At 45.8% G+C, this 72,089-nt stretch overlaps 1 protein-coding gene and 1 long non-coding RNA gene across 3 annotated transcripts in view; one reads left to right on the forward strand and one right to left on the reverse strand.

Annotated features, from left to right (window-relative positions):
- Positions 1–30,454: 30,454 nt before the first annotated feature.
- Positions 30,455–41,571, forward strand: LOC142741624 (uncharacterized). The gene is made up of 3 exons (XR_012881208.1): positions 30,455–30,535; positions 39,667–39,718; positions 41,265–41,571. It is a non-coding gene; the product is annotated as an uncharacterized LOC142741624 (long non-coding RNA).
- A 15,757-nt stretch (positions 41,572–57,328) lies between these two features.
- The window catches only part of RCAN1 (regulator of calcineurin 1), an 86,310-nt gene continuing 71,549 nt past the window's right edge, over positions 57,329–72,089 (reverse strand). Inside the window, exons 1-4 of one of the 2 annotated variants that reach the window (XM_075854590.1) lie at positions 66,344–66,625; positions 62,993–63,166; positions 61,935–62,094; positions 57,329–59,202 (exon numbers count right to left, since the gene is read on the reverse strand). In XM_075854590.1, the coding sequence (XP_075710705.1) occupies positions 59,024–59,202; positions 61,935–62,094; positions 62,993–63,166; positions 66,344–66,430 (600 nt within the window). In that variant the 5' untranslated portion in view covers positions 66,431–66,625 and the 3' untranslated portion in view covers positions 57,329–59,023. Of the gene's footprint in view, positions 59,203–61,934; positions 62,095–62,992; positions 63,167–66,343; positions 66,626–72,089 lie in introns of those variants that run through there. The other variant, XM_075854589.1, reaches the window with a different exon arrangement.

Genomic DNA, 72,089 nt, shown 5'->3' on the forward strand with positions numbered 1-72,089 from the left:
AGAGCACCTTAGTCCAGATGTGGCCCCGCGGGCCCGGCGTCACAGGGGGAGCCCTTCTAGGGACGCTGCAGGCCAGGCTGCTGGGACGGGCGCTTCCTCCCAGGGCCTGCGTCCTGGCAGGAATCCCCAGCCGCGACGGGGCTCGGTGGTTAACAGGGAGTCGCAGGCCGGGCTCCGTGTCACACTGCCGCCTTCAGCTGCTGTGTTCGGAGGGCAGTATACGGCCGCCCCGCATGGTGATGTTTCGGCCAGGGGGCAGGCTTCCTCGAGAGCATCGGGGAGGACGCCAAGATCAGCGAGGACGACGAGGCAACAGGTCCGGTCGGAAGTCTGGGTCTCTGCGGTCGGGCGGCAGGTTGCCGGCCCATCGGTCAGCGTGCCGGGATCCCCGTGTCGTAGATGTCGGTGCGAGTACCAGTCGGCGGCTAGAGAGGATTTGGAAGATGGAGAGCTGGGTGAGTCGCATCGCGGTCAGGATTTTCCGGCTGGCGGGAATACAGCGCCAGGGCAGCCTGGTGAGTGTGTAACTCCTACGTTACCGTATCCAGCAATTTTCATGTCGGTTGTTGGGGGTGGGTCAGCGAGCGGGATAGCGGCTGTCGGTAGTGGGGTTGCTGGGCGCGATGGTTTAACAGATTTAGTGGGTTGTTTGCGCGAGCTAGTCGTGCGCTTAGATAGGACAGCGGCGCCGGTAGTGGTATGGGAAGGGCCTCATGAGGTACAGTCGCGGTCCATGGTCGGGGAGGTCCCAGGGGTGGCAAAGGAAGCGGTAGCAGTGTCGGTCCAAACCGAGGCGCAGAAGGATGGGGATAGGATTCGGCTTGATGATCGCGCTCGGGGCGAGGTTTACGTCTGTTTCGAGGGCCCTTTAGGGGCTCACCTGAAGCAAGAGGTACGCGAACGGATTTGGAAGGATGAATACGTGGAGATATTTTCTCTTCTGCCGCTTGCAAAGTTCATTTTGGATTAGGGCAAGCGGGATGAGAGTAAGAAAGGGGAAGAAGAACGCCGGCGGTATAGGCTTATCCCGCAGACGTTCGCCAACTGGTCGCAGGCTTTCGCTATTTTGGCAAGCGTGATCGGGGAAAAGGTGCCGGAAAATTGCTCGGCGTTGTTTTGTTACTTTGATGCCATCGGGGAGGCCTATCGGGCGTACGGGGGCCAGGCGTCGTTGCGGTACGACGAGCAATTTCGCCAGCGGAACGCGGTCCGGACGGCTATCCGGTAGGATCAAAAGGATATTGCGTTGTGGTTGCGGGTTACGGCGCCGGTTAAGCAGTCCTTTCCAGGGAGCGTTGGCCAAGGGGGCCAGTCTAGTCAACCCGGGCAAGGTTCCGGGTCAAAACTGGGGTTCTGCTGGCAATTCAACGATGGCCAGTGCAAGTTCGGGGCCACCTGTAAATTTAAGCATGTCTGTTCGGAGTGCAATAGCTCCTCGCACGGGGCCTCAAAATGTATGCGGAAGGGTAGGCGGTTAGGCCCGCAGTCCGCTTCAGTTGGTCAAGGGGCGGTCGCCGGTGAGGGTGGAAAGGATGGCCCCGTATCTAAGTGAATATCCGGATAGGGTTGCGGCCAAGTTAATTCACGAGGGGTTTTTGATTGGTTTTGTTATCCCCCCCCCCCTCCATATGAGGTTCCGGTGACACGGCGCAACCTTAAGTCGGCTTATCTGCACTCAGCGGTCGTTTTAGAAAAGCTTTTGAAAGAAGTGTCTTTGGGTCGGATGTCCGGTCCTTTTGCTGAGCCGCCGATTGAGAATCTAGTGGTATCACCCTTGGGAGTTGTGCCAAAGCGGGAGCCTCACAAATTCCGGTTGATACAGCATTTGTCGTTTCCCAGGGGAGCGTCAGTGAACGATGGGATAGATCACGATTTATGTTCGGTTGTTTACACTTCGTTTGACAAAGCAGTGGCGTTAGTGCGGGAGGCGTGGTCCGGTGCGTTATTGGCAAAGACTGACATTGAGTCAGCCTTTTGCTTGCTGCCGGTACATCCAGATAGCCAACGGCTGTTGGGTTGCTTCTGGGACGGGGGGTTTTATGTTGATAGGTGTCTTCCAATGGTGTGCTCCTTTTCTTGCGCATACTTCGAGGCGTTTAGTAGCTTCGTGGAGTGGGTGACGAAGGGTGTGGCCGGGGTCGATTCCTTAATACATTATATTGATGATTTTTTGTGCGTAGGCCCTCGGTTTGCGGTGATTTATTGTATTCCTTGCAGAAGGTTGCGACGGACTTTGGAATCCCTTTGGCGCCTGGAAAAACAGAGGGCCCGGTATCTACCATCTGTTTTTTGGGGATCCAAATTGATTCGGTGGCAATGGAGTGCTGGCTGCCTGAGGACAAATTATTGCCATTGCGACAGGAGGTCAGGCGGGCTTGCCAATTGAAGAAGATCACGTTGCGCGATCTTCAGTCGCTGCTTGGAAAGTTGAACTTTGCCTGTCGAATTATGCCAATGGGTAGAGTTTTTAGCAGGAGGTTGGCGTCAGCGACGGCGGGTATTCGGGCGCCCCATCATTTTGTGAGGATTGGTGGGGATCACAGGGCGGACCTGCAGGTCTGGGACGAGTTCCTCGGGCAGTATAATGGTAGATCGTTGTGGATGTCGCAGGTACAGGAGATTGGCAAGTTGGAACTGTTTACTGACGCGGCAGGGTCTGGTGGTTTTGGCGCGTATGCAGGAGGACAATGGTGTGCGGGGAACTGGCCGGACAGCTGGGTGACTGGCGGTCTTACGCGAAATCTGGCCCTGCTCGAGCTGTTCCCCATCATGGTGGCAGTGACCATTTGGGGGGACAGGCTCAGGGATAAAAAGGTTCGTGTCCACTGCGATAACATGGGGGGGGGGTGTTAGCAATTAACAACTTATCAGCATCTTCTCCACAGGTGGTTCAGTTGTTGCGTCACCTAGTTTTGGTGTGCTTGTCTTTAAACACGTGGGTGGTTGCGGTGCATGTACCTGGGGTTTCCAATTGTATTGCTGATGCTCTCTCGCTCGCAGTAGGATCGTTTTCGGCAAATGGCACCGGGAGCGGAGCTGGTCGTTTGGCTTGCCTGGAACATCTCTGGGGTCTGATTTCGGTCCCGTGGAAAGGTTGATTGAAAGGTCGTTGGCTAGCGCGACGTGGAGCGCTTATTCGGCGTGTTGGCAGCAGTGGGAGGAGTGGGTAAGAGTGCTGGGTAACGTCAGCACAGCACAAGACAGGTTGGTGGCGTTATTGTACTGGTTGGGGGCTGCTGGGGAGGCGGGGTTTTCCCCGGCAAAAGTGAATCGTTTTGTTGCTGGATTGGCGTTTGGATTCAAATTACGGTGTTTCCAGGATGTGTCCAAAGATTTTTTAGTACGGCAAGCTTTAAAAGGTCTGCGTCGGGGTAGGGCGGTAGCAGATCAGCGGCGACCCGTTTCTTTTTCCCTACTTGGGTCGTTGGGTGCATCGCTGGGGGCTGTTTGTAATTCACCTGATGAGGTAGTGTTGTTCCGGTTGGCTTTTTCCCTCACGTTTTTCGGAGCACTCAGAATTGGGGAGTTGGTTTCTCCTAGTGCGGCTAGGGCTGGGGGATTGCGGCAGGCTGACGTGGGTCTATATGAGGATAGACTTGAGTTGTTTTTCCGGCGGTCCAAGACTGATCAAGCGGGTCGGGGTAAGCGGATAGTGTTGTTTGCCCTCCCAGGGTCGACAATGTGTCCAGTCGCTTGTATGGCGGCTTTTAAACCACTGGTTGGGGGGCCCGAGGCGCCATTGCTCCGTCATAAGAATGGCTCGTTTTTGTCCAGGTATCAATTTGGTGCGGTGTTTAAAAAATGCTTGGCTGCGGTTGGCGTGGGGCAGGGGTATTACTCGTCTCACTTGTTCAGGATTGGCGCTGCTACTGAAGCGGGACGGTGGGGGCTGGATAACGAGGGTGTGCGGCGCATAGGCCGGTGGGAGTCCAATAGGTTTCGGACTTATGTGCTCCCTCATTTGTTGTGAGTCGGTCAGGTGTTTTAATTGTTTGACGTGCGTTTTTTTTTCTCTTTTCAGATCATCAACCTTGCTTAGTGTGGATTTTAGGACATTCTTTTGTGCACTGGGGGGCATTGCAGGCGGACGTTCGCCCAGATGGCCGCCAGCTTCGCATACCGCGGCACGATGCGGTTGTACACTGGCTGGGCGTCCGAGGTATGTTGTGGAGCCGGGTACTTGCTGAGTTTCAGACATACTCTCAGTTAGACAGGGTTCCGGAGGTTCTGGTGTTACACGCGGGGGGGGAATGATCTGGGGGTGCGCCCGTTTCGCGAGTTAGTGCGGGATATTAAACACGATCTATTGAGTTTGTGGGTATCTTATCCTCAACTGGTGATTGTTTGGTCGTACATCGTTCCGAGGAAGTTTTGGCGTTTGGCAAGATCGGTCGAGAGGGTTAACAAAGCCTGCATTAAGGTAAACCGGGCGGTGTCACGTTTTGTTGCTAAGAACGGGGGCATTTGTGTTCGTCACAAGTATTTGGAGTCAAGGGTCGGTAATTATTGGAGGAGTGATGGGGTACATTTGACCGAGGTTGGAATTGATATGTGGAGCCTGGCTTTAGCAGAAGGAATTGAGAGGGCGGTGGTGGTTTTGAGGGACTCACAGGCTTAAGGTGGTCAAAGCCTGTTTCGCTGTGGCGTGGGGAGTCCTTGAGGTTGGTCAGTACAAAATGGTGGGGGGGTCGCATCGGGGGTATGCGTCCCCCAAAATGGTAGATCATTTGAATACTTCATAGGGTGTTATCCCTTTGAAGTGGTCTTCTGGTGGTTGGAGCCATCTGCAGGGGTGAGCGGTGCTTCCGAGCTGGTTTACGGCTGGAGGTAAATAGTTGGTGGTGGTTTGCAGATGGATAATTTAAAGGAAATCGGAAAAATGGCTTCAAGGACTTCCCCTGCTCTGTTTAGTGTTAATTGACCCACGTTGGGTCATGTGAATTATAGTAGGAATTCTCTGGTCGAATTCCTAAAAGAGTTATCCTAATGTTTCGGATTAAATGGCATTTAATTTATGTTAAATAAATAAACGGCTGCTGTGGCCATTTCACATCCAACCTCGGTTGTCACGTGTCTTTATTGGGAAGGAGGCGAAAGAAAGGGAATAAAGGTAAAGTGGTTAATCAGCACATGACTCTACTTAGGCTAGTCAAAGGGTTTTCCCATCAGGGACATTTATGGCATATCCACAGGATATGTCATAAATGGCAAATAGATGTGGGTCCCACCACTGGGACCCGCACCTATCTTTAGAACAGGACCCCCTAAACCCCGTTCTACCTCTCTGTGCTCTGGCTGACGCGTGTGATTCTCAACCATTAAGAAGAAAACAGCGTAGCTCGCTGAGCTACGCTGTTTCCGTAAGTCCCATAGAACTGAATGGTAGTTGCGGAAACAGTGCAGCTCGCATGCTACGCTGCTTCCGTAACTGCCATTCACTACTATGGGACTTAGGGAAACAGTGCATTATCATATGCGTCAGCCGGAGCACAGAGAGGAAGAACGGGATCTAGGTATGACATTTGGTAAATGTCCCTGATGGGGAAACCCCTTTAAAGGGATTGTCCAGTCATAAGAAAATCCTCAGGATAGGCCATCAATATCTGATCAGCGGGGGTTATATTACCGACACCCCTGCCAATCAGTTGATTTGAAGGGTGGTTCACAGTATTAGGCTTCATGCCCACTTCAGTCTTTTTCTTCAGGGTTCTAGCCGTTTTTCTGACGGCTAGCACCCTGACCCATTCATTTCAATGGGGCCATGCACACTTCAGTTTTTTTGACGGTCCCGTTGCTCCGTTCCGACAAAAGTAGAGCATGTCCTACTTTGGTCCGAGATTCCGTGACCATGAGGCCCATGCAAGTCAATGGGGCCGTCAAAAAAACTGAAGGCACATGGAAGGCATCCCTGTGCCGTCCGTGTGTGACGGAGCCGTTGCCTAGCAACGGCCGGGCGGGCAGAAGTACATTACAGAAATATTACACTAATCGGCAGCCACTTGTCTCTATCCAGCACTGATAGAGGGAAGAGGCTGCTGATAAAAAATAAAATAAAAAGCAGTTCATACGTACCCTGTAGTTGTCTTGGTGACTAGTCCTTCTTCTTCCTCCAGTCCGACCTTTCTGTATGACGCGGCAGTCCATGTGGCCGCTGCAGCCTGTGATTGGCTGCAGAGGCGGTCACGTGGGATGAAGCGTCATCCCTGGAGACCGGCCTTATGACGTCATCCAGTCTTGTGTGACCGCCACTACAGCCTGTGATTGGTTGCAGCAGTGACATGGGATGAAACGTCATCCCAGGAGGCCGGACAGAAGGAAAACTCAGGGTGTTCTGGGTAAGTATGAACTGATTTTTTTATTTTTTATTTCATTAAGATTGTATTTTGCGAGCGCCGAGCATAGTCATCCTTCAGCGATAGAAAAAAGGACAAGGAGGCAGCACTTCCAAAATGTAGAAAAACCTTTATTCACCCATGCAACGTTTCAATCCCTCAGGATCTTTCTCAAGCATCCTTCAGCGCTAGTCACTGTCCAGGGTGCTGAAAGAGTTACCGCCGATCAGTGCAGCCCATTAACTCTTTCAGCACCCTGTACAGTGACTAGCGCTGAACAACCCTGCTCTTTCAGCACCCTGGACAGTACCATGCTCGGCGCTCGGAAAAATGGAGTGCACACGGAAACCACACGGCCACTAAAATGGGCACACGGATCTGTCAAAAACGGCCGCTAAAACGGTGAAGGAAATGTGCACAATGCCTTACAGCCCATTCACTTCAATGGGAGAAGGCTGTAATATTGTGAACCGCCAATATAAGTGTGTCGGCGATTTATAGTACAGAAGCGCAGGGGATATAACACCCCAATAGAATATGAAGATAAATACCATGGATAGTAAGAAAATATATAACTTTATTAATGTATGACAATACATGGTATAACAATATCAGATATATTAAAAAAATATATATGGCGGATCATATATCAAAAGGAGTAGCAGAATGGTAAAGATGACAACATACCATAAGGAACACAAGAAAAAAACCAACCTCAAAAGCACATCCCAATGCTAACATACCAAGGGTACAGGTAAGATGAAATATAAAAGAAGAAGCAACTATATATCCATGTAGATATCAAAGAAGAAGAAGCAACTATACATCCATGTAGATATAATACCCACATGGAAAGAGTGCATATAATAGATCTACAAAAAATAGATGGCGTGCATACAGGCAGGCATATATAATGAATGCCGGATGGAAAAAGTAAATAGTAAGTAGTTCAGATACCTGTAGACATGATAGATGCAGGGGATGTGGCGAGGTGGCACAGGAACGCCTCGACGCGCGTTTCGCCCACGACCGGCTTCGTCAGGAGGCTACCATGTTTAAAAGACCGGGGGTTTATATACAGCCATAAGTAGAGAGATAATTAATTCATTGGTGGCATCTGTGGGGTGCACATGTGAGCGGCGCTCCCAAAGCATGATGCGAACACCGCATCATCAGAAGGCGCCATGCTGTCCACGGCGTGACGATGCGTCTCACAAACTGAGACGCACGTCACCATGGTAACGCAGACAGACAAAGTCAGGCACTCCGAGATGTAGTGTCCACAGCGCATGCGCCGGAGAGCGTCTGGTGCAAATACACCTACAGGAACCATCAGGGAATACAAGGAGGGGATGTGCTGTAAGATTCATACAGGAAATGGCCAAAATAAATTAAATAATAATAAGAGACTATATGATGAACATACCCGAAAGGGGAAATAGACAAATACCAAGGGTTACCTAAATATATACACTACAGATATACAATAAATCTCCATTCAATACATTTATAACTAAATTCTGTATTAGTACAAAGTTCATCACATACAAGTAACACATAATAAATGAATGAATAAAACAATAAAAATAAAATATATGACATATACAATGAAATGAACATTGACAATGTGTAAAGACAAAAAACATGTGAGCAGTATACAGTACAGTGCTATATATAGAAAATAATAATAGTAAAAAACAAGTGTAGTGAATAAATATGTGAAAATAATTTTTTCAACAGTATTATCATTGAGAACGAAAATCGTACTGAAAAAATATATAATAAAAATAAATATAAATAATAATAAAAATAAAAAATAAAAAGTAATAAATAAAAAATAAAAAATAAATAATTAAAGAGTGATAGTGGACAGTGAAAAATAAGACAGAAAACAAAAGTAAAAATATAAAGTAAAAATAATAAATAATAAAAATTAAATAATACAAAATAAATAATAACAAATATAAAACTAGAATATAGCAAAACTGAAATTAGTAACATATCATATATGGTGATATGTTACTAATTTCAGTTTTGCTATATTCTAGTGCTGCTGGTTTCATTGGTGTCATCTATTATCGTGTGGGTGATACATTCTCCATCGCAAGGCCTCCGATTGGCCATCTGCTGGGCATGCTGTTCATACTTTTGGCCTTTTGTTTTAATGTATTTATTTATGTAATATCTATTTTGAGTTTTTATTATTTATTTTTTATTTGATTATCAATTATTATTTATTATTTATTATTTTCTATTTATTTTCTATTTAAACAAAAATAAAAAATCTTTTTTCTTTTTTCATTATTTATTTCATTTATTTTATTCTATTATTTTTTAACAAATATATATAATTATTTTGTTAGAATATTTACTGTTCATGTTGTGCTTTGTATTTGTACTGTATTACACTTTTTCATCTGCACTTTATATTTAATTATGTATTGCACATTATTTATTTATTTTTTCTTTGTTTCTCACCTATTAACGCCTTCTTCTTGTGTTGCGTTATCATATTGTGTATTTATGCATATTTGTTATTATTTATTTTGTATTATTTAATTTTTATTATTTATTATTTTTACTTTATATTTTTACTTTTGTTTTCTGTCTTATTTTTCACTGTCCACTATCACTCTTTAATTATTTATTTTTTATTTTTTATTTTTTATTTATTACTTTTTATTTTTTATTTTTATTATTATTTATATTTATATTTATATTTATTTTTATTATATATTTTTTCAGTCCGATTTTCGTTCTCAATGATAATACTGTTGAAAAAATTATTTTCACATATTTATTCACTACACTTGTTTTTTACTATTATTATTTTCTATATATAGCACTGTACTGTATACTGCTCACATGTTTTTTGTCTTTACACATTGTCGATGTTCATTTCATTGTATAAGTCATATATTTTATTTTTATTGTTTTATTCATTCATTTATTATGTGTTACTTGTATGTGATGAACTTTGTACTAATACAGAATTTAGTTATAAATGTATTGAATGGAGATTTATTGTATATCTGTATTGTATCTATTTAGGTAACCCTTGGTATTTGTCTATTTCCCCTTTGGGGTATGTTCATCATATAGTCTCTTATTATTATTTAATTTCTTTTGGCCATTTCCTGTATGAATCTTACAGCACATCCCCTCCTTGTATTCCCTGATGGTTCCTGTAGGTGTATTTGCACCAGACGCTCTCCGGCGCATGCGCTGTGGACACTACATCTCGGAGTGCCTGACTTTGTCTGTCTGCGTTACCATGGTGATGTGCGTCTCAGTTTGTGAGACGCATCGTCACGCCGTGGACAGCATGGCGCCTTCTGATGATGCGGTGTTCGCATCATGCTTTGGGAGCGCCGCTCACATGTGCACCCCACAGATGCCACCAATGAATTAATTATCTCTCTACTTATGGCTGTATATAAACCCCCGGTCTTTTAACCATGGTAGCCTCCTGACGAAGCCGGTCGTGGGCGAAACGCGCGTCGAGGCGTTCCTGTGCCACCTCGCCACATCCCCTGCGTCTATCATGTCTACAGGTATCTGAACTACTTACTATTTACTTTTTCCATCCGGCATTCATTATATATGCCTGCCTGTATGCACGCCATCTATTTTTTGTAGATCTATTATATGCACTCTTTCCATGTGGGTATTATATCTACATGGATGTATAGTTGCTTCTTCTTCTTTGATATCTACATGGATATATAGTTGCTTCTTCTTTGATATTTCATCTTACCTGTACCCTTGGTATGTTAGCATTGGGATGTGCTTTTGAGGTTGTTTTTTTTCTTGTGTTCCTTATGGTATGTTGTCATCTTTACCATTCTGCTACTCCTTTTGATATATGATCCGCCATATATATTTTTTTAATATATCTGATATTGTTATACCATGTATTGTCATACATTAATAAAGTTATATATTTTCTTACTATCCATGGTATTTATCTTCATATTCTATTGGGGTGTTATATCCCCTGCGCTTGTGCGCTTATAGGTTTCTTCCTAGTTTGCTTCGGGTTTTTTCCCCTGTTCTGTTGTACCTTGCTTTGAGGTTTGTTGTAGGTTGGCGATTTATAGTACAAGCAGATAAGGAATGAAGGGGAAGCAGCGCTCGTATGATCTCTGTGGCCCCTTCAAAATAGCTGATTGGTGAGAGTGCTGGTTGTCGAGCCCCACCGATCAGATATTGATGGCCTATCCTGAGCATAGGCCATCACTTTCTTATGACTGGACAACCCCTTTATGACTTGTGCCCCGGATCCCTGGCTGAGTGCCCAAAACTGTGGCAGCAGTCAGGGCACACTACAGGGGGTTTTACACTGGGCGATTATAGGGCAGACAAGGGTTCATAGAACGCTCGTTTCCGATAATTGCCCTGTGTAAACAGGGCAGCAATCAACAGATGAACTCGATCATCTGCTGATTGTCCTGCTTTAAAAAAGTAACATATAATCGTTGTCGGCAGCACATCTCGGTGTGTAAACAGGAGACGCGCTGCCGACATGATAATAATGGATGGGGACGAGCGATCGGAGTAACGACCACTCGTCCCCATCCATAGCTCCGTGTGACAGGAGCAAACGAGCGCCGATCAATGATGTCTTGCTGCAGCGGCCGATTATCAGCCGGTGTAAAAGGGCCTTTACAGCATTGGTGTCCTAGCAAAAGCAGGTAGCAGGGGTCGGTAGTTTTTCCTACTGCCTGTGACATCTGAGTTGTAAAGCATGGGCACGAAGGCAAGATGTGGGAGGCTGGACCACTGCAAGCATAGCTCCCAACCGACCCGGATCCGGCGGTACAGTCCCATGTTTTTGCCGCTGTCCCGCCGTCCCGGGAAGTCTGAATAATGTCCCGCTATGGCCCGTTGAGTCACGGACTCCGGCTCCCTGTGGCCAGCCATGCCCCCCTCCTACCCCGTAAGGTCAAATTGAATTTGCTTATGTTGACCTTACTCACTGCAGGAAGGTCACGAATCACGGTCTGACTCGTGACCTGCCTGCGCCCAGCATGAGTACGTCACTTGGACGCTCAGCGCAACAGCTTTCTGTTTGCCCCAAGTGAGGGAGCAGGACGCGCGTTCAGAGTTTACAGGTGGCACTGTGAGTAGAGAACAGTGTGGCAATTGGAGTAAAAACAGTGCCTGGAGACATTTATGTTATGATTTTTAGAAACACTAATGTCTTCAGTTACTGGCTTCTTAAATATAAAAGGCCAAGTGGATTATGCCCCATATTTAAAGTTTTTTTTTTTCAAAAACATGTAACCCTAATCCACAGGATAGGGGATACATGTGTGATCGCTGAGGGTCTGACCACTGGGACCCCAGCGATGAAGAGAACGAGGGACCGAAAGTCCCCCGAAGTGCTCCATAGTAATGGTGCCCATTCTCGTCCATAGCTCCATTCACTTTAATGGAGCTGCAGGATACAGCGGTCCCCGGATGTCCTATAGAAATGAATGGAGTGCTAGCCGAGCATGAGCACCAGCACTCCATTATTATGGAGCACTTCGGGGGACTTTCAGTCCCCCATTCTTCTCATTACTAGGGGCCCAGTGGTTGGACGCCCAGTGATCACACATTTAACCCCTTATCCTGTGCATTAGGGATACATGTGTTTGTGGGAAAACCCCATTAATTTGTAATATATGATGTTTTAGATTCTGAAGCGGTCATGTACCGCTGCAGCCAATCGCTTGCCTTAGCAGTGATGCTGCCATGAATGGCGAATGACTACTGAGGCCAGCGATTAACTGCAGCTATGGGGGTATTATAATGTATGGGGGCATCTGTGTGGGCATTATACTGTATGGGGGCAACTATGGGGGCATTATATTGTGCGAGGGAAGCTATAGGGCATTATACCGTATGGGAGATACTATGAGGATATTATACTGTGTGGGGGCAGCTATGTGGATATACAATGTGGAGGCAGCTATGTGGTGTGGGGGCAGCTATAGGGGCATTATACTGTGTGGGGGCAGCTATGGGGGGCATTATACTGTGTGGGGGCAGATATGGGGGGCATTATACTGTGTGGGGGCAGATATGGGGGGCATTATACTGTGTGGAGGACAGTTATGGGGGCATTATACTGTGTGGGGGCAGCTATGTGGATATACTGTGTGGGGGCAGCTATGGGGGCATTATACTGTGTGGGGGCAGCTATGGGGGGCATTATACTGTGTGGGGGCAGCTATGGGGGGCATTATACTGTGTGGGGGCAGCTATGGGGGGCATTATACTGGGTGGGGGCAGCTATGGGGGCATTATACTGTGTGGGGGCAGCTATGGGGCATTATACTGTGTGGAGGGCAGCTATGGGGGCATTATACTGTGTAGAGGGCAGATATAGGGTATTAAACTGTGTGGGCATCAGTTATAGGGGCATTATACTGTGTATGGGGTTCTATGGGAGCATTGTACTGGGTGGGCTGAACCGGGTGTGTATGGGCGGAGAATGGGTGGGTTAGAGTTGTGGCTTAACAGTGGAGAAATGTGTCCCTCTTTACAAAACTACAAAGTTGGGTGGTATGCTGCAAGCGCCTATGAAACTGACCCCAACGTGTGTGGATGTGAGAGAGGGAATTTAGATTGTGAGCCCCAAAGGGCGCAGTGACTGATGATAATCTCTGTACAGAGCTGCAGAATATGTTGGTGCTATATAAGCAACATAAATAAATATACAGAGGGTGCATAAGTTGGTATACAGAGAGAGATTTTTCAAACAGTCTAATTACAATTTTGTGGCAATTTTGATGAAGAAACACAAGGAGACGACATTATTAGAACAATAACTTGGTCCGATGAAGTCAACTTCAGACTTTCAGGTGTCATTAATAGACATAACTGTGTTTATTACTCTACAGAAAAACTCCTGCAACAATTGAAGATCAGATGAATCCCCCTGGGGTTACAGTTCAGGCGACCCTTTCATGTAAAGGGGTAATTGGACCTTTCTTCTACTATACAACAGTTACCTAATGCCTAATGCCAATGTTTTTGTTTTTTCTTTATCAAAGATTTTTATTTTGAAAATAAAACAATACAAAAACATTTCACGGTTTGTGCAAAAAAGTAGAAATTTGTACATCATAACATATCAACAGTATTAGTATACATATATATACAAGTATAAGAACAACAATAGGAGGTAGCCTCCTACCTATTGAAATTGAATGAAAAAAGAGATATAACGGCAATAACAGTATCATGTTCGCATTAAATCAGTGCAATAGTCAGGGAGACCGCCCCCACCCCCCCCCCCCCCGTAAAGTGAGAAGTGACACATATAAGAGCACTTTTGAGTATATGGACACACCACACATAACATCAGACCACAAGGGGAAATTACATACAGACAAAAGACAAAAGCGCATCATGTAGGTGCTATGATTAATTCAGAACCTGCCATCCAACCAGAGAGGTAGATCAGTACCATCCCGGAATCCAGACCACACTATCCAATTCTGGACGAAAATCCCGGATTTGCCCCGATCCACGGACAGCAACTCCTCCATCCTCATGATCCCATTCACCTCTGTTACCCATTCCGCCAGGGACGGTACAGTACGTGATTTCCAGTGACGAGGAATCACCGTTCTCGCTGCAGTCAAGAAATGTCGAAAGATCCCCCTTTTGAGGTGTGGGAGTGATCCCGGGACCATAGAAAGCAAGCCTATGGAAGCCGAGGTTGGGACCTCAGTATGGAAAAGCTTGTTGCCTAGATCAAAAATCTTCCCCCAAAAGGGACGTAGCATGGGACAATCCCACCAAATATGCAACATAGTTCCAGGAGCCCCCCCACACCTCCAACAATCAGCAGACACATCAGGGTATATCCTGTGCAACAAAGTCGGACAGCGGTACCACCTGGTAAGTATTTTGTAATTCTTTTCTTGTGAAAAACAAGACATCGGTAATTTATGAGCTAACAGGAAGGCGGTACCCCACTCTTCCTCAGAGTGTCTAACCCCCATTTCCTCGTCCCATGCGGCAGTAAAGGATAATTGAGAAAAAGCAAATTTCGGCAGAAGGATCCCATGTAGGTGAGACAACACATGAGAAGGGGCTGTGGGCAAGGACAAGTAGAGTTCCAGAGGAGTCTTATCCTGTAGAAAGACCATACAATCACCCATGGAAGAGATATAGGACAGTAACTGCAAATAGGACCACCAGGTTGACCTCCTTCTCGGGCAGGCAGCCGATACATCTGTCATTGGCAACATGGCACCGTCTGGAGTAAGGGTCTCAGATATACATCCACCATTCTCTCTCTCCCAACGGAGGAATGTATCAACACCCTCCACCGGAGGGAAAGAAGGGTTATCAAATAGAGGAGTCAAGGGACCCGGGCGCTGAACAAGGACCGTAGTGCCCAAGATCCGTTCCCATACCATGAGAAACTGACGTGTGAGGAAAGGAAGAGGGAGAGTTTGTCTCTGAAGGACTGACAGCCACGGTAGAGAGGATAATGCAAGAGGAGACGTAGCTTTTTCCATGCGCACCCATTGCTTACCTGACTCCGAACGGAACCAATCCACTACTCTCATAATTATCGCCGCTTGATGGTATCGTTTAAAGTCTGGGAGGCCCGTGCCCCCGTCTACTTTTGGTCGGCTAAGGACAGCATACCGGATACGAGGCTTAGAGGAGCCCCACACAAACTTAGTAATGGCCCTATGTAAAACCTGGAAAAAACTGGATGGTACTGCAATAGGGACGGTCTGGAAGAGATATAAAAATTTGGGCAAGACATCCATTTTGACCGCATTGATACGTCCAAACCACGACATGCGGTTCCCGCCGTATTCCGCCAAGTCCTTCATGGTGCGCTGTAGGATGGGCGTATAATTCAGAGCATACAAGTCTGACTGTTGTGTAGGGACATGTATCCCTAGATATTTTAAAGATTTAGGTTGCCTCCTGAACGGAAAAACCTGAGCAAGATGGGCAGCTAAAGGTTGATCCAAAGAGATATTCAAGGCCTCCGATTTAGAGTAATTAACTTTAAAGTTACTTAGATGGCCAAAGCACTCAAACTCCTCCGTCAGGGATGGCAAAGAAATCATGGGAGTTGTGATAAATACCAGGAGGTCATCCGCATATAACGCCAATTTATGATGCCGTGAGCCAACGCGTATACCGTTAATATTAGGGTTGTTCCGCAGCGCCACGGCCAGGTGTTCCATGACCAGAACATACAAAAGAGGCGAAAGTGGGCACCCATGTCTCGTGCCATTAGCAATAGACAGAGGATCAGATAATAGTCCGTTAACACGAACTCGAGCAGAAGGCCTTTGGTACAAGGCCATTATCCTATCCACCGTGGTGGTGCCAAGGCCCACCTGCGTCAGGACACTGCGGAGGAACACCCAGTGCACTCTATCAAAAGCCTTTTCGGCATCTATCGAGAGTAAACACATCGGTATCTTACGGGACTGGCAGTACGACGTCAAAAGGAGGGTTTTGTTGGTGTTATCCCGCGCTTCACAACCACATACAAACCCCACCTGATCATCCAAAATCAAGCCTGGTAGTAACGGCGATAACCGAGAGGCAAGCAGCTTCGCGAAAAGCTTCACATCTACATTAATTAACGATATGGGCCTGAAGTTTGCGCACACCGTTGGGTCTTTGCCCGGTTTTGGTAGAAGAGTTATATGAGCCTCGAGGGATTGAGGCGCAAAGGGACACGAGGAGGACACCGAGTTAAAAACTTTCATCAGAAAAGGAGCCAGTTGATCTTTAAATGCCTTATAAAATTTGTTATTAAACCCATCTGGCCCCGGGCGTTTGCCCAAGGGCGACTCTCCAATAGCACGCTCCACTTCGGTTACCAAAAAATCCTCCTCAAGCTCCAAAGCCACCCCCTCCTCCAAGGTCGGCAACGCAGTATCATGAACATAGCGGTCTATTTTATCCCGTAACGATTCTGCCTGCATATCATGAAATTGGCCTTTAATATTGTATAGCGCCGAATAATAGCGTTTAAAGCAGTCAGTAATACCGACCGGATCATGAACCTCAACACCCGAGGGAGATGAAATTTTAGGGATATATGACGCTTGTGTACGGGGATGCAGTATTCGTGCCAGAGACCTACCGCATTTATCTGCATATTCATATGCGTGCTTGCGCATCCGATCCCTGAACCGAGCATGCGACTGATCTATCAGAGAACGCAAGGATTCTCTCGCTGTAGTGAGCTCTGCAAAAATCTGTGAGGATGGAACCCGTTTATGACATGATTCCAAATCCCGTATCTGAATCAGGAGCCGTGCAATAGCAAACCCCTTTTCACGCTTCAACCGCGCCCCATGTTGTAGGAGTACCCCTCGAATGACACACTTCAGTGCCTCCCACTGGAGTGGCAAGGGAGTAGCTTCATGTTCATGAACCTCACAGAAACCGGTGAGTGAATTTTTAATGGCCGCCACGCATACTGCATCCCGCAACAAGTTGTCATTAAGTTTCCAGGATTGGAAATTAGGCCTTGAATTAGGAAATGTAAGTGTCAGAAACACAGGTGCATGGTCCGACCAAATCATAGGGCCCACGTCAGAGGTAGGGTGCCAGGTAAGCAAGTGGTGGCTAATCAAAAAAGCGTCTATCCTACTATACATATTATGCAATGGGGAGAAATAAGTGTATTCTCTTACCTGAGGATGAAGGATCCTCCACACGTCAATCAACTGCATGGAATGCATCACATTTTTCAGGGCCCCCAAATGTGACTTAGGAACAACAGACCTGCCCGAGGAGGTGTCAAGTCTGGAATCAAAAGTCAGATTAAAATCACCTCCAACAATTAGAACGCCCTCAGTGAACTCCTCCAATTTCCTTAAGTACAATCGGCCTACTCGTGCCTCGTCCTTATTGGGGAGGTATAGATTAGCCAAAGTAAAGATCTTATGGATAGTTTGAGAAAAACATATCTACCATTCGGGTCAACCAGAACATCCAGAATTTTATGCGAGAGTGACTTATGAATACCTATACTGGCACCCTTGGACTTGGATTCCGGGTTGGTACTGTGGAACCAGGCCGGAAAATATCTGCTCGTGAACTGTGGCGTATGGTCCGTCTGAAAGTGAGTTTCTTGCAGGAACAAAATATGTACCCGCTCTTTATGCATGTTATATAAAATTTGTGAGCGTTTTTCTGGGACATTAAGCCCCCTAGTATTAAAGGTGCAAGTCTTCAATTGTGCCATTGCCACCACTCACTGAAGGAGCTCGTAGAGCAATGTGCTAAGTAGAGGCGCGACGAACAACAGGACAAACAAGGAGGGGGAGACAACAACAAAGACAAACAGGAAGGTGAAATAATCACCTACTCCTTGAGCTACTCAAGGAGAAACAATTAAGAATACACCGCATATAACCAGTGAGTCCCTAAGAGGAGAAGTGTCAGGACAAGGCCTAGCCAGTGCCCCACACTCCCCAACCCATTGCAAATATCACACATCTTAGAACCAACACTTGAACGGAAAGAACATCACGGCAATTAGCTCAATATCATGAGAGAGTGAAATAATGGCCGACATTTGGTCAGGATCAAAACAGAGATGCCTACATAACATTACATTCCCGGAAATGTACACAGTTACCGCATGAATGCACAGGCATGTAATTAGTAACAACGTATATAATCACATAACATACATGGTGCAGTAGTACTGGCAGCTGAAGAACATTAATTAATCCCGGTTAACTGATCAGTCTGAGCACCTGCAGCCCCTAGCTATGGCGAAAGAACAAGCATATCTGGGTATTATAAAACACACATCAGACCTTCGCCTCACAAGATATAAGCAGTAACATTATGGCTTAACCGGCCTAGGCCGACTGATGGCTGACCAAGAAACCTCTATACAAAATCACAGCGGATCTGCATGTCGCCCCCCAGGACGACCCATAGGAGAAGCGGGAGAACGACCACGTCGGCGTGGCCTTGAGCGCTGTGGTGGTAGAGGGACATACGGCCAATCAGGCAGGGAAACTCTCGGCACCTGGAGGGCAGCACAGAAGTCCGGGACATCCCCTGGGTACCGAACACTCAGCAATGTCCCATCTCTGCGGACCTGTAGCTGGAAGGGGTGACCCCAGGAATAGGAGATCTCATGCTCTCTCAGCACATCCAGCAAGGGACGAAGCACTCAGCGTTTATCCAGGGTCATCTTGGACAGGTCGGATAACAACTGAATCTTGACCCCTTGTAATAAGACTTCTCCTTGACCTTCCTAAGTAGAGTCGTGTGTTAATGAACCTTCCCTTACCCATCTTATCCCTCCACCCCCACCTTTAGGAAAGACACGTGACACCGAGGTTGGATGTGAAATGGCCACAGCAGCCGTTTATTAATTTCACAGTTTTATCAAAACAATTTAAATCCGAAACATTCGGATAACTATTTAGGAATCCACCAGAGAATTCCTCCTAATAATTCACTTGACCCAACATGGGTCAGAATCGTACATAACAATTTAACGTTAACATTAACCCGAGCAGAGGAAGTCCTTGAAGCCCCTTCAGATGTTCCTTTTTAAGAACACACCGAATTAGCCATCTGCAAACCACCAATTACCTCCAGCCGTAAACCAGCTCGGAAGCACCGTTCACCTCTGCAGATGGCTCCAACCACTAGAAGTCCACTTCAAGGGGATAACACCCGATGAAGCCCTCAAGTGATATACCGACCACTAGAAGTCCACTTCAAGGGGATAACACCCGATGAAGCCCTCAAGTGATATACCGACCACTAGAAGTCCACTTCAAAGGGATAACACCCGATGAAGCCTTCAAGTGATATACCTTCTACCAGAAGACCACTTCAAAGGGATAACACCCGATGAAGTCTTCAACCATGTACCTTTTTTGGGGGACGCATACCCCCGATGCGACCCCCCCACCATTTTGTACTGACTGGCCTCAAGGACTCCCCCCGCCAGCTGCCATGACAACAGAACCTACTCCGGGAAAAAAGGAAAAACATGTTAAATAAGCACACAAAACAAAGACAACACTCATAAACGGACGTACATAAAGCCCCACAGGGGTAACAAACAAAGGGCGGGAGGGTGGGAGCTTGTCTCTCCCTGTGTTACTCCTCCCGCTGCTTCCGGCTCAATGCCGCAAACAGCGGGAAGCTCAGCAACGGCCCCCTGACTCCTCCTTGTCCCTCCTCCACCTCCTCCTAACTCTCCCTCCAACTCTCCCTTACCTATTAACCCTTTCCCTACCAGTGAGGTCATGGAGGCTTCCCCTTAAGCCCTGCAGGCTGCGTCCAGCCTCTTCTTGACCTTCCTAAGTAGAGTCGTGTGTTAATGAACCTTCCCTTACCCATCTTATCCCTCCACCCCCACCTTTAGGAAAGACACGTGACACCGAGGTTGGATGTGAAATGGCCACAGCAGCCGTTTATTAATTTCACAGTTTTATCAAAACAATTTAAATCCGAAACATTCGGATAACTATTTAGGAATCCACCAGAGAATTCCTCCTAATAATTCACTTGACCCAACATGGGTCAGAATCGTACATAACAATTTAACGTTAACATTAACCCGAGCAGAGGAAGTCCTTGAAGCCCCTTCAGATGTTCCTTTTTAAGAACACACCGAATTAGCCATCTGCAAACCACCAATTACCTCCAGCCGTAAACCAGCTCGGAAGCACCGTTCACCTCTGCAGATGGCTCCAACCACTAGAAGTCCACTTCAAGGGGATAACACCCGATGAAGCCCTCAAGTGATATACCGACCACTAGAAGTCCACTTCAAGGGGATAACACCCGATGAAGCCCTCAAGTGATATACCGACCACTAGAAGTCCACTTCAAAGGGATAACACCCGATGAAGCCTTCAAGTGATATACCTTCTACCAGAAGACCACTTCAAAGGGATAACACCCGATGAAGTCTTCAACCATGTACCTTTTTTGGGGGACGCATACCCCCGATGCGACCCCCCCACCATTTTGTACTGACTGGCCTCAAGGACTCCCCCCGCCACAGCGAAACAGGCCTTGACCACCTTAAGCCTGTGAGTTCCGCCACACCACCACCGCCCTTTCTATTCCTTCTGCTATCGCCAAGCTCCAAAGATCAATGCCAACCTCGGTCAGATGAACCCCATCACCCCTCCAGAAGTTCCCCACTCCTGACTCCAAATCCCTGTGCCGCACACAAATGCCCCCGATTTTTGCTACGAAACGGGACACCGCCCGATTAACTTTAATGCGAGCCTTATTGACTCTTTCACTGACCTAGCCAACCGCCAATGTTTCCTCGGGACTATGTCCGACCACACTATCACCACTTGGGATAAGAAACCCACAAACCCAACATATCGTGTTTGATATCCCGCACCAACTCACGCAAGGGGCAGACTCCCAAGTCATCCCCACCCACGTGCAACACTAAGACCTCCGGAACCCTATCAAGCCGGGCCTATGTCTGGAATTCTGCCAACCCCCTGCTCCATGACATACCTCTAAATCCCAGCCAATGCACAACCGCATCCTGTCGCGGAATGCGCAACTGGCGACCGTCCGGGCACGTACGAATGACCCAGTGCACGTACGAATGACCCAGCAACCACACCAAACACGGAGGCGAATCTGAAATGGAAAACAATTAGACACCGCCATACAAAACATTTTTTAAGCGTTAACCACAACCTCATAACAAATGGAGCGGACATAGGACTTAACTCAGTTGGACTCCCAACGACCAATGCGCCGCACCCCTTCATCAACCAACCCCCAGCGCCCCGCTGCAGTTGCTGCGCCAATCCTGAAGGAATGAGATGAATATGAGCCCGCCGCGACACCAACCGCCGTCAGACATTCCTTAAATACATCTCCAAACTGAAACCTGGACAAAACGACCCGTCCACATGACGTAACAAAGGCAAATCTGGAGACCCCGCTTGCGGCTTAAAAAACCCCGCATGCACTCTACTGGGCACATAACCGACCCCGGGAGGGCGAACAAAACTATCAGCTTACCCTTCCCTACTTGGCTAAGCAAAGCAAACGACACAGGCCTTCTACTATCCGCCTCCCCTCTACCTCGGCCCAACCCCTTCAAAGCCTGTAGCACCAAACATTCCTTAGATACATCTTGAAAGCCTCGTAACTTAAAACCAAACGCCACCGCAGATATGAACCGGTTCACATTTGCCACTGAAAAACCCCGCCTCCCAGGCGTCCCCTAACCAGTACAAAAGTGCCACCAACCTGTCTCTATCCGTATTGACGTCACCCAACTCTCTTACCCACTCCTCCCACTGCCTCCAACAAGCAGAATAAGCACTCCACGTCGTGCGCGCCAAAGACCTTTGTATCAGTTGTTCTACGGGACCGAGACCAGATCCCAAAGATGTTCCGGACAAGCCAAACCGAGACGTTCCGCTCCCAGTGCCAATTGCCGAAACCGGTCCCACTGCGAGCGAGAAAGAGCATCAGCGATGCAATTCCGTACCCCCGGCACATGCACCGCCACCACCCACGCGTTCAACGACAAACATACCAACACTAAATGTCGCAACAATTGAACTACAGGAGGAGAGGACGCCGTGATGTTATCAATGGCCAGCACCACCCCCATGTTGTCGCAGTAAAAAACGACCCTTCTTATCCCTGAGCCTGTCCCCCCAAATGGTTGCCGCCACCACGATGGGGAACAGCTCGAGCAGGGCCAGATTCCGCGTGAGTCCGCTGGACACCCAACTAGCCGGCCATTGACCTGCGCACCACGGACCTCCCCCGTAAGCTCCAAAACCGCCCGCCCCAGCCGCATCCGTAAAATTATTCAAATCACTCGCACTCCCGCCGTTGCCGCTGCCAACCGTCTACCAAACACCCTCCCCATTGGCATAATCCGGCAGGCGAAATTCAACTTCCCCAGCAGCGACTGAAGCTCCCGCAGCGTCATTTTCTTCAGTCTACAAGCCCGCCGTACCTCCAGCCTCAAAGCACCCAGCTTATCCGCAGGGAGACGACACTCCATTGCCACCGAATCTATTTCAATTCCCAAAAAACAAATCGTCGCTACTGGGCCCTCCGTTTTTTCTGGCGCCAAAGGGATCCCAAAATCCCTCGCCACCTTCTGTAGTGCATAAAGCAAATTACCGCAAACCGGCGAACCCCCCGGGCCAACGCACAAGAAATCATCTAAGTAATGGATCAACGAGTCGACCCCGGATACTCCCCTCGCTACCCACTCCACGAAGCTACTAAACGCCTCGAAGTACGCACAAGAAAGGGAACGCCCCATCGGAAGGCACCGATCCACATAAAAGGCCCCATTCCAAAAACAGCCCAACAGCCGTTGGCTTTCTGGATGAACTGGCAACAACCTGAACGCCACCTCGATTTCGGTTTTTTCTAGCAGCGCGCCCGGACCCGCAGCCCGCACTAACCCCACCGCCTCATCGAATGAGGTATAGGCTACGGAGCACAACTCGTGATCTATCCCGTCGTTTACCGACGAACCCTTGGGATACGATAAGTGTTGAATTAAACGAAATTTTACGGGCTCACGCTTAGGAACAATACCCAACGGGGACACAACTAAATCTTTTACTGGCGACTCAACAAAAGGCCCTGACATGCGACCCAACGAAACTTCTTTTAACAATTTGTCCGACACGACCTTGGCATGCGAGTAAGCCGATTTTAAATTCCTCCGCGTAACCGGAACCTCATAAGGAGGCGGGAAATAACGAAACCAACACGAAAACCCTCGTAAAGCAACTTAGCCGCCGCCCTGTCCGGATACTCATTTAGATAAGGGGCCATCTTTTCCACCCTCACCGGTGACACCCCCTTGACCAGCCGCGGAGGACTGGTTCCCTGACCTCCTTTTCCGCATACATTTCGCCGCCCCGTGTGATGCACCATTACACTCCGAACACACGTGCTTGAACTTGCACGTGGCCCCGAACTTGCACTGGCCTTCATTAAATTGCCAGCAAAACCCTGCCTTTCCCCCGCCGCCTTGTCCAACCTGACTAGACTGGCCTCCTTGGCCGGCGCTCCCGGGGAAGGACTGCCTAACCGGAGCCGTAACCCGTAACCAGAGAGCAATATCCTTCTGGTCCCACCGAATCGCCGGCCGAACCGCTTTTCGCTGACGGAATTGCTCGTCGTATCGCAGCCACGCCTGGCCCCCATACGCCCTATGAGCCTCCCCAATAGCATCAAAATAACAAAACAACGCCGAACAATTTTCCGGCGCCTTTTCCCCTATCACACTGGCTAATATGGCGAACGCCTGCGACCAATTAACGAACGTCTGCGGGATAAGCCTATACCGCCGCCGTTCCTCCTCGTCCTTTTTACTCTCGTCCCGCTTGCTCTTATCCAAATTAAATTTAGCGAGCGGCAAGAGAGAAAAAATCTCTACATATTCGTCCTTCCAGATCCGCTCACGCACCTCCTGCTTTAAATGCGCCCCCAACGGACCTTCGAAACACACATACACCTCCCCACGAGCGCGATCATCAATACGCACCCGATCGCCATCTTTTTGCGCCTCGGTCTGTACCGACACCGCGACCGCCTCTCTAACCGCCGTTACGGGCCGCGCTTGTAACAATCCCCCTTCCCTGGGACCCTCCCAAACTACCGCCGGGGACACTTCCGTGACTACCGGCGCCACCGCCCTATCTAGGCGCCCGACCAGCTCTCTCAAGCAACCCACTAAGTCTGCCAAACCCGCGCCATCGCGCCCGCCCGCGCCACTACCGGCCACCGATGCGACGCTAGCAGCCCCCCCGCCGATACCCGACATAAAAATCGCTGGATATGACAATGATGGAGTTATACACTCACCGGGCTGCACAGGCGCTGTGTTCCCGTCAGCCGGACCATCCTGACCTCGACGATACACGTCCAGTTCACCTTCCTCCAGCTCTTCTCTCGCCGACGACTGTCCATCCAAACGACATCTTCGGAACGGGGATGAGGACGCGCTGACCGATGGGCCGGCAACCTGCCGCCCGACCGCCGGGACCCAGACTTCCGACCGGACCTGTTGCCTCGCCGTCGCTGCAGATCTAGACGTCCGTCTCGCTGATCCTGAAGAAGCCTGCCCCCTGGCCGGAACATCACCAGGCGGGGCGGCCGTACCTTGTCCTCCGAATCTTCCATCCGATGGGGGAGGGGTGACAGGGAGCCCGGCCTGCGACTCCCTGCTTACCGCCGGACCCCGTCGCGGCTTGGGATTCCTGCCAGGACGCAGGGCCTGGGAAGGGGCGGTCCTCCCAGCTGCCTGGCCTGCAGCGTCCGAGATCGGGCTCCCTCTGCGACGCCGTGTCCGCGGGACTGCCTCAGGACTGAGGCGCTCTGGAGGTCGGGACCGCCGGGAGGGACGGGTCGACCCGGCCTGAGTCGCCGTCACCCCCGGCAACGCTCTCAGCCTGCTCCGAGCAGGAGCGGTTGTTGCCGACTCCCCCCCCGCCGCCATAGTAATGCTAGTAAGGGGGCCGGGGGAGGGGAGCCTGTCCCCTGCAACAGACCCCGAACGCCGGGCCTGGCGTGGCGAAACGGCGTCCGGGATCCTAGCTAATGCAGCCACGGTCTCCTCAAGCCATCCGGGACCGTGGTGCACATCAGCGGCACGCAGCCGCTCTAATAATACGGCCTCCGACATTGTTATAAGCGCGGGCAACGGGGAGCTTGTCTCTCCCTGTGTTACTCCTCCCGCTGCTTCCGGCTCAATGCCGCAAACAGCGGGAAGCTCAGCAACGGCCCCCTGACTCCTCCTTGTCCCTCCTCCACCTCCTCCTAACTCTCCCTCCAACTCTCCCTTACCTATTAACCCTTTCCCTACCAGTGAGGTCATGGAGGCTTCCCCTTAAGCCCTGCAGGCTGCGTCCAGCCTCTTCTTTATCTCGGGCCTTCCTCATGATCTGCTCCTTCAGAGAGAAAAAATGGACACGGCATAGCACATCTCTGGGCCTATCAGGATCCGGGTTACGAGGGCCAAGAGTCCTGTGTGCCCTATCCAGCTCCAATGGATCAACAGCAGGACGCTCCAGCAGGGAGTTAAACAAAGACTGTAAGACAGGTATGAGTTGCCCCGAAGATATATCCTCAGGAATGCCCCGGAGCCGAATATTGTTACGGCGATTCCGATTCTCATGATCTTCAGTCAGGTTAAATAAAGCATGAATCTGCTGGGAGTGATGATCCAGCCGTTCTGCATGAGAGACTTGCTGCTGTGTAACAGATGAAACATCGCCTTCTATGCGCTGAACTTGATCGGACAATTGAGAGACATTAGTCGTAAGAGCCTGTATCTCTGATTTATAAGTCATCTCAAGATGATTCACATAACGCTCCATGTCCTGTTTAGTGGGCAATGTGGCGAGCTGCTGTCTCAAGCCCTGTAAATCATCGCCCATGCTAGCAGAGCCATTAATGTGAGGGGAGAAATGAGGATCCAGATCCCGAGGAGACGCAGGCATTGATGTAGACCCCAGCATGCCAGAGGATGAGGGATGAGAGACCCGGGCGTCATGACTGACCCCACGTGGCGAGCAGGACGGAGCGGGAAGCGCTATGACAGTTCCAGAAGGGCCCATCTCCACCCCCGCCAGCAGGGAAGGGAACGAACCCTGGGAGCCAAAGACCGGAGAGGGGGTACTGTCAGTACCTGATGCTGTAGCCGCAGTAGCAACTCCTGAAGAAGACTCCTCTGCACGCGGGAATCCTGGTACAGTTCGTCTCCCCTCCAATGGCGCCATCTTGGGAGACGGCCTGGCAGCAGCGTCGGTGAGAAATCGCTGAATGGAACCGGCTGAAGACATCTGCCTCGTACAGTATGGAGTCCCCGTGGTAGCCTTAGATTTCCTGACCATTTAGGAAGGTTCAAGTGTGTCTTATAGTATGCTTATGAGCGGGTTATGGAAGTGCAGGAACGGAGCTCTCAAGCAGCACGTCTGGTCAGCGCCATGTCCAAGCCACGCCCCCAATGCCAATGTTTTTGACGGCATCCGAGTGGCACCCGATAGTCTTCACGGACCCATGCACTTTAGCGGGTGAATCGGGTCCGTGAAAATGATCCGAGTCAGTTTGCACTTTATCATGTGATCATGTCGTTTAGCGATGTGTACCTGACATTAGAGCTCCCAAATGTATTGTACTGTGATAACAGAAAGTTATCCGAATTATGATTGCAGCTCTAGATGTGATTGGAGTATAAGGCATTATGTAATTCAATATAAATACATCAAAGTGTTTGAAAAGTTGCTCAGTATTCTTTATAGATCTATCCTGGAAATGGTCACCGGAGAATGGAGTTACCCACCAGAGTCTTTGTATGATGACTGACAACATGCAACTCCCTGCCAGTAGCTGTTGTTAGTGGCAGTAATACAATGAATCATGTTTACACACTGCCACCTGGTGGCCACCATATGAAAATAACGCTTATAATGAAATGCTGCTTGTCTATTAGGGTATGTTCACATGCTTAACAAAAAACGGCTGAAAATACGGAGCTGTTTTCAAGGGAAAACAGTTTCTGATTTTCAGCCATTTTTTTAACCATCTCGCTTTTTTTGCAGCGTTTTTTTACGGACGTTTTTGGAGCTGTTTTTCTATTGAGTCAATCAAAAACGGCTCCAAAAACGGCTCAAGAAGTGACATGCAATTCTTTTTACGGAGCGTCTTTTTACGCGCCGTTATTTGAAAATAAGGCGTAACGTAATGCCCCGTCGGAACAGAACGAAGTATTTCCCATTGAAGTCAATGGGCAGATGTTTGTAGGCATTGTACTTCCGATTTTTCAGCCGTTTTTTGGGCCATTTACGGCCGGAAAAATGTTTGAAAATAGCCCGTGTGAACATACCCTTACCATAAAATTAAGCAATTCAACACGGAGCCTGTATAAAAATGTGTTTTCCATATATTGTACTCGGCAAACCCACATCACCCCATACAGAACTATATGGCCGTGTACTTGAATCCTTTGGCTGTATATTAAATGCCAAGAACTGGATCAGAACCCATTAACAAGAAAACTCTTATCCAAGCTGTTTTAAGGGCAGTTTTCCTGTTTTATGCTGCACCTCTACCGGTCTGTGATATCATAACCTTCACTGGAGTTTTCTATTCTTATGTAAATTGTATAATGAAAAGTTCTGCAACTTTCTCATATACCTTGTGCTTCAATTCCTTACTATTTTCAAGATCTCTGCTTTCTGTCAGTGAAACATTCTTACATCAAGAGACCAAACAACGATACAAATCTAGAATTGCTCACAGCAGAGTGCTTTTGTTACAATGTGTTCAGTCTAGAAAATGTATCAAAGTAGGTAAAATGCTCATGCCCACTTCAGTTATTTTCCTCAGGGTGCTATCCGTTTTTTTTATTTGATAGCACCCTGACAGTCATTTCATTGGGGCCATCCACACTTCTGTTGTTTTAACGGAACCGTGTGGCCATTCCGACAAAAAATTGACAGGTCCTACTCCTGCCCGTTTTTGACAGAACAGTCACGGCCATTTCATTCATTTGGTCCATTGAAACAACGGACTGCACACGGAAGCCATCCGCGTGCCGGCCGTGTTTCTCGGATCCGTCGTTATCGTCCAGCCAAAGTGTGCATGAGGCCTATCTGTCTAGAAACCAAGCTTTTAAGATTATTTGTCTGGACCGGATTAAACTGTAACAAACTCTCAGCTGTGAGAAGTATTATGTCGGGATCAAGCACAAATCTTTCCATTTACTGACAGCAATTATAGATCTTTAAAATTATTCTCAAGTATGTGAGAAAATTGCAGAACATTATCAATGATTCATCTTTAAGGCTGAGTTCACACGGGAAGCAGCGTATCTGTCCTGTGCGCTGCAGGGAATTGCGGGGGAAATACCGCACCAAACTATGGTGCAGTTTTTCACCCGGAATGTCCGCCTTGAAAAACGACAGCATTTAGCCGGCCTGCTAGCGGGCGGCCTCCTGGGATAACGTTTTTATCCCAGGAGACCGCTACAGCCTGTGATTGGCTGCAGCCACATGGGATGAAGCGTCATCCCAGGAGGCCGTGCTGGAGGAAGGAACACAGGCTACTGGGTAAGTATCAGACTTTTTTTTTTTTTTACAGAGTTGCGTTTTTTGCAGCGAAACCCGCTGCAAAAAACGCAACAACTGCTATTTGTTGAAAGATTTACCTCCCGATTGAATTCTATGGGGAAAACCTGCAACAAATAAGCAGCATTTACGCAAATACAATTGACATTCTGCGGAATAAAATTCTGCACCGCAGGTCAATTTCTGAGTGTTTTTTCCGCTCAGTTTTTACGCAGCGTGTGGGTGACATTTGTTTAATCTCATCCACTTTGGTGCCACTGTATTTGCTGCGGAATTTCGGTTGCGGAAAAAATGCAGTATTTACGTAACATGTGAACGGACTTAAGGGGTTTTCTGGACTTTAAGGGTAAGTTCACACAGGGAGGATACGCTGCATAAAAGCACACCGCAAATCCGCCCCGGTCGCCGCAGGGAATTCCAGCCAAAAAAATATACAAAATTGTGTGGAATGTCCGCTGCGAAAGACTGAACGTAAAGAAAAAAGTTTCATACTTACCTGTAGGTATGGCGTTCACGTGACAAAGAGTCGTATCGTCATCAAGGAAGGCTGTGCAATTAGACTTCCGGTCGCCCATCAGCGCTATAAAAATCTATGAAAAATCTCAGAATCAGCGCGACGGGGACCGGATTGTATATTAGCGAGTGTATCACATACTGCAGTGACTGCTAATAATTTTTGGTCCACACATAACCCCTTTAATATAATTTTGACTGCCCAGCAGCTCTGTTATGAAGACTTTATGTTATTAAAGGGGACAAGCAGAAAAATGAGATGGTATAATGGCAGCAATAAGGGGCAGTCATACCTCAGTGCTGGTTCAGGAGCTCAGGTGTGTTCTGCTGGCATCAGAGCAATTCCTCATGATATCCCACTGCCCCAGCTGATCACAAATGTGCGGACTGTATACCTCGCTGGCACTGCCCTCAGATCTTATCATGAGGAAGGACAAAACATCTGCCAAGGATGGCGCCCAAGTTCTTAGCATCAGCTGGTTTTGAAATCTGCTTTGATCTCTGTCATTCTTCTCAGTTCTGTGAGATAGGCAAGAGGAATAAGAATACGGTGCCACCCATTTCTAGTTGGTGCCAAGTTAAAAAAAAAAATCCATTCTATTACACATAGAACCAATTGATATCAATAAGCACTGTGTAATGCTTCATTTCTCCTGTAGGGGTATTGTTGTAGGGAAATTGAAGACTTGCATCCCGGTTCTTCGACAGATTATAGTTGATCATTGGGGATTCTAGTCGCAGGACAACCTGTAATTACCTTATTTTCTGGGCTCCCTCCTAACAAAGAGATTGTCCAAAGCGGAAAACGTTAAAGAACATAATCCCCTAGGACAGGGGTCTCAAGCACACAGCCCGCGGGCCGCATGCGGCCCCTGAGGCTGTCATATGCGGCCCGCGACCCGCGGGGAGAGGAGAGAGCGTTTGGAAGGAGGATCGCTCCTTCATGACGTCAGTCCTCCGGCGATGCAAACACATTGGTGAGCCCGCGGGGAGAGGATAGAGCTGTCAGAAGGACGAGTGCTCCTTCGCGACGTCAGTCATCCCGCACTGCGAACGCATTGGTGAGTAGTGGTCCGTCAATCCCATGTAGTGGAAACCCCCTGTAGTAGCGGCCCACACACCCCACTTTTGACAGTGCTACCCACCCCGGTCAAGGAGGGAGTCTCAATGGAGCTACCCAGTGGCGTAACTACCACAGTAGCAGCCGTAGCAGCTGCTATGGGGCCCCCTCTTGCCTAATAGTAACACTAGGCATTCGGGGGGGCGGGGGCCCGTGATAGCCGCGGGGGGGGGGGGGGGTCCGGGTGATAGCCGCGGGGGGGGGGGGTCCGGGGGCCGGGTGATAGCTGCTGCACTGCACACTGTGCACTGATAGTCTGCCACACAGTTGAATAGGACGGCGATAGGTGGTAGGAGGAGCACTCAGGCAGGGCAGAGGACAGGGGGCGGAGCTAAAGGGAACGAACGACGCGAGACTTCGGGCGGAGGACAGTACAGTCAGGATTGCCGGAGTACTAGGTATCTCACAGGACGGATGGAGGGCGTGCAGACCGCAGAGGACAGGTACATGACGTTAAAAACTTCATGGGAGAAGGGAAAAGTTTTTAGGCACAAAAATCTGCCTCATAATTCCTTCCGGAATTTTGAGGCATATTTTGAACACTTCCCGCGTTTTTCGTTGCGTTTTTTGTGACGTTTTTTAGCCATCGGGCTGTGGGCAAAAAAACGCAGCAAAAAACGCATTTTCTGCCTGCCATTGTTGTCAATGGGAAGTCGGAGACAGAAACGCCCGAAGAAAGGGCATTAGGCTATGTTCACACATAGTATCTTGACAAGTTTTTTGACGCGGAAACCGCGTCGCAAAACTCGTCAAAAACGGCCCGAAAATGCCTCCCATTGATTTCAACGGGAGGCGTCGGCGTCTTTTTCCCGCGAGCAGTAAGACTGCCTTGCGGGAAAAAGAAGCGACATGCCCTATCTTCGGGCATTTACGCCTCTGACCTCCCATTGACTTCAATGGGAGGCAGAGAAAGCGTATTTCGCGGTGTTTAATGCCCGCGGCGCTTACTGGCGACGAGTACTACGGCTCCTTCAAAAAAGCTGATCGGCGGGTGTTTCGGGAGTTGGACCCCCACCAATCTAATATTGATAACCTATCATAAAGATAGACCATCAATAAGAAATGTCCAGAGGACCCCTTTAATACCCTAACGACATGCCACGTACATGTACGTAGCAGCCAGTGGCGTAACTACCGCTGTAGCAGCCGTCGCGGCTGCTACGGGGCCCGTGGCATGAGGGGGCCCGTGTCGCCCGCCGGCACGGGCCCCCACCATGGCCGGAGGCTCCGCTAGCAGCCGCTATGGCTGCTACAGCGCGACGCCACTGAACACTACGGCAGAGCAGGGAGGTATCTCCCCGCTCTGCCATTAAACAAAAGACATGTATCCCCTATCCACAGGACAGGGGATACATGTGTGATCGCTGGCAGCGATGGGGAGAACGGGGGACTGAAAGTCCCCTGAAGTTCTCCATCACAAACCTCGGACTTCCGGGGTCTGTGTTGGCAGCTCCGTAGAAATTAATGGAGCGCCGGTTGTGCTTGTGCGCATACGTGACCGGCGCTCCTTTCATTTTTATTGAGCTGCGCAGACTCCGGAAGTCAGAGGTTAGTCATGGAGAACTTGGGGGACTTTCGGTCCCCCGTTCTCCCCATCGCTGCCAGCGATCACACGTGTCCCCTATCCTGTGGAGAGGGGATACATGTCTTTTGTAGGACACACTGTAGGTCGCATTTTTTTGGGGGGTTGGGGGCTGCATGGCGTTACCTACACGGGGGGGCTGTATAGCGTTACCTACAGGGGGGCTGTATGGCGTTATCTACAGGGGGGGCTGTATAGCGTTAATCGGGCAGTGTCACGATTCGTTGCCAAGAATGGGGGCATTTGTGTTCGTCACAGGGATCTGGAGTCCGGGGTTGGGAACTATTGGCGTAGTGATGGGGTGCATTTGACCGAGGTTGGAATTGATCTGTGGAGCTTGGCCTTAGCAGAAGGAATTGAGAGGGCGGTGGTGGTTTGGAGGAACTCACAGGCTTAAGGTAGTCAAGGCCTGTTTCGCTGTGGCGGGGGGGAGTCCTTGAGGTTGGTCAGTACAAAATGGTGGGGGGGTCGCATCGGGGGTATTCGTCCCCCAAAATGGTATATCATTTGAAGACTTCATAGCGTGTTATCCCTTTGAAGTGGTCTTCTGATGGTTGGAGCCATCTGCAGAGGTGAGCGGTGCCTCCGAGCTGGTTTACGGCTGGAGGTAAAGAGTTGGTGGTGGTTTGCAGATGGCTAATTTAAAGAAAAATCCGGTTTTAAAATGGCTTCAAGGACTTCCCCTGCTCTGTTAAAGTATTAAAATATGTTTATGGTTAATTCTGATTCTGACCCATGTTGGGTCATGTGAATTAGAAGTGGAGTTATCCGAATGTTTCGGATTAAATTGCATTTAAATAATGTAAATAAATAAACGGCTGCTGTGGCCATTTCATATCCAACCTCGGTTGTCACGTGTCGTTATTGGGAGATGGGAAAGAGAAGGGGGTGAACAGGTTCATTAGGTAAAACAGGGCATGACTCTACTTAGGCCAGTCAAGAAGAGGCTGGACTGCAGCGCGGAGGGCTTAAGGGGAAGCCTCCATGACTGCTATAAGAGGGAAGAGAGCCAATAGGGGAAGAGGTAGTTGGGGAAGGGGAGGGAACGTATAGGGGAGGGGACGGGGGGAGTTATCTGTTCTTCCCACTGTTTTCGGCATTGAGCCGGAAGCATCGGGAGGAACAACAGGTAGCTAACTGAGCTCCCACCCTCCCGCCCTTAAGTTAGGGGTAGCCTGGGGATCGGGGTGGCTATGAATTTGTTATTTGATTTATGTTGTATAATTTCATAACTTGTGTTCTCATTTTCTTTGGAGCATGTTCGGATGTCATGGCAGCTGGCGGGGGGAGTCCTTGAGGTTGGTCAGTACAAAATGGTGGGGGGGTCGCATCGGGGGTATGCGTCCCCCAAAATGGTATATTATTTGAAGACTTCATAGGGTGTTATCCCTTTGAAGTTGTCTTCTGGTGGTTGGAGCCATCTGCAGAGGTGAGCGGTGCCTCCGAGCTGGTTTACGGCTGGAGGTAAAGAGTTGGTGGTGGTTTGCAGATGGCTAATTTAAAGAAAAATCCGGTTTTAAAATGGCTTCAAGGACTTCCCCTGCTCTGTTAAAGTATTAAAATATGTTTATGGTTAATTCTGATTCTGACCCATGTTGGGTCATGTGAATTAGAGGTGGAGTTATCCGAATGTTTCGGATTAAATTGCATTTAAATAATGTAAATAAATAAACGGCTGCTGTGGCCATTTCATATCCAACCTCGGTTGTCACGTGTCGTTATTGGGAGATGGGCAGGAGAAAGGGGTGAACAGGTTCATTAGGTAAAACAGGGCATGACTCTACTTAGGCCAGTCATGCACTCCTCTCCATTCATTTACTCAGCGCATAGGGATCCTGCTAGATCCTTATGTGCTGTCTTATACTAACACATTAACGATACTGAAGTGTTTAGACAGTGAATAGACATTCCACGGGATGTCTATTCACAATCTCTGCACTTTGTTACTCTGTCTGTGGTAGTTACAGCAGAGGAAGCGTAATCTCGTTGTAACCTGTCATTTACAGCGAGATCTCGTGAGATTACGCTTCCTCTGCTGTAACTACCACAAACAGAGTAACGAAGTGCAGGGATTGTGAATAGACATCCCGTGGAATGTCTATTCACGGTCTAAACACTTCAGTATCGTTAATGTGTTAGTATAAGACAGCACATAGCGATCTAAAATTATCCCTATGCGCTGTCTAAATGAATGGACAGGAGTGTATGATGCTGATTGGTCACTGATTAGACCAAGTGGGCGTTGTACAGAGGAGTGTATGACGCTGACCAAAGTAAAAATACGCCCACTTGGGCATTAAGCAACTCATTAGCATAAATCTAAAATCGCTAATAAAGTGGTAAAAAAAGATCATTTTTTTAAAATAAAAGCACTGCTGTCACCTACATTATAGCGCCGATCTCCTTATGTAGGAGATAGGGCACGTATAATGTGGTGACAGAGCCTCTTTAAACTGGAAAAATGGATTGTTGAAATAAGCACGTGGAGAAATCTCTCAAATTTTAAATCTAGCGCTATTATTATAGTAATGTATTATTATTATTATTATTATAGTAATATAGTGTTATAGTAGTTCAAATAACGAATTGATTAACAATAATTTTGTATTGTATCAAATTTGAAAGTAATGCGGCCCGTCAACTTCCCATTTTTTCTATATGTGGCCCACTTACCCGGCCGAGTTTGAGACCCCTGCCCTAGGATAAAGTTAAATAATGTTGAAATATGTCTATGTGTGGTCCTGGGTGAACTGGGCCTCTTTGCAATTTTACTGTAAAAATTGTGGATTCTGATTGGTTGCTTTTAGGTCCATTAGATAAAGCTGAGATGCCATAGGCAGGAAGTGCTGTTTATCAGACATTGACAACTTTTTTTCCCAGGCTGTGTGTGACTTCAACCTCTTGAAGAGTCAGAAGACAGTGGGTTAAACTTCATTCTATCCACTGACAAATTATTGTGTGTCTCATGCTAAGTTTAATTAAATGGAAAACTCATATGAAGCCGATGAGAGCAGTGTGCCTTTGTCCTTGATTCTATGTGAGATATGTCTGCGGGTCATAGCCGGTATCCAATGACAATAGCGATTTGTTCCACCTGATGTGCAAGTGATTGAAGGTATGACTTTTTGAGGGCACAATGCATACCCCCTAAAGATTCCACATTTAAAGGGAGTGCCCCTATGTATGTCCATCTGTTTCCTAACTACTTATCACCACAAGCCCTGTGCAAATGGTCAGTGGAAAGGGGAAATCTACCCAAAAGTGATCTTCTGCCATGTCATTGAAACAGGCTAGAGGATGACATTAGTGGAATCAATGAGTTTGGACCTAAATAATTTTGGAGTAGCAATGTCATTCAGTATATTTTATGCAAAAGCCAGGGGCAGACTGACCACTCGGGCAAAATCTGAGGGCCCAGGGTATTAGTGAGGCCCCCCAGCCCTCCGCCTAGAAACTGCACCATATATCTTCATGGCGAGTCATATCTCTATTTTTCTCGAATTAGTGTAAGGTAGCCGACTCTGACAGCAACACAGGTCGCGCGGCCAAATATCGCTCAACAGTGTGTAACTGCCAGGGTATATGGGGCTACAAGCGATTTCCCCGTAAGCCAAGAAAATTCGAGGGCATGGATTGGCCTCCTGGGCACCCTTGGAACAAATCCAATGAACGCACAAGCAGACAGACTGTTCTAACCGGACAGCGTCGGGTCCGCTGAGACCTTCTTATAGCCCAGGGTGCTCTGTGTGCAATCAGCTAAATCTCCCACATGCGTGCGCTCTGGCTTCTTAAGTCTGGACTGAGCTTGCGAGCGCACCCTGGTGGTCACTGGAACAGGACTCCACATCTCTGGAGAGAAGGGTGTCGACTGGATGGAAGGAGTTTGTGGTCAGCGACCACGGACGTTACAATTGGCTTCCACATCAAGGACCTTCCTCCATATCACATGACCCGCATTAGCCAATAGAAGCTTGCAGGTCCTGCCTTCTTAGCTTCACTCATATACACACAGTTTTAGACCAGGTTTCCATAACAACCCAGCTATTTTTCTTTATTCGATGTCAACGGACTGTACCTATACTGCACTGTACCTATACTGCACTGGACCTATACTGGATTTGAGCATTCTCATAAATTGAAACCCTTCCATACCAGTCATGCCTCCAAAAAGGAACCCTGCACTTAGATGAAAGACTCCTGCGGAAAAGTGCATGGCTGCTGCCAGAGCTGCTGAAACCGCTTAGCAGACCCAAGCCCGTCTCCATGCTAACAATATACGTCACAGCAAACAGCAATTTGCTGAAACTCCCCAGCAGACTGAGGCATATCAGTGGAAAACAACGTTTTTAACCAACAAACTCACACACACACACACAACAAACAAATAGACCTGTGCGAAGCCGGGGAACTCTGAGCTCTCTAGGGCCTACCGTTCTCGACATATTCACAAAAATTTGCAATACAAAGGCAAATATGGCACCACTGGCTTCCACATCAAGGGTCCTCTTCCATGTCACATCAGATGACCCGTATTAGCCAATAGAAGCTCGCAGGTTCTTCATTCTTAGCCTCACTGATATACACATAGTTTTACACCGGGTTTCCATAACAATCCAGCTATGTTTCTTTACTCGCCATGAACGAACTGTACCTATACTACACTAGACCTATACTGGATTTCAGCCCTTTCAAACCAGTCATGCCTCCAAAAAGGACAACAGACTCCTGCATCAAAGCACATGGCTGCTGTCCGACATGCTGAAACCTCCCAACAGACCAAAGCCCGTCTCCAAGCTGACCACATACAGACAGCCTCTCCAGGAGGGGAATCCCCAGCCAGAGCGTCAGCAATGCTCTGGCCGAGGATTCCACTCCAGGAGGTGCCCCTGATGTCACTGTCCATATATGGACAGTGACGTCAGGGGCTCTTCCTGAAGTGGAATCCCCAGCCATAGAGTTGCCGATGCTCTAGTTGGGGATTCCCCTCCTGGAGAAGCCACTGGCATCACTATCCATATATGAACAGTGACGTTAGTGGCTCCTCCTGGAGCGGAATCCTCGGCCAGAGCATTGCTGACGCTCTAGCTAGGGATTCCCCAACTGGAGAAGCCCATTGCGTCACTGTCCATATATGAACAGTGTTAACGCAATCATGGGTCAAAATATATTAGACTGAAATTTGTAATGGATATGTCAACCGATACCTGCCCTCCAGTGATTTATCCAGTTTCATATGTTTTATCGATATATCCGAGAGGAGGAATAACACACAGACGCTGCTGGTATACTCAAAATACTCCTCTCTGGTCTCTTGCCAAACTCAATTACAATAATATCATTCAAAAGGGGTGTAGGCTTGAGGTTAACCAATCAGAGGCAATGTGACAATATTTCAAATTCAGCCAATCACAGACACCCGATACATTCCAGATGCATCATTATAATTCTTCACACATCAGGGTTTGCAGGTGCCTTATCTTTCTTGGCAAGCATACAATAGATCGTTCTATTAAGATGGGGGAGACATATTCACATGCATATGTGAGCATGTCTCCTCCTCCTATCTCACTCCCTGTTCTTTCCTTCCAAGCCTCGTATGGGAACCAAGATCAAAGATAGCTCAACTTAAAAACATAAAACCCTGTCTAAGATGGAAACTCAAGGCAAGGTAGCCGCTGTACAAAACGAATTAATTTAAACATTATTTGAATCACTTTCACATTTCCCACCTTTTGTTTATTTGAGGACATTTTGTATCCAAGCCAGGTATTTAAAGAAGGGCTTATCCCCCCTTGTGGACTTACTTAACCCATGCTCATTTCACTTAGACTTAATCACAGGATCCAGGCCTGGTGGGTAATTATTTGAGCCTTTGCTGCAAGGCATTGTAAAAGTTTTGGCAGGCCTCAAAATATGAAGCTCAGAAGCAAATATAATGCAACACATTTTAAAACAGCCTGTAGGACATTCTGGACCTCTCAAGGTCTCTTCTCTTTGTGGGAGGCGGGTGTGATGATAAGGTTGGCACCGGTCTGCCAGGACTGTTCTGTAGGCAAAGCAAACAGCTGTAACAGAATTTAGCAGCAACAGCTGTAAAACTTGGGACATACCAAATCCATCCTTGCAGTCTTGGGGGCATATGTGAGGTCACACACCATCAATGCAAGTGCCATCAAGAGTGCCTTGGATGCTACCGGTTTACCTTCCTTTATCCGTCCACATTCCATTAGAATCTGGTTTTCACGCCTCACGCTCCCAGTTGGAGACTTCCTGTGGAGAACAAGCGTTTCATCGCATAATCATTAATTGATCTTAATCGGATAATTCAGTTGAAGAGAAACATTAACAATGACATATTTATATTTAACATTCACATTGGGCAGTAACTAAAAGTGATACATGCAAACTGATTTTTCTTCTTTTGTATATATATATATATATATATATATATATATATATATATATATATATATATATAAAGTCCAAATACAATGTCAGCCGCACAGCCTTGTAAATCATAGGTGGGTGCCGACCTGCCCAGGTCAGGGCTAACAGACCTGCTGTAGTAGAATCCAAAAATCAGGCAGCACTCCAAGGTATAAGCAAGGTAGAAAAAGGTGCTTTATTGGTCCATATACACACGACGTTTCAGCTCAACACAGGAGAAAGGCTCCTGTGTTGAGCTGAAACGTCGTGTGTATATGGACCAATAAAGCACCTTTTTCTACCTTGCTTATACCTTGGAGTGCTGCCTGATTTTTGGATTATATATATATATATATATATATATATATATATATATATATAGGATCAAACACATGATAGGAGCAGCACTGTACAGAGAACCAAATGCGGCTGGTGCTAAGCTTCAAATAACAGGGAGTGACGTTCTCCCAATATGGTATATGAAAAAATAGAGCAAAGAAGCAGCACTCAATAGCAAAAAATGAAATTTATTCACCCAACACAGCAACGTTTCACTTCCTCCATGGAAGCATTTTCTGAGGAAATATGCATTAGAAGCTAGCTCCTACATTAGAGATACCTCTGACTTTTTGTGTAAATTACATGATGTTACTTTCCCTCCAGGTACCCAGTTGAGACTTGTGTCTTTTGATGTAACTAGCTTATACACGGTCATCGACCACACTAGGGGCATTTCTACTGTCAAACGTTTTCTATCTGATTCTGAATACACTACTGATTGTCGTCTATTTCTGATACAGTTACTGAATGTTATTTTGAGACGTAATTACTTTCTCTTTGGCAACAATTTCTTTTATCAGCTACAAGGTACTGCGATGGGCTCGAACATGGCACCCACCTATGCCAACATGTATATGCGCTCACTTGAGGAAACATTGATCTATAATTCCCCCCTGTTTATACATGTCCTCAGATGGTGGCGTTATATTGACGACATTTTCCTAATTGGACACGTGATCTGACAGATTTACATGAGTTCCACACTTACTTGAACCAGATAGATGAGACTGTGAAATTTACCATGGTACACTCTGACATACAGATGCAATTTCTTGACGTTCTAGTCACACTAGAAGGAGACACATTCTCAACCGCACTATACGTGAAACCCATTGACTGTAATAACCTGCTTGATTTTCACAGTAACCACTCCAGTAAAATGGTTAGGAGTTTGCCCACTAGCCAATTCATGCGTGTGAAAAGAATTGTTAGCAACACTGATAGTGCTATAGATTCTATTGACACGATGGTCCATAAATTTAAGAGACGTGGCTATCCACAACGTCTGCTGAATGAACATCGCCACAAGGTACAACACCTAGAAAGGGACACACTCCTTACACCTCGAACATTCAAGCCTAGACTTGAACGTATACCATTCATCTCTACATACAGTGAAGAAAGTGGACATATTTCTGATATTATCTGCCGCCACTGGCCCATGCTGGGAAATTGCTTGCAACACATTCCTGAATTTTCCAAACCTCCTTTGTTCTCCTATTGTAGGTCGCCTAACCTGAAAGATAAACTTGTGAAAGCTGACATGGGGCCACAGAGGGTGAGTAGACAGACATACCTCACATCCCCTAAACTAGGATGCTTCCCTTGCCTCAGTTGTGTCAACTGTAAACTTATTCATAAGGGATCTCATTTGACGCACCCTACTACCAATAAAACGTACAACATACGACATTTCCTTACCTGTGACAGTGACCATGTTATATATGTTCTCCAATGTCCTTGCAAATTGCTCTACGTTGGTGAGACAACACTTGACCTCAAGACTAGACTTAAAGAGGCTCTGTCACCAGATTTTGCAACCCCTATCTGCTATTGCAGCAGATCGGCGCTGCAATGTAGATAAGAGTAACATTTTTATTTTTAAAAAACGAGCATTTTTGGCCAAGTTATGACCATTTTTGTATTTATGCAAATGAGGCTTTCTAAAGTCCAACTGGGCGTGTTTAAAGTAAAAGTCCAACTGGTCATGTATTATGTGTGTTACATCGGGGCGTGTTTACTTCTTTTACTAGCTGGGCGTTGTGTATAGAAGTATCATCCACTTCTCTTCAGAACGCCCAGCTTCTGGCAGTGCACAGACACAGCGTGTTCTCGAGCGATCACGCTGTGTCGTCACTCACTTCCTGCCCCAGGTCCTGCATCGTGTCGGACGAGCGAGGACACATCGGCACCAGAGGCTACAGTTGATTCTGCAGCAGCATCAGCGTTTGCAGGTAAGTCGATGTAGCTACTTACCTGCAAACGCCGATGCTGCTGCAGAATCAACTGTAGCCTCTGGTGCCGATGTGGCCGACACGATGCAGGACCTGGGGCAGGAAGTGAGTGACGTAACAGCGTGATCTCTCGAGAACACGCTGTGTGTCTGCACTGCCAGAAGCTGGGTGTTAACGAACAGAAGTGGATGATGCTGATTCGTCAGCATCATACACTCCCATTCCTAACGCCCAGCTAGTAAAAGAAGTAAACACGCACAGATGTAACACACATAATACACGCCCAGTTGTACTTTTACTGTAAACACACCCAGTTGTACTTTTGCAAGCCTCATTTGCATAAATACAAAAATGGTCATAACTTGGCCAAAAATGCTCGTTTTAAAAAAAATAAAAACGTTACTGTAATCTACATTGCAGCGCCGATCTGCTGCAATAGCAGATAGGGGTTGCAAAATCTGGTGACAGAGCCTCTTTAACCAACACAGATACACCATTAGAAAAAAGAGGTTGGACCTACCCGTTTCTAAACACTTTACCGACATGGGACACCAAGAAAACCATTTAAGGTTTTGGATTTTGGACCACATTCCTCCTCTGAGGAGAGGGGGTAGCAGATCAAAAGCACTCAAGATCCGTGAACTCCAATGGATCAGTAGACTCAATTCTCTTAAACCACACGGGCTCAATGTAGACTTTGCTCTAGGTGGTCTTGTCTGAGGCCATTTCCCCTGTGATGCCTTTTGGACCCGGTCTCTGACATTTGCCTTCAGTTTTATGATTTTATGATTTTCTTTTTCCTCTTATTTCCTCCTGTTATATTATGTTACAAAGATGACATTTATTAACAATCTTTTTCTTTATTTTCAGATGAACCACATCTGTATTTTCGTCACCTCTACGATTTCTCATTGGTGTTTGTTGCTCCTTGTTATCTATTGTAGAGTAACTTGATGTGTTTTTATTACATATACCTCTCTGATATATGGGTCCCCTGATTGGAAATCTTTATTGGATGCCCATTTTTGGTCTAATGCAAATATAGTCTTTGCCAGGCTCTGGTCCCCTCTTTTAGGGTGTTATGTGGAGTCCCTCTAGCTACGGAGTATGCGAACGCATGTTCTTGTTGCTGGTACCCCACATTTTTTGGGGTGTGTACTATGGTTATCGAACGATGACCGTTGTGTTCACTCCCCTTCACCTTTAGGGTATGTTCACACGAGGGCGTCCGTTACGGCTGAAATTACGGGGATGTTTCAGCCTGAAAACATCCCCGTAATTTCAGCCGTACCGGCATGTGCAGGCGCTTGAACGCCGCGTCCATTACGGCCGTAATTAGCGCTGCTATTCATTGGAGTCAATGAATAACGGCTGCAATTACGGCCAAAGAAGTGACAGGTCACTTCTTTGACGCGGGCGTCTATTTACGTGCCGTCATTTGACAGCGTCGCGTAAATATATGCCTCGTGTGAACAGACAAACGTCTGCCCATTGCTTTCAATGGGCAGATGTTTGTCAGCGCTATTGAGGCGCTATTTTCAAACGTAATTCGGGGCAAAAACGCCCGAATTACGTCCGTAAATTGGCCGTGTGAACATACCCTTAATGTGCTTTTTGAGGCTTCCTTAGCTTTCTGGCACATGGGTTTAACATGACCCGTGTCACATGACTTCTAATGCACATTCCATACGGGCCTCTCCTTGATAATCGTTTTCCTTAGCGCCACTATGTCTATTATAATACGTTCCTCTATAATATCGGGATGACCGAGAGGTATATTATGTCCCCATACCCATATCTTGTACTGTTATACGCCTTCTGGCGTCTGTAGTCTATTCCCCTTACTTATCATGGCCGCCATGGCTTCATTCCTCCATGGCGCATGCGCCGCTGGTATCCTGTTTCTCACAATTAGAATAACTTTCGGACATGCGCAGTTACGCTGTTCGGATGCCGTTTTCGGCGCTACACTGTGAGTTAATGAGAGGTGATTTGTTTAATTTTAACCCACGTCACACCTGTTTACATAAGTCTTGTTTACATATTTTATGTATATAGATCGGCCTGTATGTATTAATACAGTTATTGTGCACACTATTGTAATTCTCTGACACACACCAATGTTGTATCTTATGCTATGTATTGGTTACTCTACAATTTTTGCTACTTTTTCCTTGATTACTGTTGTAACACTGCTTGATTAACGTCCTGTTATATTGTGAGATCTCACACTGTGTCATTTGCTTGAGAAAGGCTCCAGTGAACGGAGCTGAAACGTTACACAGGCAATAAAGTACCCACTTTTTTCACCCTTTATATTGGAGTTGCTGCTCATTTTTTGGATTTATATGTATATATATATATATATATATATATATGCTGCACAGAATTTTATTATCAAACAGCAGGTTCAATCCTCAGCAAAACTGGTATTGTGCAATAGGAATCTACTTCCACTGAGGAGTTTATCATTTACAAATTATAACACTGACACATGCCTCCAATAGTCCAATGCTAAGGCACGCTGATCCAGAACTTTACATACAACCTAACCTGAGTATTCAATATTCCCACAACACTTCTTGAATACTGTTATCAAACAAACTAACTTTGGGATAACATCTGGAGAACTGCTGACATCTTATTGTACAAACACCAGTACAATACTTGGGATAAAAATGATTCCCCTGTCACTACACACAACTTCTGCGGTGGGGAAGGTACCGGCCGGGCTTCAGGCCCCCCTGAGAACAGATCTACACACACGAGCACATTGTCATACACTTCTACCTCGGGTAGTTGTATGTTCTGCAGTCGCTGGGATGGGTAATCTGGCCGGGCTTCACTTTTCACAGGTACCTTTGCTGTTTTACCTATGTCATGCCGTGCGCACATCATGCCGGCTGCTACAAACCTAGTGGTGGCATTATTGTATCCAGGGACAAGCCAATTTACTGACACCTGGCTGCACATACCCTATTTGCCAGGTCTGTCTTCTCTTGCTCTCTCAATTGGCTTACCCGATGATCCAACAAAAGTCCTACTACCAATGGGCCAATAATCATGGGCGATGCCAAAAGCGTACCTAGAGTCAGTGTAAATGTCGGCCGTCTTACCTTCTGCCAGGTTACAAGCCTCATCGAGCACCTCCAGCTCCGCTCCTTGAGATGAACAAGAAGGTGAGCTTGGTTTCTGGATAATTTACATGGTGCACCGTATCCTGTCTTGTACATACTGTATATGATTAAGTATTTCTTCATTATAAATTTACATTGGATACCCATGTTGCATATAAACTATTTCAAAAGGGTGAAGTTTTGTTTCTTTCCACATTCATCTGATGATCCAGAACACTTGTAAACCCCACCCCCACCAGGTCCTGTAAATACCTGATTAATACAAAAACAAACAAATTATTTTACTTAAATCTGGCATAAAATTAATAATGTTCAGGTCATTTTCACCTCCTTCCCATCTATAATCTGTAAAGGCTCATCTGTGAGTGATGTCACCTCGGCCTCCTGTGCAGATTTGCTGGAGGGGGTTGGTCTCTTACACAATACCTCATATTGGGTGGAGACTACAGAACAGAATACCCAGTGCCACATTCACCGTTCTGGAAGGATCTGTGACCATCTACACAGAAAAACTCAAAATCTGGGTTACTCTCTTACGCATTTAATCTGGATTACTCATTGGGGTCTCACACACATTTTGTAGACCTCATAGAACCAAATTCATTAATTCAAAATCAAAACAAAACACACAAAAAATTGTACCTGATCAGTCTCATCACTACTCCCTCCTTTTTGGACTCTGCGGTAGTAATGTAGCAGGCTTCAAAATTACATTTCAACATAGTGAGGTTGGGCACTCTATCCGGGGGCACTAGTTTGGCCCCCTGTAATACACAATAGCCTGGAACAAAAATTACTTTCTCCTGACAAAACTAAATTTTATCTTTCAAATAACCTTCAACCATTTACTTTTAAAACATCTCACATTTTCAAAAATAACATTTAGGCAGTACTATAGCACTTGCCTGCATGTGTAAAAACAAAAATAACAATTGTAATCCTTTATCCAATAAACAGAAAATAATATATCTGCTAATATTAATTACTGCAAACCAATAAACTATATGTTGGAGTAGGGAACAGTGGGGGTACATACATTTTCAAGACCCCGTGTCTCACAATATCTATATTTTAATTCATTTGAACCAAATTCAAAACATTAAATCTGATCATATCATAACACATGAATATGTAACGTAACTTTTATCTTTTATGCATATTCAGCAGCTGTAATATTTAACTCCCTCTATACTTACGGACAACAGCGCATGCGCAAAGATAGGTAACATTCCTAATCACTGCAAGCAGCCAGGCAGCCTGCCTCCTCCTGTCTCCTCACACACATAACCCCCCTTTTCTTCAGACCCATGCTTTTCTGGAATGACTTAAATTTAACCCCATACACAAGACACTAAAAATTTTACACAGTACTGCTGTTAAGAATGAGAGCATGCAATATAGATCTAAAATCAATGCAATATTGTGGTCACTTGTCTCATCAGTCCATGCTCAATGTATAAGCTTATATCAGTCTGCCTTTCAGACTTCCCACTGCACATGTAACATCACACGGCCCCCCTCCCCGTCACAATCTACATTAGTCATCATCATCATCAATTCCTTATACGCAGCACTCCGGATTAGTTTACACTGTCTATTTACAAACAGCCATTTATTAACGTCCACACAACCTACATTTTTGAGCAATCAACTCATTTGATCACATATATCTCATCCTCCCCAATCAGCCATTCACTCTGTGGGTTGTAATCTGGGGATTTGCTATGTATGTTGGTAATGATTTCTTTAAGGGCCTTGGGTGTGCGCCAATACCAATGTCCTTCACTATAATTTGTGTAGGTAGTTATACTACTACAACAATCTATATGTCGGATTATCAAAAGCATGCTAGAAATCAGTCTGTACTGATTCCTACCTTATGGCAGTCTGACAATCCATACAACTGGTGGTTTTTAAGGACCCTTACACATAATATTAAAAGCTGGCAGTGAGTGCTAGAAACGTATACTCAATACAACATTCAAAGTTTTGCCTATTGCACTTGGTATTGGTACATACACACTTCTCAAACTTCTCACATGCACTTTCATATATATTCATTTGACCATTACAATCCTGACAAAGAACCTGATTATTACGGGACCCCTCTGTAGTAGTTATAGCGTCTGTCTTCCCCTGTTTGTCACAATTTCTTTGGCTGTATGCCACTGGGCTCCCGCTCTGCCCTCTGAGATCCTGGCGGTACTACTGGTACTATCTACAGGATATCACCGACTAATATCCAACTCCTCTGTCCCAGACTCGCTGCTATAAACGTGCAGTCTGTCGATGTTCGCGAGTCTCTGCTATACTCGCAGTCTGTCTATTTGGACAGTTGTGTCACCGACGAACACTTGTAGTACCAATGAGTCAGTAGTCTGCGATTCTCGCCAAGTCGGGGGTTCCCCTACTCTCAGAACAAGCAGGCAACAGGATAACATTCCCCTTAATCCTTAACAGTTTCTACACAACAGCCAAATAATAAATGAAATTGCCAACAGAGCTATAACAATACACAAATCAAAACAAAACAGTTAATTGCAGGTTCACTACACAGCATCCAGCTTTCTCTTTTCCTCTTTTTTTCCTCACTACATCATCACCATTCCACAGGAGGGGGGTCACGCACTCACTTCTCACAGCTTCTGTTCTCACAATATTAAAGAGTTTCAATTCCCAATGCTGACAAAAATTCTCTCATACCATGAACCTCAAGATTCACACATCTGTACAACAACTCAAGATAACGTACGTATCTGCAATAATTCATCACACAAAAAGCTTTCAACATACTTCTGGATAAATTACTGTGTTCAGGAGATGCGACGTCATGAGAGCTAATTCCAGCCTCAGCAGTGAATGAGTGAAAAATGTTTGTAAGAATAAGCTTCTTACGTACCAGCCGGTTTTTAATATTCACTGATGCAAATGCCGCCAGGCCTCCAGCGACAGCTATGGGACAAGCAATCTCCCGGGTTTTGGCACCAAACTGTTAGCGCAATCATGGGCCAAAATATATTAGACTGAAATTTGTAATGGGTATGTCAACCGATACCCACCCTCCAGTGATTTATCCAGTTTCAAATCATCTTTTATCGCTATATCGGAGAGGAGGAATAACACACAGACACTGCTGGTATGCTCAAAATACTCCTCTCTGGTTTATTGCCAAACTCAATTACAATAATATTATTCAAAAGGGGTGTAGGCTTGAGGTTAACCAATCAGAGGCAATGTTACAATATTTCAAATTCAGCCAATTACAGACATACGATACATTCCAAATGCATTATTATAGATCTTCACCCATCAGGGTTTGCAGGTGGCCTTATCTTTCTTGGCAAGCATACAATACAGTAGATCATTCTATTAAGATGGGGGGGGGGGGGAGACATACCTACATGCATGTGTGAGCATGTCTCCTCCTTCTATCTCACTCCCTGTTCCTTCCTTCCAAGCTTCGTATGGGAACCAAGGTCAAAGATAGCTCAACTTAGAAACACAAAAACCTGTCTTAAAGGAGTAATGACTTTCCTATTCATTACAAAAGAACCAAGATAGAAACTCGAGGCAAGATGGGCGCTGCACAAAATGAATTCATTTAAACATTATTTTAATCGCTTCCACAGACAGTGACGTCAGAGGCTATTCCTAAAGCAGAATCCCCGGGCCAGAGCGTTGCAGGGGATTCCTCTCCTGATGAAGCACCCTGGCATCACTATCCATAAATTGACAGTGAAGTCAGGGGCTCCTCCTTGAGCGGAATCCCTGGCCATAGCGTAGCCGATGCTCTGGCTGGGGATTCCGCTCCTAGAGTGAGCCCCAATGGAGCTATCTTCAGGGGGTTAGCAAGAGAAGTACTCAGCACACCAAATTGGAGTGAAATTCTTAAAGCGGCTCTGTCACCAGATTCTCAAATCCCTATCTCCTATTGCATGTGATCGGCGCTGCAATGTAGATAACAGTAACGTATTTTAAAAAACGTTCATTTTTGGCCAAGTTATGAGCTATTTTATATATATGCAAATGAGCTTTGAAATGGACAACTGGGCGTTTTTTTTTCGTTATGTCCAACTGGGCATGTATTGTGTTTTTAACTGGGCGTGTTTACGTGTATGATGCTGACCAATCAGTGACCAGTCAGCATCATACACTCCTCTACATTGATTTACACAGCAGCGATGTGCAGCCGCATACACAGAGATTAACGTTAATCAAGTGTCCTGATAATGAATACACATGATCATCCAGCCTGAACGTCATGTGTATTCATTATCAGGACACTTCTGAATCTTTTCTGTGAGATTTCCAGCAAGCCACTCATAATCTCGCGAGATTACGGAGGTAAACGAGATTACGAGTGGCTTGCTGGAAATCTCAAAGAGTCAGAAGTGTCAGGATTCTGAATACACATGACGTCCAGGCTGGATGATCATGTGTATTCATTATCAGGACACTTGATTAACGTTAATCTCTGTGTATGCGGAGCACATCGCTGCTGTGTAAATGAATGGAGATGAGTGTATGATGCTGACTGGTCACTGATTGGTCAGCGTCATACACGTAAACACGCCCAGTTAAAAACACAATACACGCCCAGTTGGACATAACGAAAAAAAAACGCCCAATTGTCCATTTCAAACCTCATTTGCATATATATATATATATATATATATATATATATATATATATATATATATAATAACTTGGCCAAAAATGAACGTTTTAAAAAAAAACAAAAAACACGTTACTGTTATCTACATTGCAGCGCCGATCACATGCAATAGGAGATAGGGATTTGAGAATCTGGTGACAGAGCCTCTTTAATTCTTTTTAATTTATATGTCAATATGCATGTGCACATGCATATTGACATATAAATTTAAAATAATTACGTATTTTACTCCAAACTGGTGTGCCGAGTACTTCTCTTGCTAAACATATTGGATTGGGTCCCTACTCGTGCACCCAACTACTGCCTAGTGCTGTCCGAACCCCTGGCAACTATCTTCAGGGGGTGTTAGCGGTATCTACAGGCAAAGTGGTGCTATCTTCAAGGGGGGTGTGGCACTATCTACATGGGCACTGGCACGTAATATCTGGGCACTGTGGTACTATGTGGGCACTGGCACTATCTTTATGGGTACTGTGGCCCTATATAGGCACCATCTACATGTGCACTGTGTCACTATGTGGGCACTGCCTACAGGTCATTGTGGCACTATGGAGCATTATACTGTAAGGGGGCCTCTGTGTAGGCATTATACTGTATGGGGGCATTATACTGTATGGGGGTGGCTATTGGGCATTATACTTTATGGGGGCATCTGGGTGGGCAATTTTACTGTATGGGGGCATTATACTGTGCGGGGGGAAGCTATTTGCCATTATACTGTGTAGAGGGCAGCTATAATGGCATTATACTGTGTGGGGGGTTCTATGGGGGCATTATACTGTGGGGAGACACTATGGGAGCATGATACTGTGTGGACTGAACCGGGTGTGTGTGGGCGCGGATTAGGGGGGGTTAGAGGCGTGGCTTCAAAGGAAAAAAATAGCCACGCCACATCGGTTGTCTCTCTTTCCGATACTTGAAAGTTGGGAGGTATGCTATGATGTCACTAAGCACTAATGACATAATTCCCGACTCCACTGCAGGTTTTTAGATTTAGCACGGGATTTAAACGTTTTTCTTTTTTTTTTAAATACCATATACAGGTATAGTCGAGCTGAATTTGTCATATAAGTTTCTTTGATCTCTCACGGAGTAGAGATCAGGCAGTTGATTTACCTGCAGTCCTATGTAAAACCACAGATAACACAACTCATGCAAAGAGCACGATGTGTTAAGTGACATACACAACTCTGCTACTTCTGTACACACAAACATGTTGCTACAAATGTAATGCTTTTCCAGTAGCAAATATCACAAATGGCAGCGCTCTCACACTACTACTGCATAAAAATTCTTGTCCAGTTATAATGGAATGAGAAAAATCTACTATAGCATAATGTTTTTTTTTATACAATTGCATCAGCCATCACAATTTGTTGCTTTTATACGTGAATTAATATTTTAAGTAGGTTTTTTCCTTCGTTTGTAAAGTACCTATGGCTTTCTTTATTTTAGGCCACTTTGAATTACTCACATCTGCGTTACTGCTGCAATGTCTCCCCCATGTGGCTGAAACACAAACCGCAGTAGAGATTAATTTAAAGAATGTGTTGTTGCTTTCAGGGCCTCTGAACAATTAAAGGTGGAATGTGATTAGTTGCTATAGGTAACCACTTAAGTTTTGCCTTGCAGTAATTTTGATAAATCTCCTTAATGTCCGGTTTATTCTGAGCAGCAAATTAACCCTTTGTTGGGCCACCATTTGCCCATCCACATGCGCTGTAATGTCCTGAATTGTACTGTACATTGGGAGGCTTAGTTAAGGTCCTTTTTTCACTGGTACGATTGTTCGTTCCCAATCATTGCCCAGTGTAAACATGCCCGCTGTTCAAACGAAAGAAAACAAAACGCTGGTTTGTCATTGATCGCAACTTTTTTGCGGGGATAGAAATTATTGTTGGTTGGCAGCACATCCACTCGTGTAAACAGGGGTTGTGCTGCTGACAACAGATATTTACACATTGCAAATCTTTCTTATATACTTAACCATATACACCTGGTTGTGGCTTCAAGATCTGCATTAAAAAAAAAACTGCACTGTGTGAATAAGGCCCAATGGAAACTGATGAGAGGGGGGGTTTGAACAACTGCATGAACAATTGATTGCAGGAACCCTCTCTCGATCATTGCTATATTAATCCTTGAATCAGATTCACTGCCATGTCATTGTTGCTCTTGTTTTACTGTTTAGAAGTCCAAGGCCAGGTTCACACGTAGCGTAAATACTGCAGATTTTCTGTAACAAAATCCGATGCGGAATATCCGCAGCATAATTACAGTAGAGTGGATGAGAATTGAACAAAACCTGCCACAAATACCAGATGATTCGATTTTTGCAAAAGAAAAGCTGCAATTTCGCAGCAAAAATCCCAACTCAGAAAAAAAAAAATCTTATACTTACCCTGAATTCCATGTTTCTTCCTCCAGGCTGACCTACTGGGCTGACGTTTCATCCCATGGGACCGGCTGCAGCAGTCACATGGGATGAAATGTCATCCCAGGGCTGCAGAACGTCAGGCCGTCGGAGGGACGCGTCGTCATGGTAAGTATAGCAGGACTTCCGCAGCGGACACTATTAAGACAATCTATTGACTATTTATGTAGGAAATGTATACATGTATATTATTCATCTCAGACTGTGCTAAGGCTTCGTTCACATCTGCGTCAGGGCTCCATTCATGGGTTTCATCTGAGCTCTCCGTCAGGGGAACCCATGAACGGAGCCCTGACTGAAAGAAACGGAAACCATTTTCTTTGAGCTTTCTAGCAAGGGAAACAAAATCTCGCGAGATTACGGAGGTAAACGAGATTTTGTTTCCCTTGCTGGAAATCTCATAGAAGAGAGTCAGAAGTGTCAGGATTCTGAATACTTGATTACATAACTACGATGCTAGGAGCCCGGCTCCCTGCACTGTGTTCGGTCCGGGACTTGCGGCCGAAATATGTGCCGTCCTTTACGGACGTAACATGCTTGTGTGAACCCAGCCTAATACTTAAATTTCCCCTGTGGTGGCGCTTCAGGGAAATTAAACACTTACTGCGGGCTACCCCCCCAGATTAGAGCTGATCACTGGGGGTACTAGCTGGAGGACACTTTGTGATGCGCTTATTGTCTAGGGACCTTTCGAATAAGTGGGGATTGTCCAAGTAGAGAACCCCTTAAAGGAATTTAAATGTCGACAGATGTCATGACTTGCACCTTCTTCCCGCATTATAGTCACATGACACTTGCGCCTTAGCAGTAGACTCTAAGGCTACATTCACACGAGCGTGACAGATTTTACGCGCGTAAAAACCGCACGCAAATCTGTCCCTATGCGCTGCGTTTTTGCATCAGTGTGCTTTGTGTTTTTCACGCACTCGCAAGCGCTTTTTTTTTTCAATGTAACTGATGCGAGGAACGCGGACAGCATACGGATGTGCATGCGTGTGCGGTCCGTGGTTTTCACTCACCCATTGACTTCTAGGTGCGTGAAAACGCACCAATATTCGACAGTCACAGAGTTTCACGCAACGGACACTCGCTGCATGAAGACTCCCACACGTGTGAATAGCCCCGTTGAAATCAATGGGGCCGTCTGCTGCGCGATATTTCAACGCACAGAACATGAGCGAGATTCACGCTCATCTGAATGAGCCCTAAGGGCCAGTTCACACAGTTTTTTTTTTTACACGTTTGACGCGGAAAATGCGCCAAAAAGACGGCCGAAAATGACTCCCATTGATTTCAATGGGAGGCGGAGGCGTTTTTTTTCCCCACGAGCGGAAAAACCAGCTCGCGGGAAAAAGAAGGGACATGACCTATCTTCGGGCGTTTACGCTTCTGGCTTCCCATTGACATCAATGGAAGGCAGAAGAAGCGTATTTTGCGGTGTTTTTTGCCCGCGGGTGAAAAACGGCACGAAAATCGGCGAGCAGGCAGAGGAAAATCTGGCTCAAAATTCCAAACGGAATTTTGAAGCAGATTTTCCTCCTGCAAAAAACTCAGTGTGAACCTGGCCTAAGCGGTCACCTTTTATAATAATATTCCGTGCTGAGAAAGGGTCAGTTTTATGCCCCATGCAGACGACCGTAGGTTTCATCCGTAATTACAGACCCATTAATTTCTAAGGCTAACGTGATTACAGACACGGCCGGCCACAGCCAGCCGTCCGCATTTGCGGGCCGTGCTCCCAATATAAAGTATGAGAGCACGGTCCGTAAAATAAAAAAATAAGACATGGCCTATTTTTTCTGGAAGGTTTCCACGGCACGGACGCCTTCCCGTGAATATACCTTCTGTAGAAACCTTCCATTATAAACCTTATAATGGGAGCACGGCCCGCAAATGCGGACGGCTGTCCGCGCCCATATCACGGACCGTGCACGGGGCCTTAGACTGCTGCTAGGGAGCAACTGACTAATGTAAAAGTCATGCAGTACATGTAAACGACCCGAGGACCTGGGACTTCATTATGATATACAGTCATCACTGTAGACTGACAAAATCAATGCTGAACTGACGGTCTGATCGTTTCAGCCCATTTCAAGGCAGTGTTGGGATGAAATTCTAGCTTTGAGTTAAACAATGCCACCAATTCTGAGGTACCGGCGTGACGCCAGGCTAGTGTCATAAGAGGGTGGAGGGGCAGTAGGTAGGGGGGGGGGGGGGTGTGTATATTTTTTGGTGTGACTGCTTTGTCTGAAAAGCACTGGGCTGACAATGTAGTGGCTCTGAGCACAATCCCCCGCTGACACGTTCATCGGACCACTTGAATATCTGTTGGCTCTCCACTGGTTAGATCACTATTGCTCTATTATATTATATCTGTACGGCTGTTCAGGTGCCCTCTTTTCTACCATGCCCATGTGCGCACATTTACAATAGTGGTCATTGGTATAACAGATTCTAGGTCTGAAGGAGTCACAGGAAAACACACTTATTTATGACCATTATATGCAAGATCTCTGCTTACTTTCAGTAAATGTTAACATTTTGGGTATGTTGACACGCTAAACTAAAAACAGCTGTAAAGTATGGAGCGGTTTTCAAGGGAAGTTTTTTTGCGGCCGTTTTTGGAGTGTTTTTTCTATTGAGGGTATGTTCACACGATGAGAGGCATTTACGTGTGAAAAGACAGACTCTGAACAGCTGCCTCGTTTCACACGTAAATGCTCCTCCTCGCATTTTGCGAGCCGTCTGAGACGCTCGTAAATCTTGAGCTGTGCTTCATTGAGTTCAATGAAGAACAGCTCAAATTACGTGGCAAAGAAGTGCCCTGCACTTCTTTGCCGAGGCAGTCCATTTACGCGTCGTCGTTTGACAGCTGTCAAACGACGACGCGTAAATGACAGGTCGTCTGCACAGTACGTCGGCAAACCCATTCAAATGAATGGGCAGATGTTTGCCGACGTATTGGAGCCCTATTTTCAGGCGTAAAACGAGGCATAATACGCCTCGTTTACGCCTGAAAATAGGTCGTGTGAACCAAGCCTGACACAATGAAAAAACGGCTCAAAAAATGGCTCAAGAAGTGACATGCACTTTTTACGTGCCGTTTTTTAAAACGGCTGCGTAAAAAAACCCACAGTTTTTCCATTGAAATCAATGGTCAGATGCTTGGCGGCGTTCAGCTTCCGTATTTTCAGGCATTTTTCGAGGCATTTATGCCCCCGAAAAACACCTGAAAATAAGCTGTGTGAACATACCCTTTCAGGTAAAGGGAATGTATCGCCTATATATTTTTTTTCTTGATAAAACCAGATGGTGAAAAAAAAAAAAATAATTCTGATCTGCCATCACCTAAGATCAATGGTGGATCCTGTGTTTTCTATATAGAGGTGTTACCGGTCATTGTAATTCTGCCTGTGATGATAATGAGATGTATGCGGAGGAGTGATCTCTACAGAACAGGAAGGATCAGTCTATTATCAATGGTGGATCCAGTGTGTATATATGTATATGTATATGTGTGTGTGTGTGTATATATATATATATATATATATATATATATATATATATATGTATATATATATGTGTGTTATTTGTCAGTGTAATCCTGCCTGTGATAATAAAATGACTCCTGGGATCTGCCTCAGACTTAGGCCTCATTCACATGACAGGGTCAGAGTGTCGGCCGGGAAAATCGGCCGATTTTCCAGGCCGGTTTGCATCTGTTCCGGGCCGCGTTGCTGTTTTTACATCCGGTTTTTTCCCTGACCATTTTTTAATCGGATGAATTTTTTGCACTTTACTTATTTTTTTATTACTATGGTCTGTCCCTCAAAGGTCAAAAAAGACCTTTTTGGAACTTTTAATATTTTTTTTCTTTCTTTTACACCATGTTTTTCCATTGCACAGCAGCCCCAGTTACAGGGGAAATCAGCCCTCTCACAGTGACGATTGTCACTAACTGGGCTGTGCTGGGTCTAGTTAGACCCAGCAGCAATCTGTCAGTAACAGCACCCGGCGATCATGTGACCAGTCACATGATCACCGGGAGCAATAGAGACAGCGCCGCTGCTGCTGTCTCTATTCCTGTACACAGCGTTCATTGAGCGCTGTGTAAAAAGACATCGAAGACAGAAGCAGTGAAAGCTGCTTCTATCCTCTCCTCAGTGTCCCCGGCAGTCACTGACAGCCGGAGACCCGACATTCAGCTGCCCGATCGCGCGGGCAGCAAGTTAAAACCCGAGCCGTAAAAAGTCTATGGCTCTGGTTTTAAGGACCCGTCCCTGTCCGCTGGCCGTAAAAACACAGCCAGCGGTCGGGAACCGTAACAAGCAGGGGAAGGGAGCCAGCGCAGCACTACCTTCCACCTGCTGTACACCCCGGCCCTGCAACACAGTATCTCCAGCGTAGCCATTCGTCCGAATGGCATCAACTCCTCCTCCTCCTCACATGCACTCTGCGCTGTGAGGAGGAGAGAGAGTGCACGAGCGACGGTAGACTCGGCCATCACTCGGGACACATTCCGGTGATGGCCGTGTATTACCCGGCCCCATAGACTTCTATGGGAGCCGTGCGGCCGGGTACCCGGCCGAAAATAGGGCATGTCCCATTTTTTGACGGCCGGTTTTCCCGGCCCGTCAAAAAATCGGTCGTGTGAATAGCCCCATTAGGGGTCTATTATTCCTAATGCAACCGGGTGCCGGCCGATTTATGAACGGCCGGCACCCGGCCGGGAAACCCTGTCGTGTGAATCGTCCCCTTAAGGGGGACGATTATTATGCAGACGAGCGTTCATATAAGGGCTTATTCAGACGAACGTAAACTACGCGCGTGCAACGCGCGTGATTTTCACGTGCGTTGCCCGTAGCTATATTAGTCTATGGGGCCGTGCAGACATGGCAGCGTTTTTTGCGCAGCGTTGCTCCGTTGCAAAAAACTCACGACATGTCCGTTGATTCAGCGTTTTCAACGCATCACGCACCCATTGAAGTCAATGGGTGCGTGAAAACCACGCATGTCGCACGGAAGCACTTCCGTGCGAACTGCGTGTTTGCGCACCAACTGTCAAAAGGATGAATGTAAACAGAAAAGCACCACGTGCTTTTCTGTTTCCGAACATCCAAACGGAGTGTCTTTGCGATTAGCGAACCCCGACAACCGAAGCCAAGTTCACCGGGTTTGGCCAAACTCGTTTTGGCCGAACCCGGCAAAAAAATTTCCGGTCCGCGACGCCGGGAGACATTCACTGTGCATGGTGCCGAAAGAGTTAAACTGTTTCAGCACCATGGACAGTGACTTGCGATCCCAAAATACATGAACCTGTAAAAAAAACCGAAGTTATAACTTACCGATTACTCCTGTCTCCTTCCTGCAGTCCGACCTCCCGGGATGACACTTCAGTTCAAGTGACAGCTCCAGCCAATCACAGGCCAAGCACAGGCTGCGGCCAAGCACAGGCTGCAGCGGTCACTTGGACTGCCGCGTCATCCAGGGAGGTGGGGCCCGATGTCAAGAGAGGCGCGTCACCAAGGACGCGTCACCAAGGCAACGGCCGGGAAGTTCTCGGTAAGTAGGAACTTTATCTTTTTTTTGACAGGTTTTTCGCTGTTGTGTTCGGCATTCACTGTCGAGGGTGCTGAAAGATTTAGCTCTTTCAGCACCTTGGACAGTGACGGGCGTCGACAAGCCTCATCTCTATGATGCCGGCTGCGCGAAAATCACGCAGCCGCGCATCAGACACGGATGACACACGCAGCTGTCAAATGGTTTTTGCGCACGCAAAACGCCGCGTTGTTTGCGCGCGCAAAAACGCAACGCTCGTGTGAATCCAGCCTAACGCTCATTGGCGAGAATTGCCCTCTCATCCCCATACATAGCTCCGTGTGACAGGAACAAACGAGCGCCGATCAATGATGTCTTGTTGATCGGCGCTCGCTCCATCAGCTGAGAGTCGGCCAGTGTAAAAGGGCCTTTCGTTTTTGCATCTTCTGGATCAACACTGTAGGACAGGGGCCAGCAATCTTCGGCACTCCAGCTGTTAAACTACAATTCCCAGCATGCCCTGACAGCCTTTGGCTGGAATAATAAAGACTTTGGCTGTCAATGCATGCTGGGAATTGTAGTTTCACAACAGCTGGAGTTGCCGAAGGTTGCTGACCCCTGCTATAGGATAATAGGATGAACTTGCCCCTTTTTTTCATGCTTACTAACTATGCACTTTGTGTGATGTCATCAGTGAATGCATTTTTACAGGTCTGGACCTGCGGCTAATGGGGGGAGGGGATGTCCATCAAAATATCCCCTGTATGTGTACATATAGGATGCAGTCAATTCCTGTGAGTAGGTGGGGAGCTAGGACACATTATACTGTAAGGTCCTCTTATATCCTGAAAGAAAAGGAAAGAATGGCCCAATGTGGAGATTTTTTAATAAAACAGCGATCACCGGGTGCATCATGGTCATTGTCTATTGTAGGACTGACTGGTACGGTTGCTATATGGAACATTTCAATGCAAATTAAATTCATGAAAGCTAAAATCTGATTGGTTGTTAGAGATCAGTGCACATACTAATAAAAAAAAAAAGCCTAAAAGATGCAAATTCCTACCAAAAGCAAAAGGCACAAAAAAAAGTTACCCACACATCCTATATATAACCAGCCGTGAAAGAAAAGAACATAATTCACAAGAACTACAGGAGGAAAAAAGCTGCGATTCTTTATTCTGTGTGCGATTTGTATACAGATTGGTGGACGTATCACAGGTGGTACTAACAGCGCCACCAACAGGAGATTGCAAAGAAAAAAAATATTTCTAGTAAATCGGTAGAGCTACAAAGTCAATTAAATTGCCGATTTGTGATAAAATTGCCAACAGAACAGATTTTTTTTTGGGGCAGTGCTGCAAACTGGACCACAAAAAGGGCCGGCTTATGCAAATTTTAATTAAAAGGGGTTGGTCTTAATGTTTTTGGGATTTGGAATTTTAATGATGGCGAGTATGTATGATATATACCAGGCAGCCTTAACCGCACACAGTAGAGGCAGCTATATGTAGCTCAACTAAAGAACACCTATCTATCTATCGATCTTTCAATCTATCGATCGATCTTTCAATCGATCAATCTAGCGATCGATCGATCTATCGTCTAAACATATGGTGTCTCCTGTTTAAAGGAGTTTTCGACTGGATATGACATAAAAGTCTGATCAGTGTAGGTCTGACCACTGGGATCCTTGCTTGTCCCGAGAAAAGACCGACATTCCCGGAGAAGGTAAAGTCCATAGAAGATACATAAACAGCAAAGCACTCCCAGGATAACTGGGGGTCCGAACAGTTGAACCCCCACCAATCAGATAAATCCAGCTAATATGCCATAATAATTATTGGTAAAAACCCTTTTAATCATCGATTACATGTAAACTGAGCCGATTAAAAAACATAATAGTTGAAAGGTCATGTGACTAGGGAATGACGACAGACATCATTTTGTATTTCCAAACCCATACCGATTGTCACAGTGGGGACTCCAAAAGCAGCACACAGGTAGTAAGGAATTGCATACTTTATCTCACGGTCTTTCCAGGATCACACTGACAGTATACACGTTGAAAATGAATTCATAAAAAGCTATTCGACTGCAAAGGTAAAGTCATATACACCGCCTGATATCACATTGTACGAACGATCGATAGCTAATGAACCAGTAACGGATCAAGTCCAAAGTTTTTGTGGTTTTTTTTTAACTCTCAATCCTACGTTCCATACAACGAAGAGATCACCAATGATTCATTCCGTTTTTCGGAGTACAGTCACGCAGTCCACCAAATACAGCGACCGGAAAAACTAAAATTTTCAAAACTAAAATCTATGATAAAAAATAATATATATCAGCACGGAGTTCACATGCAAAATAATAATAAAAATAAAATAAAGAAAAAATAAAATCAAAAGTTGTACTCTTTCTCCCAGCTTGCGATGGACAGGTGTGCGCACACCAGCAAATATGTACAAAGATCGGTTAATAGTGCCGACACCTGCGTCTCTGCATGCGGCAGGCCGCCAAGCAACGAGTCCTCGCTATTCCATCGAACAAATGTCTTCCAAAAAGCAAGAAAATTAAGAGAGGCCATAGTAACCGGCATTTGTTCTCCCCCACCCAAATCAGTCGTTGTGTAAGGCCCAATGGACTCTCCAAAACGCGTGGGTGCTGCCTGGCCGATTAAAAAAAAAAAGCCCAAAAATACACTGGTTTGGAAGAGCAGAGTTGTGTTTAAATTCAGCTTCTTCCACCGCTGTGCTACGCACCGAGTTCTGTCGTCCTCGGGTTACAAAAATTTCATAGAGTGAAATTGACTTTTGTCCTCAAAACGCGTGTGTCGTCCTCTTCAGCTTAGGTGGATGGGCATGTAGTCTGGCCTTCTTGTCTGAATGATTTTTGGTCTGGGTTTGTTCACGCCATCGTCGTCTTCTTCCACCTCCAGCTCGTTTTCGGGATCGCTTTCGCAGACGTGCACGACTACGCTGGGGGTGGTGTCTGTGGCGGCGTGTAGTTCATACTGCTCTCCTGTAAAGACAAAGGGGCGATTGTCAACATTCATCTAGGTATTATAAAGAGACATTTTCATACTTTGGCCCGGTTCACATCTGCAATGGAGACACCTTTAGGGGCCTCCGTCGCAGATCCAGCCAAAAATACCAAAAACTATAGCGCAGCATGCTACACGATTGTTTCCAGTCCGACACTCCGACGGAAATCTGACAGAACTTATTAAAGTCAAATCAGGTCCATCGGGTGCCGATGGTGTCCGTCGTATCACAGAACCAGCACTTCCGGTCTATCTGTTCTGCTCCTCTGACCGTGCAGAACAACAGAAAGACCGTCGCAGGTGTGAACAGGGTCTTAGACGGTTGACCAACAAACAATGTAATTTACATCCATACTGGGGTCAAAGCTCATGGACGCCCACTAATGGCATCTTCTGACAGGTCACTGTGAAGTGTCCAAAGAAATATAAATGCGGAGTTCCCCTTTACAGCATGTCCACACGGCTCATTTTCAAGTGTATTTCGGAGCATAAAACACTCGTATTACGCTCCGAAATGCCGCTGTTTGAAGAAACGCAGCGTCAAACAGCGGCATGAAAATACGACGAAGAAAAAAGCGTACGTCACTTCTTGATGGGTTTTTGAAGCAGATTTTTAACATTTCCCAAAGACAATGCCGAAAACAATTAGAAAATACAAATCAAAAAATGCTTTAAAATTCACCTACAAAAGGTCTGTTTTTCGGAGGCGGATTTCTCTTAAAATCAGCCTCATATTTTTCTGCCAGAAAATAAGTCATGTGACCAAACACCTCTCCTGACATGAATATTTTCATAGAATACTTGTATTCCCCATGAATCAAACAATCCTGGAAAATCTTTTCTTACAACTCTGCATTATACTAATCCTCTGTTGGTCCTCCTAGAAATGTATGAATAAATTAACAAGTGGGTGTTACCAGTTGGGGGGGTGTGTTCCTACACAGACTGACAATGTCCAATCAGTGCTGATAGAGCGAGACTGTGTAGGGACACGCCCCTTAGACAAGGGGAATTCTAACACCCAGTTGTCAATATATTCATAAATTTCAAAGAGGAATAACAGAGGGACATAGCACAATGCTGAGTTCTAAGAAAAACTGCCCCAGAATTGTTATTTTATGGAGAATACAAAGCACACGAGCCAGGATCGGGAACAGGTCCTCCTTAAAGAGCTCTCGTGTGCAGTTCTAACACTTATTTCTGATAGTGATCAGGTTAACCCTGCATTGCTGCCCTATCTGGAAAGTATCTTTAGTACTGTTCATCCAGTTCCTCCTGGTTCATGAATGTACTACAGCAAAAACCAACAGGGGCAGCAGGCGAGGGTGCAGGACAGCGAAAGTAACTTCATAAGGATTCATTTGTCATTCAGGGTCTATGGAAAGCTGGGTTACAAGCTCCAAGGGCAACATCTGCCATTAGTGGTTGTTACCCACTAACCCACAAATGGCTGAACAGACTATAGAGACGTGACAAGAGGAAGAGCGACCGTCTGGAAAGAGTCATTCCACCAGTCCTGTGCACCGGAGGTTTCTCCTGGTTGACCTGCGCCAATTTTCCCACATTAGCAAGAGGATGAGGTGTTGTTTGCGAGCTCCGTCCTGGGATATTTTTTTTCCCTTAAGTCTAATGTAGGAAAAATGTGCTGCATAGAAAAAAAAACTGTATGATTTTGTCTGGAAAGAATGGAAACTTGGCCCCACGCATGTTCTATAATCAGCAGCTATTTCTGGACCGCGGCGAGGAAACCGTCGCTGTCAATAACTTCCTGCACAGAAAAATTGACCACCGTGCAACGCCATGGCCTGATCTGCTATTATTATATATGGAACTAGCCAAGCAAAGTGGAGCGGACCATAGGGACTGTTCTGAGACCACATTGGATACAGATGTAGCAGAGCTGAATCTGTCAGATAACTGCTTCTTATGTGCACTTATGATAACTCTCTGAGTTTAGGTAATCTAGTCGATTTACATTCACTTCCTATGGAAAAACGACAGATTAGACACTTCATGACACATGTCAAACTCAGCTCTGCTATATATGTACACGAGTATTGTCTGGGCAGGGGGGGGGGGGGTCAAAAATGTACTGACTATAGCACTGTGCGAATAGGAATTTATGATTTCTCATTTACAGGATATATTCGGCTGAGAAGGTATCATAAATGTTATAAACTACACCAGACAAATGCCACCCAATGCCCTATCTGAGCCCGGCCTTAAAGGGGTATGGTTTAAGAAACCTCTTTTTCAAATATCCTTTTAGAAAATTTGGGGTTAATAAAGGGGTAGCCTGAGTTTAGGACCCTCATCTATTAAGCGGAGTGGGAGGCAGTTACAAAGAGTATCTCTCCCTCAGGAGGACCCGGCCTGTCCATACATTACATAGACCGTCTGAAATGCTTCACTTCTCCTGTGGTGGCGCTGCAGGAAAATGAAACACTTCCGACACAGATTACAGCTGATCGCTGGAGGTTTCAACAACGGTGGTCGCTGTGATCAGCTTATTACCGGAGGACCCTTCTAACAAAAAGGAATTGTGTAAATGGACATTACAGGGGTTTTCCACTTTGGACAAAGTCCCCCCTCCAAACAATTTTATAGTCAATCCTTAGACATTAGATGGCTGGCAGGATTACTGGACACACCAAAAAGATCTCACATGACTATGGCCGTCTTATCGCTCCGTGTATGCAGCAGCTCCTACCTGGACCAAGTTTGGAGATGGCGTACAGAAGATCATAGTTGATAACGGGGGTGGCGTCTTCGGCCTGTTTCCAGCCCACGGGAGGCGAGGCCGGAGGGGAGATAAGGAACTGTTTCTCAGGTTTTGGCGGTGCCAGGTGTGAACTTCCTATGTGCAATGTCTACAAGAGAAGAAGACAAGGACTATTGACGAGCGCTGCGTTAATGTATCAACACGTCACATGCAAAGGGACTTTGTTTTATCTAGGACTTGCATGTAACCATCTATCGGACTAGAAATCCCCAGTAAATATGAGATTCTTTTCAGCCCTAGGGAAAGTGGGAAACAAACAAATATGACCACCATTACAGCACCTACAGGTGTTGTCACTCAGCTTTCCCAAAAGCCTGAAAGGCAAATCTACCTACTTATGCAATACATGTATCCATCTTTATAATAAACAGATTTGCCCTTCAAAATTTGGATGACAACCTCTATGGGAACTGTATTGTCAGCCATTAATGTTTGTCCATTGTGAAATTAAGGAGGAAATAGAAATAACTAGAACCCGGCTGAATATGAATTTGCATATTTTAATCTAAATTAGTGCAAAATTCTGCAACAATTTCTTAAAATGTCTTTATAGCGGTCAGAGCTTTATTTTTTTTCATACAAATTCTGTCTACCTGCAGCCACCACTAGAGGGAGCAGATTATTATATAAACCATATACAAAGTCAATAAGAAAACTTTATGCATTAAGCTCCCCCTAGTGGCGGTTGCAGGTAGACAGAAATTCATCATTTAAGTGAAAGTGATTTGCAGAGATGTATTAAAAAAACAGAAGCCCAATCACTATAAAAGGCATATTATGAAATGAATTGGCACAAAATGTAGGAGCTAAATATAAAGTCTGGTACTGCATGCACGAGATATCAGTGACATATTGTGCAGCCATACATTGGCATAAGGGGTCTTTAGCTTGGACTGGTCAGGACGGCATGCTGGGACTTGTAGTGGTGGATGGGCTATTTTTACAACTTACACTAAGAATTCATTTTAATGGCGACTCAAACCGACCTGTGCGAAGTACAACTTGATCTCCTTCCCCAGGAACTCTGTCTTGTGCAGCTGGATTCTGGCCTCCGCAGCAGACAACGGGTTACTGAAGTTGATCCTCACTCTTTTGAAACTCTTAAAGTACTGAAAGGTGGCGTCTTTATCGTACGCTCTGAACAGAGACTCAAACTTGGACTGAAAGAAAGGAATAAAAAATTATTACTTTATTAGGTTTCCTCTTCGTAGGGAACTTGACCACTATACATTATATTCCCATTAATCCCACACATAAAACAATCCAGATAATACGACCCAGAGAAGCAAAAACACAATTACTATTGATTAACAATATCCTACCATTTGTGAATACAGCTTATTTGCAGACCTCTGCGTCTCCATGGTTACAGACTACAAGCTCACACTGTAGTCTGATCAGGCAGTCACACCCCCGTCTGTTTGTCCCCTACGTCTTGATGATGTATATTCTTTCAAGAATGTATTGTTCTTTTGCCACAAACGGTCATGTGGCGAAAGTTCCCGTGTGACCCCCCCCCCCCCTGATCTTTCACATTCGCTACATGTGGTCACAAGAAGTTCTATCTGCTATACAGTACACTGACCGCACATACTTGCTTAGGTCTCTCTCCAAGGCTGGATTACATGTGCGGCCACATCTTCTATATTTAGTTGTAATAGGGTCCCAGAGGTGGCATGGGGACCACCACCAATTTTTTTTTTTTCCTAGTGGCCTCCACTAACCTTAAACCAGCCCCATTCTGAGCAAGATAGAAAACATATCAGACGGGGAGGGGGCGGACGGAGTTCTCTATGTACAGTGATGGAGGTATAAAGTAGCCAACAGTAATAACTCTGCTATTCTTCCATTAAGTTTTGCTCTTCTGCGATGAACAGACCCCCGAATATAACTGGATGACACAGTTGAATGCCTGCGCCATGTAAAACCTGGCATGTACAGAGCTTTTTCCGTGAAGCAGACCCCCGGCCACCTCTCGGTATTCTGTATAACGATACGGATGACACACGCTCTCAGTAATACAACCAGCAATTTCCTGCAAGTCACAAGTGTCCCCCAGAGAAAAGAGCGCGCAATAAACATGGTGTGTGGTGTGCGAAATCCACGCCATTTCTCTGCGCGCTTATTATCTGCTGCCACCATCACATGCGTGAATCACTGATCAGAAGCCCAAATGACTGCTTACTGACAAAGAGATGACAAATTGTTCGTACAATAAACATGTGTTTTCCAGTGTCGCAGGTGTCACTTTCCTACTGAAAAGAGCAGCCGTCACTATACTGTACATCCAATATCTATCTGGGACTCTTCTCGCGCTCTCTTCTCGCGCTCTCTTCTCTCGCTCTCTTCTCTCGCTCTCTTCTCTCGCTCTCTTCTCTCGCTCTCTTCTCTCGCTCTCTCGAAAAATAATGGCCTGAACGGGTTGATGGATAATTCCACTTGTTGCCCGGTCAGTAGAATAGTATTGACAACCAGTGCTGGAGTATGTTTTCACAATCACGCCCTTCCATACATTGACCAGCAGGGGGCAGTCAGTCTTTACATATTTGGCATTCCTCTGTCCATGCTAAGCTGAAATAATTAGGCCTGGCTCACTTTAGGACTGCCCATAACAACAACAAAGAAATCGAGAACAGAGAATCTTACATTTTATCTTGACATTTAAACAGAGTTTGTTTCATCTTCATACAAGAATCCAGAAATCCAGGTATTTCAACAAAAGGGGGATGGGGCCTTATATTTAAAAACAGGACACTGTTTTTGTGCTAGAAAAGTCTCTAGAAATGGTGTCTTAATAGCACCTGTAAAGCCCCCCCACCCCAATATCAACAAATCCACAATACTTCTTGCTGTCAGTGAATGGCAACATTTTGTTTACATCCATTATAAGTGAGTTGGACATGTATTCAGGAGATTGGATATAAAACAAGAATATTTCCATTCACTTATGGCAAGCAGGTACCTTGAAACACAAAAAGTAATTAGAAAGTTGTATAACAATTCATTATACAATGATTAAACTGGAAAACCCCTTAAAGATCGACCTACAGTCTGGAAGATGCTCCTGTAAATGGTCCTCAAGGAAAGGGCCTTCCAGGACGTGGTTACTACCACCGCTGGCGGAGAAGATACAGATTTTAGTTGGGTTCTAAGTTTGCTGTAATTACTTGTTTTGGAGCCTATTCCAGTGCCTGCATGTGCGGAATATTGGGCTTGTCAATCACATTAGCCAGGTACGCCATCGGTGGCTCCGATACGGCAGTAGGGACCGGCGATTGTCCTCGCTGCCAGCACAGTAGTAGTCTGTGTATTTGGTACCTTCTCCGGTGTTTGTCCTAGAACAGATTCCCTTGGACTAAGTTTATTATTGCACTACTGGAAAATCCACCCGCAGCAAACTTTCCTTCAGTCTTTCTTTAACTGGACTATCAAATATTCTGGATTACTGGACAGTCAAAGTATATGACAATCCTTCAGGAAAACAAGTCTTCAACACACGTGTTGGCATCAGTGCGCATAAGAGACTTTACCATCGTCATCAGGAGCCGACAGACCCAGGTGCCACACTGTCACAGGAATTCCGGTTTATCGGACGTGAAAATTTATGCCGGATTATCAGAATTTTTTGGATCAAGAAGTGCCAGATCAAACGGAATCTTAGTGTGTGCGTCATATATATATATATATATATATATATATATATATATATATATACACACACACACACACACACACACACACACACACACATATATATATATACACACACACATATATCTGATTTAAAAAAAAAAAGTTCAACAAAAGTAGTTCCAAAAAGACCGGAATCCTCGGTTATCCTGCTGTATAATGATACAATGCAGGCAGATCTATTGACAACTGAATGGAGACTTTCTGGAAAGATCCGTACAAAGAATCAGCGCCGTCAGCGACATAACAATAACGGCCCACCTGGCCAACAACAAGCGGTCGGACAGATCACCAGCGCATTCTTGGCAACTACACCAGCCCATGCGAGGGCAGTGCAGACATTTAACTACCACCGGGACAAATGAATGAAGCAGAGTTGAGATGATCAGGTGTAGTAGTACGGAGTTTGTTACCTGCCACAAGTCATTGTGATTATACATATGACTGCAAACAGACCTACCGCATTATCTTTACTTATTCCCATCATTATCAGAGCGGAGTATGTGAATCTAGCAGAGCTAAAACTGCCACTCCGGGAGTCATCACCGCACACAAGACACTTGAATGACAGATTCGGCTCTGCTACACGTATGTGCAAAACAAGAACAGATATAAAAGTCAAATAAATCCATAAAAATCCCTCTTACCCTGGCGTCACTCTGATAAAAGAGGTCGTCCTCAGCCACACAGGCCACCAGGGAAGCGAAGCTGTAGTTCAAGTTTCTGAAATGCATCTTGAGCGTTTGCTACGGGCAGAGTTGAGCTGACTATGAAGTTTAAAGACTTAAGGAAGCGGAGCCTACACTAAACTGTGTTTATAAGGCATCCGGTCCAACTCCTCCCAGCCAAACTCTACAGATTGGGTCCTATGGGGCAGCAAATTCCTGAGCAAAGTCCTGTTCTAAGTAGCCGGGAAGAGGGACTGAGCAGGACTAGCTGGGAAGGGGGTGACGTCAGCATTAGTCACTTTCCCTATGCTAATTACCTTCTTTTTTTTCTGCTTTGCAGGATGGAAAAACCGCTGAGGTTTGCATAGCAGTTCCTTTATCAGGACCTCTGGCTACATAGTTTCCACGGCTAGTAATTCCATTCAACACTCAGGCTACATGCTCTCTCCACTTGAGCCTGTCTTAAGATGGAAAATGTTAATGCATGCTGCCCGGCTGGACACACAGGCATTATCTGAGAGGAGGAAGAGAAGAAAAAAAACCACCAAACACACTGCTGTTAGTAAATTAGGAGGCGAAACAATGTAACGGAGCCAGAGGACGGAAACAAAGTACTGGATAATTTGTGTGAAGGGTATGCTCACCTTTCAGAATAATTTTAGTTAGTTATATACAATATACATAAAAAGTGTAGTGACTTTGTAAATACGTTACATTTATTTTGTACTGATCCTGTTACAGCTGGTTGTATACCCCAGAGCTGTATTCACAATTCTGCAGGTGCAGTCTATGTGCTTACATTACATTACTTATCCTGTTCTGATCCTGAGTTACATCCTGTATTATACTTCAGAGCTGCACTCAATATTCTGCTGGTGGAGTCACAATGTATATACATTACTTATCCTGTGCTGATCCTGAGTTACATCCTGTATTATACTCCAGAGCTGCACTCAGTATTCTGCAAGTGGAGTCACGGTGTACATACATTACTTATCTTGTACGGATCCGGAGTTACAGCCGGTATTATACTCCAGAGCTGTATTCACAATTCTGCTAGTTGTCAATGGAAACAGGTAACAGTTTGTTGTCAGACACGCCCCTAACAGTCTAGCGTCTATAAAGTAAGGGGAGAGTATGTTATTCCCACTTCAGATTACTGTACAGTGCCAGAGTGCAAAAATCACCAGAGAAAGTGCTGTTCAGTGTCTGCACAAGTGAGGAATGCTGGGAGATTTCAGTTATGAAGCTGCAGAATTGTAACTTCAGCTCTGGAGTATAATACAGGATATAACTCAGGATCAGTACAGGATAAGTAATAGAATGTATTTACAATGTTACTCCATGTTTAATGTAGGATAATTATATATATATATATATATGATAAAAATCATGCCAAAAGGTGGACATTAACTTTTACTGTAGTGAACATGGAGGCGGACAAGGATCTGAACTTCGTGGCAGTCATCCCACTGACGAATACTACAGTCAGCCTCCCCTTGCCAGAAATGGCTGACAGCGGGGAATAATAGAGTGCAGTAAGCTGCACAGCAAGGGTTTGTCTTCAAATTAGTCAAATAATATTTATGTTCTTATGTATGGTCTACATAAGACAGTATGGCACGGCACCTACAGAGGGGCTACTTCTTCGTTATATCTGTTCCCGGGAATGCTGGGTAAAAACCATTATGGCTGCCATTATTCCCATATAGCTTGTAACACGGCATTTGTGGAGTCCTGAACAGAAAGTTCTTTCCAAATATACGGTGAGCAGGTCAGGAGTCTGGCACAGCTGAATAACCAAAATGCCATTATAGTTTCCATAGGGGTGGTCACCCTACCCACCAGGTGTTCCTCCCTTTAGGAGATGTAATGGCGACCACACTGGATTTCACTCTCAGTTCTCCCGACATGTTTGTTTGTTGTAATAAATACTTTTATTTCCCAGAAAAATAAAAATTCTGGAACAACTTTTCTTAGAACTCTGAATGGTGCCGTTCCTCTGTTATTCCTCCTGCAAATGTATGAATACAGTAACAACTGGGAATTACCATTCCCCTTGTCAATGGTGTGTCTCTCTACAGAGTCTGGTACTGTCAACAGGGTTTTCATGAACCAGACGGTAACCTGTATAGGCAATGACCATGAGTTACTCCTTATACAGGTTCCCAGGTGGGTCGCAACAACCACGGCCGGGGACCTGAGCATACAGACATGCTGCAGGAGCGGCTGCCTAGAAGACACCTAACTTACGTAGGGCAGACATTGGGGGGGTTAGAGTGAACGGCTCTGCTGCTAATGTTTACTTAAGGTGATACCCCAGGCAAAAGCCGAAAATCCAGTTTTGCCTGCAGTGTCACTTTAAGGAAACATTCTTCAAAAGGGGCTTTTAAGGAGGGGTTGTTGAATACTACCAGTCCACAGCCATCTCGTCTAACATTTATTGGAAGATTTGGACTAATAATCCCAACATGTACACGAGGGATGGATCATCTTCTAAACAGGAAACGAGGGCTTGAGGCCTGGTCCCCACAGACAGCGAAACAAGCGTTGAATTATTGACCACAGGTTACTAATGCATGTGCTGTGAGGACACGCGAGGAAATATTAATGCTCAGAGGGAAAATATGTTCTACCAGCAAACAGTAATTACAGCCGTTCACCGGCATCATCCCTCCCAAAGCAGACATTTAACCATTTCCTTCACAAACATTACATGACTTGCTGACAGATTTCAAGCATGAACATCCTTTAATCTTAAAAGTGAAGCTGGATCGGAGATCAACGTTAATTGTATATTCAGCAAATGTCAAAATCGAGCATCTTTGTAACAGATCCTCAGGAGCTTTTTTGAGGTTTTCACTTAGTTTCATTCCATTGCTAACTAGAAACAGTCAACAAGCTGCTGTTGACGGACTTTATGAATTTCTATTTAGTATAGTAAAAAGGGCATAATGGTATCCTGCTATGAATGGACTGTGGGCCGGATCCCTGCAGTCAAGATCATTAAAAGGGTTCTCTGAGAATTTTTATTTTTGACAAAAAAGTTGAAAATATAAATAAAATAAGGCACTAGGTACCACCCTGTCCACACAGAGGTTTTTTTGATGCGGAAACCGAGTCGGAAAACACGTCAAAAAACGCCTCCCATTGATTTCAATGGGAGGCGGAGGAGTTTTTCCTGCGAGCAGTAAAACCGTCCCGCGGGAAAAAGGGACATGCCCTATCCTCGGGCGTTTACGTCTCTGACCTCCCATTGACATCAATGGGAGGCAGAGAAAGCGTTTTCACTGCGTTTTTGCCCACGGCGCTAAATGGCTGCGGGCGAAAAACGGCGTGCAGGCAAATCAAAATCTGCCTCAAAATCGAAGAATTTTCTGCCTGCGAAAAACTCAGTGTGAACCGGGCCTGTGACTCACTGTTGTCCGAATGCCAAGGATGGTCACAATATTTTGCCGCGCTGTGACGTCACCCTCATAAGGTCATGTGACAATCATACAACTGCATCGTCCCTCTCTCTGCGCATCTGGCTTTAAACCAATCATGTCGAGGAAAACTGCTCTAGAACATGAATGCAAGTAATTGGTTTTCATAATCTCTCATGTCTTCGGCCAGTTTCACACGAGCCTAACATGGGAAAATTTCTGCGCCCGTTTTACACCCGCAAATTATGGCCTGACTATGCGTCTAATGACTGAACTAACAGCATCATTGGGGATCTATAGACATGCATGCGGCGGTTTCCAAACTTCCCATAGAAGTAAATGGAGAGAGCGGTGGCCTCCTCTCATTCATTCCCTGCCATAAATGGCCGAAAGGTGCAAGTTACCACCTTTAGGGCCCTCGCCTATCGGGAAAATAGGGGTCAACGTGTATGCGAACACATACTATCCGAACGTATGCCAAAAGGACAAATCTTTGGCTGTGGTCCAGCCGATCACATTCAGCGTGCACATTAGGAGATTTTTCCAGCGTGTACATCAGACAGAAAGAAAAAAGAAAATCACCAGTAAATATAAGAGTATGTATGGCATGTGGTTTCTTTCCTATTATACATAGTAAGAAGACTGAATAAATATAGAAGTCCGTGCCCCTAGTGTGCCCGATAACCTCACTCATTTCACAAGCCGTGTCATTTGCCGCTTTCTATATGCCAGTTACCGTCTCGGATGTACCAGTCATTGTGTTTACATTATGAAACCAATTATTTCCAGTGAAATCGTGTCATATTCCAGAGCACACATAATATACCACACCCAGAGCAGAAGGAATCACGCAAACTACTTTGATAAGCCGGACCTACACGCCGCGCTACACATATTTTAGGTACTTTTCACATGGTGCGGTCAAATCACGGTTTAGTGAAAATCACTCAGTTTCACCTAAATTTTGCAACAAGCGTGGAGTTTTGCAGCGAATTTGTGGTAATCAGAACCATAAACTGCAGAATGTGAAAATACCCTCATATATGGCATAAAAAATTAATGGCGGACCGGTCTCACCCCACTTAGGCCTCATGCACACGAACGTCAAGTATTTACGGTCAGTAAATACTGCATGGACAGGTCGTGGGCGGGCTGCAGACGGTCACCCGCATTTGCGGGCTGTGCTCACATTATAAAAGTATAGGAGCACAGTCCGTAAATGCAAAAAATAGGACATGTCCTATTTTTTGCAAGTCATTTCTACGGCCCGGACACACACCCGTAAATATACGGAAGGTGTCCGTGGCCCATAGAAATGAATGGATCAGTATGGTTATCCGCACTTCCGGATCCAAAATTGCAGATAAAAAAAAAGGACAGCCTTACCTGCACACCTGACTACCATATGCAATAACCCCAAAGGCCCAGGTCATTTTCAATTTTTATACTTTATTTTTTTTGTAGACAAAATTGGGAACAGAAAAAAATAAAATGGGAGATGTATGAATTTTTCAGTAACACCGAATAATAATACTGGTCACAGAGCCCTAAAGCCTGCCGTAATTAATCTATCCCAGATGCATAGTGTATATATGATATACAGTATGTGTAAGTCTGTATGCTTTATATTAAAAGGGGTTGTCTCAAAACAACCCTCTGTAAGGCCCCATGCACACGAACGTGTTTTTGCGTCCGCAATTCCCCCGAAAATCCACGGGAGAATTGCGGACCCATTCATTTCTATGGGCCCATACACACTATGCGTGTTTTCACGGGTCCCCGCATGTCCGCAAATCCGTGCCGCACAAACTCAGGACATGTCTTATTACGGCCCGCAAATTCGATGCGGACATGCCTATAGAAGTCAATGGGCCCGTGGAAAATGCGGGTACACATCCGTGTGCCAACCGCAGTTTGCGGAAGTGTTGCTAGGCGACGACCGGGAAGGAGTTCTGTCGTCATCCTGTTTTACCTAGGCTTTTTTTTTTTTATCCGCATTTTGCGGATTACATACGGATGAACTGTGGATTACATACGGATGAACTGCGGAGGACATTTCACGGAACACGGTCCTGGAATTTGCGGACCAGAAAAACACTACGGTCGTGTGCATGAGGCCTAAGAGCGGCTCGTCTTCTGGCCGCCATGTAAGGGTATGTTCACACGACCTATTTTCAGACGTAATTCAGGCGTATTATACCTCGAATTACGCCTGAAAAGACAGTTCGATTACGTCTGCAAACATCTGCCCATTGCTTGCAATGGGGTTTACGATGTTCTGTTCAGACGAGGTGTAATTT

Source organism: Rhinoderma darwinii, chromosome 2, assembly GCF_050947455.1.
Source record: "Rhinoderma darwinii isolate aRhiDar2 chromosome 2, aRhiDar2.hap1, whole genome shotgun sequence".
Lineage (NCBI taxonomy): Eukaryota > Metazoa > Chordata > Amphibia > Anura > Rhinodermatidae > Rhinoderma > Rhinoderma darwinii.